The 72,089-nt window shown below is 43.6% G+C and overlaps 1 protein-coding gene across 6 annotated transcripts; it reads right to left on the bottom strand.

Moving 5' to 3' along the window:
* Nucleotides 1–15,661: 15,661 nt before the first annotated feature.
* Nucleotides 15,662–58,884, bottom strand: ZNF217 (zinc finger protein 217). Of its 6 annotated transcripts, none has more exons than XM_029221047.1 (6): nucleotides 58,871–58,884; nucleotides 57,401–57,502; nucleotides 30,260–32,027; nucleotides 26,303–26,419; nucleotides 24,460–25,974; nucleotides 15,662–23,021 (listed from the first exon to the last, which is right to left on the bottom strand). In XM_029221047.1, the coding sequence occupies exons 3-6, from the start codon at nucleotides 31,650–31,652 to the stop codon at nucleotides 22,912–22,914; spliced, it is 3,135 nt and encodes a 1,044-aa protein (XP_029076880.1). In that variant the 5' UTR covers nucleotides 31,653–32,027; nucleotides 57,401–57,502; nucleotides 58,871–58,884; the 3' UTR covers nucleotides 15,662–22,911. The 6 variants fall into 6 exon arrangements, with proteins under 6 accessions (XP_029076880.1, XP_029076877.1, XP_029076882.1 ...); XM_029221044.1 differs by lacking the exons at nucleotides 57,401–57,502; nucleotides 58,871–58,884 and adding an exon at nucleotides 46,279–46,457 and having other exon boundaries at nucleotides 15,662–20,988; nucleotides 22,890–23,021; XM_029221049.1 differs by lacking the exons at nucleotides 57,401–57,502; nucleotides 58,871–58,884 and adding an exon at nucleotides 42,780–42,983 and having other exon boundaries at nucleotides 15,662–20,988; nucleotides 22,890–23,021.
* Nucleotides 58,885–72,089: the final 13,205 nt, after the last annotated feature.

Here is a 72,089-nt window from a genome sequence, read left to right as displayed (position 1 = left end):
GTTGGACCTTGTTGGCCTGCGGTCCAGTCGGGAAAAAAACCTCAGCAATTGAAGACATGTTTCCTCAAATGTGGGATCCTGCATTTGAGACCAGCATCGTCCAAGAGAAATATGTGAGCCACACACGTACTTTAAAATTTCTAGTAGCCCCATTTCAAACAACAAGAAGAACCAGGTGAAATGAGTTTTAATAATACAGTCATTAGAGTATTATAATTTAATAATATAATATATATAACTATATTATTAAAACAATAATATAAAAAATGATACAATATTGTTATTTCAGCCTGTAATAAATATATAAATTATCAAATGTGTTTTTCAGATTTTTTAAAAATAAACCTTTAAAATCTGGTGTGTATTTTATACTTATAGCACATCTCAGTTCAGATGAGCCACATTTCATATGCTCGATGGCCACACGTGGCTGGTGACTTACATGGAGACCAGAGCCATCCAGACTCTGTTTTTCAAAGTGTGGTCCTGTAAAACGAGTTAGAAATCAAGAATCTCAGGCCACAGCCTGGAGCTGCTGAATTTCAATCTGCCTTTTCACAAGATCTCAGGTGATTTTTGTGCAAATCAGAGTCTGAAAAGCGGCTCTGGAATTCCATAAGGACCTCAAGATCCAGGACCCCCATGGCATTCTTGTTTCACTCTGTCATTCACTCATTAAATATTTGTTTTGTCAGACTCTGTGCCAACCCCAGGCTGGGTCACGAGCATAAATTGGAGAATAGTCCTTCCGTAGTTCATGCCCTCATGGAGATTACTCTCTGTTGAAAATGAAAGAAAAACCCAACTCAAACTGGTCCAAGCACAAATGCAAACGACCGGTTATGATTGTGAGCGCGGGATCTGGAACTAGCTGGCTGTTCTTGGGCGAGTTTCCTCATCTCTCTGCTCCTCCTATGCTCTGAACATGAGAAGAGCGCTGTGCTGGGCACAGCTGGTTATCAGCCCAGAATCCATCGCCCTTTCTTCTTCACCAGCCGAACTCTGACTTTGTTGCAGGGTTCATTCCTCTCCTATGTGGCCTGGGTGACCTGGGGAAAACTGAGATTACCCCCAGCTGTTCAGGGCATGGAATTCCCCTGGCCATTGTTCCCATTATGTCACATGCTTGTCCCCGAACAAGTGACTGTGGCCAGAGAGATACAAGGTTCCAATCGCCAAGCCCTGAGTCCCAGGCCCCTTCCTGGATTCAGGGGTAGAGTGAATTCCATCCAAAGCTCATGGAGAGAGCACCTACTGGGTGCCAGGCCCTACATTCCACGTACATTCATCACCCGATAAAATAGTCTTATCTTCAACTATCAGAAAAGGAAACTGAGGCCAGGAGAAATGAAATGACTCCCTTAAAATCACACCTGCAGGGAACAGCCGGCCAGGAGAGCACCTGAGAAGGCGCCCCGAGCCAGTGACCACGCCAGAATAGGTTGTGATTTCGCTCTCTCCCCTCCCCCCCCTCCCCTCCTGCGGTCCTGGGTGCCACATGAAGGGGACACCACAGGCGGATGGGGTGAGGCCAAACCCTGGGAGCTTCTGTTTTTCACGCAGTTTCCTCACTTGTAGACCCAACAGCTGCCCAGTCTCATGGAAAAGTAGAGCATCAGTGTCTCTTTAGGGAACCAATGGTCCACGTCATTGTCAAAGCACCGACACCTGCTGTATCAAGTTCAATCTAGAAAACTCTACAGGCTCGTGGTGAAGCCCATGGGCCCTCGGCCTAATTGACAGGTTCAGATCCCAGCTCTGCCAAACGATGTGATCTCAGGAGCGTTCTCTGTTCCTTGGTTTCCTCATCTGTCAAATGGGTTGTCAAATCACAGCACCTTCTTCATGGGGCTGGTAGGATTAATTGGAGCACAGGCAGCATGGTAGACACAGTGAAGTTGGTTATTATGGCTATGGTTCCTCTTCAGACCATCCCACTGAAGGGTAAGACTTAACTTTAGCTATTTGAGCCTCTACACTAAAGGGCCTGCAGGACGGAGGAGCAGCTTTGATTGTCAAGGCTGATGTCCTCAAGAGCATCTTCCCCTCTACAACTGCTAAACTGGAAACCTCTTGGAATAATAATAATAATAATACAAATTGTTGCCAATAATTGAGAACTTGATATGTTCCAGACATTGCTAAGAGCACCTTCCATACAATTTCATGGGCCCATCATTGCAGCTTTAACAGGAGGTGACATTATGGTGCCCACTCAAAAAGAAGGCAACGGACCTCATTGAGGTCACATGATTTAATAGCATCATTAGAGGCAAGTGGCCGACCCAGGACCTCAGTTCTCCCTGACCCCAAAGGCCATGTTTTTCATTGTCAGCTGGATATCAATGCTCCGTAAAATGGTCAGATGCTCAGCTCTCAGACTGGAAAGAATTGAAAAGACTGAGAAGATTCAACTTTGGCAAGAGTATGGAAAGTGCGGTATTGTCAGACCCTGCTGGTGCGCATGTAAATCTGTGCCTCTATGTTGGAAGTGAATTCAGCAACAAAAATTCAAATGGGATATGCACATACGCAATAACCCAGCAACGCCACCTCTTGGTACCTGCCCAAGAGAAACACCTAGTGGACAAAGTGAGGCTGTTTACAGCAGCGTGGTGCAAGCTGGCAACAACCTCCAGATCCCTTCGTGGAAGAAGGGCTCACGTGTTATGAATGCAACCACTGGCCGGCTTCGACGAGGCTGGATGTAAACACGGAATAAGTCTAGGGTACTGACATGAACAATCTCCTCTACGTAATGTTAAAAGTGAAAACTAAGCAAATTACAGAAACAATAGAGGAGAACGAGGCTATCTGCATTTTTAAAAACCTTACTCATCTATGTAATGCATGGGAAAACATCATGAAAGATACACATCCAACTGCTGGCAGGGATTATCTCTGAGGAGAAGGGTGGATGGGGGAGAGCAGAGAATTCAAGAGTGGCTAGGTTTTTCTGCATTATTTGAATAGTTTACAAGACTATGCATGTTTTCTTGGGAAATTTTTGCAGAGTACTGGGATTAGATAAGGCTCAGTAAAAAGGAAGACCACCATGCAGTGACTCATAATCTTCCTGACAGCTCATCTCGCTGGAAAAAAAAAATGCACATTTTGCACATCTGTACAAAACCTCATTCAGGGTTTTCGCTGAAAAAAGTGTCCATGAGACCTAGTGACCCCTGGTTTAACGGACCTGCAATGGAGGGAAAGATTATGGTGGATGAACGTGCCACAAGGCCTTTGCTGCCCCTCCCTGGAGAGGTGGGATCTGATTCTACCCCACCTGGAATCTGAGCGGCCTCAGTGATTTGCTTGACCATAGGCTGCACCAGAAGTGGTGCCCTGGAACCTCCGAGGCTACTCATAAGAAGCCTGGTTTGCAGCTCTGTCCTTGGGACACTCGCTCTGGGGGAATCCAGCCTCCGTGTAAGGACTCTGACTCCCTGAGATCATGCTGCAGAGGCCACGTGGAACAGACAGTGCGAGCAGGGCCCAGCCTTGCAGCCATCTTTGCCAGGACACCAGACACAGAGTGAAGCCACTTTCACTTCCAGACCAGCCCATCCACCAGCCTTCAAGGGATCACATTCAACACCATGAGGAACAGGAAAACTGCCCAGGTGAGCCCTGCCCACATTCCTGAGCCACAAAATCAGGAGACATAATATACTGTTTGTGGCTTTAAGCCACTAAGTTTTGGGGTATTTGTTACTTGGCAATAACAGGAAGGGGATGCATTCCTATGATCTGGAGTGAAAGTGGGGACCCCAGCTATCCAGGGACCCTGGGAGGTGTCTTCCCTTCAGACCTGATATCTTAAAGTGTGTCCTGACCTTCCACTGAAATAATTTCCTCCCTTCCCTCTTTCCTGCCTTCCCTCCTGTTTCCTTTCCCAATCACTAACTGAGCACTTTCTAAATAAGTACAAAGCATGGGACAGACTCTGGGGAAACAAAGATCGGTTAGATTGGGTCCCTATTCTCAAGGGACCATTTCAGTGTGAAATACATAGACATGCAAATAGTGACAATAAATTTCAAAATCATAACTACAATGCTACTGCTTAGCATTAATTGGCTTTAGATGGATGAACCCGTTTAATCCTCTAAGATGGGTCTGGGTCCCATTATTATTTCCATCCATCAGCTGAGGAGACTAAGACACACAGGCATGAAAAATCACAAAATCTCATGAATAAGGAGTAACAGAGTCCAAATGTGAACCCAGGCTGCCTGGTTCCAAAGCCACCAAAACTGTTGGGGAGAGAACAGGCTGTAGGGCCCCGCAGGAAGCAGGGAGACCCTCGAGGATTACGATGGTGCCGGCTCAGGTCCAGGTGAAGGTGTTTTGCATGTTTAGGACTGAAGGGCTGGCCAGCAGCTTAGAGACGTACGCGGAATGTTGACTTGATGGGGTTGGCTGCTGGCTGCGTCCCTTCCACACAATCTCATGGAAGCACGTGAGGTTTGGGGTGAGAGAGAGAGAGAGAGAGAGAGGTCAACGATGGAGAAAGATTTGCTGGGAAAATTGAGAGTTCAGTTCGGTGAAGTACGTTGGAAATCCACGGACTCCTTTCAGCGGCCTGTGGTAAACGAGTCCACTTTTTCAAAGGAGGAGATTTCATTCTTGAAAAAGCACCTGCTTGGGAATTCCCTGGCTGTCCAATAGTTAGGACTCCAAGCTCTCACTGCCCAGGGCCTGGGTTCAATCCCTGGTCGGGGAACTAACATCCCACAGGCCACACAGTGTGGCCAAAAACAACAACAACAACAAAAGCACCTGCTCAAACTCATAGGGACAGAAAGTAGATGGGGGGCTGGGTTGCCAGGGGCTGGAGAAGGGGAGACAGGGAGTTAGCGTTTAGCGGGCGTGGGGCTTCAGCATGGGAAGATGAAAAGCTCTGGAGATGGAGGGTGGCGATGGCTGCACCGTGATGTGAATGGACTTCATGTCACTGAAGTGTGCCCTAAAAATGGGTAAAACGGTACATTTTACGTTATGTATTTTTTACCACCAAAAAAAACAACCTGGATTTTTGGAGTCTCTGGAAAAGTTGGAAAATCTGGCAAGACTGTGATGCCCCTCCAGGTCCCCACTCACATGTCAGGACCCTCGGACACCCAGGTTTTCGGCTCCGCGGAAGGCCCAGACCAGCTTTCCAGGCAATCTTCCTCCTTCTGGGTGATTCCTTTGCTCCATCCCATTCCCGAGGCCCAGGAAGTATCAAGGAGAGAGTCAGGTCTCTGGGGCAGAGGAGGACAGCCGGGCTGGGACCTCAGGCTTCTAGTCTGTCTCTAGGTATGGTGATTGTCGTTGCCCCGTGAGTAGCCGGCTCTGAGCCAGCATTAACTAGTCACTCGTCAATTCCTGAAGCACCTTCTTCAGCAGAAAAGCGTGGCCTCACCCTGCACTTGGCAAACAGGCCCCACCAGTGCCCTCTCGGCGGCATGGGGCTGGGGCTCCTGGCCTGAAAGGAAGAGTGGAAGCAAGGCCACGGGCACAGGGAGCTCTGCGCGTCGCTGGTGTGTGTCTGTGTGCTGTGTGTGTCTGTCACCACCACCATCACCACCATCATCATCATTACCTGAGCTGCACAGACCAGAACACACAAGTTGGAAGCTTGCAAATGTGTTTCATCTGTCCTACATGTGTCTTTTACATTTTGAACCAGTATTTTTTATAAAGGGAGATGTCACGTAAATACCCTGGTTTCTGGCTTCTTTTTAAAAATCTGAAGATTTGGTGACATGGACTTGCATTCCCACCTGGCACCAGTCAGCCAGAGCTAAGTAGCCACTGCTCCCTTTAAATGGGTCCAGGTCCCCAGGCCGCCCTCCCCAATTCACAGGTACACATGTCCACTCACATCTGAGCCACCTACTGGCCTTAATGGCCTTGGAGTTTGTCACCTCTGCTCTAATCCAATCCCTCCATCTCCCCAGGGATGACCAGAGAGGTTGTGTGGCCCACCCGAAGTCACCCAGCAAGTTGCAATGGAGTTGGGACTGGACCCCAGGCCTCTTGGCTTTCAGCTTCCTTATTGTCACTAAGGTATTTATAACTGTGGGGCTTCCAGCATCCAGGACTGTGAGAAATAAATATTTGTCATCTATGCCCTCCAGTCTCTGGTGTTTTTGTTATAGCAGCCCAAACGGACCTAGACAATCCATTTTAGGATGCTGGGACCCTGAGAAATAAGCCTCCTCTTTACATTCAGATTTTTTTCCTGAAAAATGAAATATAATTTTAAAAAGACGTTTCTGATTAAACAGACTCCAGAAATGACTAAACAGAAAGAGATACGTTCTCTTCCCTCATAAGAAAATTTATAGATGATATTTCTATGTATATTAGATTAAATCATATGGCCTTTTATTATGACATTTAAAAATTTATACTCTGCCTCATTTCACAAAGGAGTTAAAACAGAAATTTGGACATATTTTATGGAAATAATTATTTAACTCAGAGTCTGCTTTGTTACTGTAATATTCAAAAACTTTCTAGGAGAATTATGTCTTTAGGGGAACTCACAGGCAGTCTAAAGAGATGCTAGACGTACCCAAAGCAAACAAAAACACTAATTTGGAAAGCTACACCCACCTCAATGTTCATAGCAGCATTATTTACAATTGCCAAGATTGGGAAGCAACTTAAGTGTCCATCAACAGATGAATGGGTAAAGACGTGGTATATGTATACAATGGAACACCACTCGGCCATAAAAAAAGAATGAGGGGCTTCCCTGGTGGCGCAGTGGTTGAGAATCTGCCTGCCAATGCAGGGGACACAGGTTCGAGCCCTGGTCTGGGGAGATCCCACATGCCGCGGAGCAACTGGGCCCGTGAGCCACAACTACTGAGCCTGTGCATCTGGAGCCTGTGCTACGCAACAAGAGAGGCCGCGACAGTGAGAGGCCCGCGCACCGCGATGAAGAGTGGCCCCCGCTCGCCGCAACTAGAGAAAGCCCTCGCACAGAAACGAAGACCCAACACAGCCAAAAATAAATAAATAAATAAATAAATAAATTTTTTAAAAAGAATGAGATTTGGCCATTTGCAACAACGTGGATGGACCTGGAGGGTATCATGCTTAGTGAAATAAGTCCAGTGACAAATACTGTATGTATGTTATCACTTACCTGTGGAATCTAAAAAATAAAACAAATGAACGAATAATACGAAACAGAAACAGACTCACAGATACAGGTTACCGGTGGCGAGAGGGAAGGGGAAGGGAAGGGAAGGGAAGGGGCAAAGTAGGGGGAGGGGATTAAGAGGTGCAAACTACTATGTATAACATAAATAAGCTACAAGGATATATTATACAGCACAGGAAATATAGCTAGTATTTTATAACTACAAATGGAGTATAATCTATAAAAACATTGAATCACTATATTGTACACCTGAAACTAATATAATAAATCAACTGTACATCAAGAATAATTAATTAATTAATTAAAGAGATGCTAGATCAAACCATTTTTGTGAAGGTCCAGATAGTAAATGTTTTAGGCTTTGCCAGCTATAACCGTCCATGTTGCCACTACTCAGCTCTGTTATTGTAACACAAAAACCACAGACAACATGTAAACAAATGAGAGCATTGTGTTCTCTTGAAACTCTATTGCATCTAGATGAGAAGACGGATGTTAGCTGAACCTGTTGTGTAATCATTTCACAATATGTACAAATCAAACCACCATGCTGTAGCCCTTAAACTTATACAGTGATGTCTGTCAATTGTTTCTCAATAAAACTGGGGGAAAAAATTAATAAATACTCTAGCCTTTGACCCAAAAATTCTGCTTCCAAAAAATCTAGCCAGAAGGAAATCTGAAATGTGAAAAAAGCTAAATGCACAAAGATATCCAATGCAATCTTTTTTATAAACAATGAACACTTGGATCAACTTAATGTAAGTGCTGTGGTCCGTATGTTTGTTCTTCCAAAATTCATATGTGGAAATCCTAATGCCCAGGGTGATGGTTTTAGAAGATGGGGCCTTTGGGAGGTGATTTGTCATGTGGGTGAAGACTTCCAGAGTGGGAGGGTGCCTTATCAAGGAGACCCTAGCCCCTTCCGCCATGTGAGGACACAGTGAGAAGTCTGCCACCCAGGAGAGGGCCCTCACCCTGCCACGCTGACCCCCGATCGCAGGCCTCCAGCCTCCAGAACCATGGGAAATAAAGTTCTGTTGTTTATAAGCCACCCAGTTTGTGGTGTTTTGTTACAGCAGCCCAAACAGACCAAGACACTAAGTACACGGCAGTAGCGTCAAAATACACATTTCATTCATCAATGGGAGATGTTACAACCTTCAAAAATTATGGTATGGAGGATATTGATAACTGGGGAAAATGCTTTATTTTATACTTTTAAGTGAGCCAGGGAGGATGCAAGTTTGTTTATAAAGTTCAACCTCAAAACATAACAATTTTTTTTTAAATAATGAAAAGAATCATGGTCACACATTAGCTGCCTCGAAACTGGGAAAGTACGGGTGATTTTCCTTTTTGAGGGTCTACTGGGGTGGTGGTTGTTTTTTAATTTATCAGGAAACCCACGTCTTTTCTTTCCAGAGCAACCTGGAGCAACCAGGGAACAGCAAAGCTCTGTGGCCCAGTGGTTAGGTGCGGTGGTGGGGAGGGGATGCTCGCTCCATATTCTGGGTTCAAATCTCAGCACCTCCGCCTCACCAGCTGTCTGCCGGTCACATAAACGCCTCAAGGTCTAGTTTCCTTCCCTGTAAAATGGGAATGATATCAAGTTCCTGTCTCAAAGGGGAGTCACGAGAATTAAATGTCAGTACATAAAAAACAAAAATATGGAATTACCATGTTGTATACCTAAAAGTAATATCATACTGTGTCAACTATACTTCAATTTGCAAAGAAAGAAAGAAAGAAAGAAAGGAAAGAAAGAAAATGCACAGCCTGTTGCAAATGCTCAGGAAAGGTGAACTCTCCTCCAGTCTGGTAGAAACAAGCAATGCATTTAGGGACATTCAGACGAGTTACTTGCCCTTCGAATCTTGATTTCCTTAACAAGTTTCTCTCAAGCCAAAAGAATTAACACCTTTAGAAGAACGTCTCCTCGAGTCTTAATGAAGTTTTCACGGATTTGTTTTTCATGAAATTTTCTTTTTTATCCAATTTAAAGGATTACCCTTTAGTCTTCAATCATATTTTTCCAACTGTCTTGCCCTGTCTTTTATGAAATCATGGCAATAGTAAAAGCCAACTGTATTTTTTTTATCCCCTTAACTGGCAAGATCAAAACTTGATATCCACCCCTATGATGACACCAGTTTTTCAGTGTTATTGGTTAATGAAATTCCAAAAATCTGAGCACCCTGGCCTCCCCAACCCAATGGAAGGTCTTCTTGGACAGTCGCTTTCAGCTGCTTTTGAGATGTTTGTCGTGCACTTGGCTGCCCTCGAGTTAGAAAGTTCTTCCTCGGGGAAGCGGTGCCCTTTCTTTGGGTCCTCATCTGTCTGTGACAACCAGCACAGGGAGGGGGTAAACCAGGTACCACGCTTGGGCAGCTCTGATGCAATCGTCAGGCAGACATGTGAGAGCGTGTGCTGTGAGCCCTTTCCCTCCCATGGAAGAGGTGAGAATCCTCGCTGTGGTTTTCGGAGCTGATGCCTGGTCTGTTTTATATTTGTTGACCCAGCGATCTACAGTCGTTGATTAATTTCCTAAAGTTGGCCTAGAAACCCAGCAGCCAGCCCACTGTTGGTGACTGCGGCCTTTGTTCCCTTACGATTGCTATTCTGAGCAAATACTGCCCCCGTGTGGACAGAGGCTGCATTACCATTGCCTGGGAAAAAACCTTTCCGGGGGCCACCGTTTAAGGAAGTGGCTCTAATGGGCTTTCCCTAATAAAACTCAAGTTCCCTCTCTACCTGTCCTCGTGTCTATGTTCTGAGTGTTCCAGAGAAAGTAGTCCAATTAAGTAGAGACTGCTCTAAGATAAGGGTGTGAATTTAGGCTCCACTGCTAAGTGGACACCCCCTCCCAGGCTCAGTTTTCTTTTTTTTTTTTAACATCTTTATTGGAGTATAATTGCTTTACAATGGTGTGTTAGTTTCTGCTTTATAACAGAGTGAATCAGCTATACCTATACATATATCGCCATATCTCCTCCCCCTTGCATCTCCCTCCCACCCTGCCTATCCCACCCCTCTAGGTGGACACAAAGCACCGAGCTGATCTCCCTGTGCTATGAGGCTGCCTCCCACTAGCTATTTTACATGTGGTAGTGTATATATGTCCATGCCACTCTCTCACTTTGTCCCAGTTTACCCTTCCCCCTCCCCATAACCTCGAGTCCATTCTCTAGTAGGTCTGCGTCTTTATTTCCGTCTTGCCCCTAGGTTCTTCATGACTTTTTTTTTTTTTTTTTTTAGATTCCATATATATGCGTTAGCATACGGTATTTGTTTTTCTCTTTCTGACTTACTTCACTCTGTATGACAGACTCTAGGTCCATCCATCTCACTACAAATAACTCAATCTCGTTTCTTTTGATGGCTGCAGGCTCAGTTTTCTAATCAATAAAATGGACCAGCAGGCGCCACACATAACTTGTGAGACTGAGATAGAAAAACCAGAAACTAAAAGCAAAATACAGCCTATGCTCCTTGGCATGAATAAGGAGTCAATAAACATTCACTATAATCAGTTCTCATAGAGAATTTTATGCCCATATTATATAACAATTTTTCAAATGTTGTAATTAATAGGGTACCAATTCACTGACTAGCACAACAGAAGTCTTGGTGGGTTTTGCCGTGAAGGGTTGCCTCAGTCACTATTATTCATTCATTTACTCATTAAATATATATTTAATAATATTTAAAATAAAATATATTTCTTTAGCAACTCCTGTTTATCACTGTTCCAGGCATTCAAGACTCAATCGTAAGGTGCAATTAATATCGTTTAGACTAAAGGTCTGGGGGAAAGTAACACACTAAGAATGTGTTTTCCTATTGAAAAATAAAAGAAAAAAAAAGTGTATGTGATACAATAACCCATATAACTAAACAGTTCCACTCCTAGGTATATGCTCAAAAGAACTGAAAACAGATATTCAAACAGAAACGTGTACGTGCAAGTTCCTAGCAGCACTATTCCCAACAGCCAAAAGGCAGAAACAACCCAAACGCCTATCAACAAATGGAAGATAAACAAATGTGCCGTATCCATACAATGGAATATTATTCAGCCATGAAAAGGAACAAAGCACTGATTCCTGCTGTCACATGGGTAAACCTTCAAAACATGATGCTGAGTGAAAAAGCCAGGCACAAAAAGGTCCATATTGTATGAGACCATTTGTATGAAATATCCAGAATAGGTAAAGGCATAGAGACACTTGCATAGTTAAAACTACTGATTTTTCAGCTTTTAGAATCAAACTCGATAAGTATGGACAACGTTCTTATGGTTCTTATGGTTCCAGAACCCAGATCAAGTGTCACTAGTCTTGAACATGGAACAGCAAAAGTACAAATAACATAAATTGAGAAGTGGAAGTAGAGATGTGATGAGACGGGGCAGACACCATCATTATCATCATTTCACAAGAGGGGAGGCAGAAGGTCCGCAGCAGAGCAGCTGTTCTCAACTGAAGGAGGTGCTGCCCACCCTCAAGGACACTTGGAAATATTTTTCTCACGTAACAGGCAGATCCTCCACCTTGGGTAGGGGTGTGGGCAGGAATGCTAACGTTCCGTCTTACAATAAATGGTCAGTCCCACGCAACACAACTTTGTTCCCCCCAAAATGCCAACAGTGCCCCCACTGAGAAACACTGCAACGGGCAAGCTAAAAATTCTGGCACAGTGGAATGGAGAGGATTCGAGAGACGAGAGCTAGTAGCCATAACGCTGGTAATGCCAGTAGAAGCTTGGAAAAACGGTCTTGCATCAGAAGAGCCGCACTGAGGGAGTAGGGAGGTAGTGCAAGACCCTCGTTTTTCACTATAAACACTATTTGGCTGTTTTAACCATTTGCATGTGTGATGTTGTTTATTTTTACATAAATGGCCATTTCAACAGTATGGAAAGGGCTATGTAGCTATCGGCTACAACATTTCACTTGAATTTTTTAATGTTTTCTTATGTCACATGCCCTTTGGTTTCAAAGACAAATCCAGCTTGGAACTACACAGCAGCTGTTTGTTTTTCAAGGGAAGAAAATGCATCATTTGAAGCCACATAATTCACATCTCAACAAAGAAGCACCCACGTTTCTGTTTACCTGATGACGGGCGCCACCATGTGGCAATGATGTGTCCCCAACCTTCAGTCCACACTGCCTGAATGAAGATTCTCAGAGAATTTCTAATTTTGTAGCATTCACACTATTGCAAATTGGGTGCGTACCATGGAACGCTAACATGTATCTAATTCACAATTTCAAATTTGCATAAAGTAAGACCTCGCTGCGTCAGCTGGGGTCCAGTCAGGCGGATGCTACTTCTGAAAATCTGTAAACTTCTCAACCCCAGGCGTAGTTTGTATTGTAGATAAAAGGAAGCCATCGAGCTGGCTGTGATTTACGATTATTTGCTTTATATTAAGGATCAGCAAAAGGCAATAAAAAGAGTCATTAGAGGATTCCATTTTCCAATTTGCTACACTTGCCTGCTCACCTTCAAAACTAACCGATAATAATGAGGGAGAGATAATACAAGTTCAACCAAAAGTTCAAGTCTTGCTGTTGATTTTTGACATTGCCTTACTGCTTCTGGTCGACAAAACCATGGATCTTGTCGTTCTGCAGCTTTGCACCCTGCATCTGTTGTCCACATGATAATGGCAACTCCTTAACCGGCTAACCAGCACCTCTGCAGCCTCTTCAAACCCTGCCCTGGCAGAAAATTCTCTTACTCAAGTGGATCCCACCTACTGATGATCCCTGAAGTGGGTCTTTCTGCCTTCAACCTCCAGAGGGAAGTTGGAAGGGAACAGCAGGCGCAAACCCTCTCAGGTCCATGTGCAAGTCTCAGATTAGGTGACACTTCCAGGAAGCCCTCCCGACCTTCCTCATGGGGTTCAGATGCACCAACAGGTGGGGCCTTCCAGGAATGGGAATCAAGTTCAACATGGTGGGATGAGCAGCCCCACAGGGTCTCTACTGTATGAAAGTTCAACCCCACTTGGAGGTAGCCTCAGTGACTCAATGACCATGTCCCGGCATGGAGCTGGAATACGGCTGTGACTAAGTCCAATCATGTTAATCCTCTGCTCAAAGCCCTCAGTAGCTCCCCATCACGCTCAGAGCAAAAGTCAAATCCTTCCAACAGCCAGCAGGTCCCCATCTCCCGTCTCCTCAGCCACCTGGCCAGACGGCCACCTGCGCTTTCTCACTGTTCTTGAGTAACCCAGGACCTTTGCACGAGCCACAGTAAGCCAGATCTACTTCCGGAACTTCTTGATGGAGTCACCTTAGAAGGGGGGAGAGGGGGGAGGGAAGAGAAGCAGGGAGACAGGAAAGCAGGATGGGTTCGTAGAGAAAGAGGAGAGGGCGAGAGGGCAAAGGTCAATCCGCTCCCCCTGGAGCCGAGAGGCTCCTTCCTCCAGGACTAGATTTCCTTTAATGTTGGGACTTCACCACACCCTCCCCCCACTCTCCAGGATCACTGATTTGAACCTGTACCTTCCTGCCCCACATCCTCCCTGTAAACTAGAAGGCAGAGGCATCTCCATCCTGCCCCTGGCTCTCTCTGAAGCCAACACCTGAGGCAAAGAGGAGAAGACGATGGTGACCAGTTTCTTTCTTCCTTTTTTTTTTTTAAACTGGGTTTGGGGCATTCCCGGAAATAAACATCAAAATAGAAGTGGTGTCATTCTACTGCAGAGTTACAGTCACTGAGTAATGAACATAAAGGTTAGCTCGTGGGATGTTGAACTATAAAAATGTTAAATATTTCAATAAAATCACATTAATAGAGTCTCATAGTCCCTGCAGCATTTGCAATAACACAAATCACTATTGCTCTGTCTTGGGAAATTTTGTCCCAAATAGTTGAATAGCAAAGCTGGTTGGACGAGTAAACGAAGCTTGTTCACAACAGCGCCACCTGGTGGTGTAGTTTATTTAGCACTTTCCAGGGTTAAAATATCTGGGGTCTTGGTCAGTTCCATGGGGAAAATACTTTGAATTATTCAAAGTATTCAAAGTGTTCGATTATTGACTGTCTTTAAGAACGCACCTCTCAAATGCAATTGGCAAAAGTGAATTGTGCTCATCGCCTTCCTCATGACTAGAGACTGGTTTGGTCCCAAATGTAATCAAACCCCAGTAACTGCTTTAGCTTAATTCACAGAAATATTCACTTTACAAAAACTCACGTAGAAACTACAGCCAGCTACCCATCTCTATGTTAAAAGTACAGACCTAGCTCAACCCCTTTACCAGCCATGGACAGGTTACTTAAATTCTCTGGGCCTCGGCTTCCTCATCTGTCAAATGGTGAGAATAAATTCTCCGCCTTAAGATAACGCATGTAAAGCCCCTTCATGCTTTTCTATTAAGTAAATGCTCAACGAAAAATCAGAAGACATGGATTCTGAACTATTAAAGGTGGTTATTTTAGAGGAGGAAGTTTCACTTTCTATGTTATAGATTTACACGAAGCTTGCTTCTTCATAAAGACATATTGTGCTTGTAGTTTTAAATCAACGGGTTTTTTGTACTGTGGTAAAATACACATAACACAAAATTTACCATTTTAACTGTTTTCAAGTGTAAAACTCAGTGGCGTTAAGCACATTTACATTGTTGTGCTTCTATAACCACCCTCCATCTCCAGAATATTTTCATCTTCCCAAACTGAAACTCTGTCCCCGTTAAACTCTTCATCTTTCTCCCCTACCCCTCGATCCTGGCAGCCACCATTCTAGTTTCTGTCTCTGTGGACTGGACTATTCTAAGTGGAATCATGCAGTATTTGCTCTTTTGTGCAAAATCAGGGTTTTTTAATGGAGTATACATGAGGCATCAAGCAATACCTCTGTCTTCTGTAAAGCCCTCAGTCAACTGTATTATTCCAAAAGTCCTAACAGTGTGGTCCAGGGACCTCCTCCGCGTCCAAAAGACCCCTCAGGGGGTCCAAGGGTCAAAAGATCTAATACCAGGAAATTATTTGATTTTCACACTCTCGACTGGAGTTTTCCAGAGGCCACATGGTGTGCGATGTCCCCAAAGGCTGAATGCAGGGCAGTAAGACACTAGTGACAGTGACAAAAAAGTGAAACCATGCTATTCTTCTCATAAAATGTTTTTGCCTTGGAAACTTTGTTATCTACCATGAAAAGATATGTTATTTATATTAACATGTAGTGGGTTTGTTTTTCCTCATGAATTAAAGTTTTAAGTCCGTTTTAACCAGAATATGGTAAATATCAATAGGCATAACCCAAATAAAAAAACTTTCGAGGACCCTGAAGAATTTTTAAGGGTGTAAAGGGATTCTGAAGCCAAAAGTCTTCAGAATGGCCGAATTCTGTCAACCTTTCCTACAACAAATGATGCTTGGATTGGCATAGACCTAGGAAAACTTTTTCAGCATATATATCGGTGATTTGTGAATGGCTAAACTTCTCAGACGTGAATAATACCCTTTTCCAGGCACTATCTCTGCTCTCCTGCAACCTGATTATCAAACTCTGCCCTCAAGCCATCTTCACATCCTTCACACCCTCACAAACATGCACACCCAGTAAAAAAGCAATCATTCAAGTACTCCAGACCAAAGCTCTCTCAATCCTAGCTATTTATTAATCCTAGCGTTTATTCCTCTAAAATACCAGTCCCACCCACAATCATCCTCTCGGTAAAACTCCTCTCACTTTGTATACTGATGTATAAGCAAAAATAAACTAAGCAGTGGTGAGCGTGAATTACATTTGTTGCCATGGAAATGCTTATGTCAAGGAACTCAGTAATTAATTTCAAAGGTATGAGGTTATTCTGACATAATTCTCGGCAAACACCTCTCCGTCTTTAATGAATTGCTGGGCTAGAATAAACCACATATATTATCCATCTTTCCATCCATCCATCCGTTCTGCCAACAAATATTAAAGAGTGCCAAGCTCTGCACAGGCCTGGGGATACATTGATAACAAATTTCTGCCCTCAGGGAGTTCACCTGCAACTGGGGGAAGACCAAACAAATGCACATTATAATGGCAGGTGGTGCTGAGTGCTAGGAAGAAAGATAATGCCAGATCCAGAGACGGAGAGGGCTGGAGAGACTTGGGGGCTGGTGACGCATGAGCACTTGAACATGGATTATCCAAGGTACCAGGTATAAAGGAGGTACCAGGCATGACTCAGCAAGGGCATCACTGCTGAAAGAGGAAGGTGCCTAAGATGTTCCAGAAGGACAACCAAGTCCCCTGTGGTTGCCGTAATCAATGAGAGGAGGGGATGGGGGAAACCAGGGGTCAGGCCTGGTGAGCAAAGCCATGGCCAGGATTGGATTTTATACTGTGAGTCATGTAAGATCATTGCAGGGTTTGAGCAAGGATGGGGTAAAATGACCTCTATTGTAAAAGACAGTTCTGGCAGCCACGTGATTAGATGGAAGAAGAGGTTAAAGAGGGAAGAGGGGAGACTAAAAAGGTGAAGTCATCAAGGTGAAGCTCGTGTCTTGGTCTAGGGTGATGGCAATGGAGGTGACGGGAAACGGCCATGTGTCCGGATGTGTTTTGAAGGAATGGAGGGAACGTTTGCTCTTAGATTGGACGGGAAATGAGAGAGGAGTCCAGGGTGACTGAAAAGGGTTTGGTCCATTCCACAGAGGGAGGAAGATGGGCTGCCATCATTCCAGGCGCGTTGAGCTCAGATGCCAGCTGGGGACCCGGGTGCAGATGTGCAAGAGGCAGCTGTGAGCGACACATCTGGGCTCAGGGGCAGGGCCAGGGCGTGGACAGTCCTGAGGCTGGACCAATGCGGACAGAGCCCTGAACCCTGGGTCCTGCCGGGTCCTGCCATGTCAAGAGGCATGGAAGGGAAGATCCACCCGTTCCTAAAATCCCTGCTGGGGCTGCTGCGGGGTAAAGTGAAAATCCCTGGGGCACTGAGGATGGCAATCAGTCCACTGACGATGACGCTTGTGAGGCACGAAGCCCAGGGACACTTTAACCATCATTATGAGGAGATTACAGCTGCCCAAATAGAATATCCAGGAACCTTAGGTAACTTCTCACTCTTTGGAGTAAATAAGAATCACCTGGTGTGCTTGGTAGGCATTCAGGTTTCTCAACCCTGCTCCAGGGGAGGTCGGGCTGGGAGACATGCCAGGTGATTCTGATTCTATGGCTACAGTCCATAGGAGCCATAGACGTTCGGGAGTTTGATGTGTGTGCAAAAGTGAGGATGCAATTTCACTGTGACGAATAAGGGTAAAGGACAGAAAAGAAATGTGATTTTTTTTTTTCTTCTTTGGTATAACTTTCCATAAACTCACAGGTTGGAAATCTTTTGTCACATGAGTATGTCCCATTCACACTAGGAAGTAGAATCTCACTGAAAGGCTGTACAATTGCATTAACATCAGGTGCCCAAGTCCCAGACACTGGCACAGAGATGTCACCCAGGCACCACAAATGGCCAAGTTCTGAGGAAGGAAGGGCAGACTTAGGTCTAACCAAGTCTGAAAATGAACCTGAGATTCTGCACTTCTCTCTGACCCTTGGAAAGAGAGCCGAGTGTAACAGAAGAGACGCCTCCCTCATAACGGCCAGCAAAGCTGTCTGGCCTTGGGATCACATGTGGCCTTCTGGGGACCTCGGGCTCCTCGTCTGTCCAAGGAGGGGGTCGAGTGCAGCCTCTGGAAGTTCAGCTCTCTCACCCTCTTGACATTACACAGCCACGGAGGGCTCTTTCCTTCTTTCTTTTTCAGCACTTGCCTGAGCCGGGCTAAGATATGGTCAGCCTATCCCTGCAAAAATTTTGGACTTTAGCTATTTGAGAAACTGTACAGAAAAAAAGGGTTGAATACATGAAAGTAGTTAACAGTCACACACTGTACGTGTCCAGAGGTGATGCAGTTGACGTGCGATGGGATGAAGAAGCCCCCGCCTCCCCAAAATTGAGATCTACTTTAAACCTCTAGACTTTTATTTACCCGTTTATAGGACTACATATAGAGGCTGGAGACACAGGTGAGATGAAACCACAAATATGCAATAAACCCAAACAAGAAAGTGAGAACTTCTACAGGACAAATGACCCAGTTTCTTCAATAAGTAAAATGTCATGGGTGTGTGTGTGTGTGTGTGTGTGTGTGTGTGTGTGTGTATGTGTGTGTGTGTGTGTGTGTCGGGGGTAGAAGGTTAAGATTAAAATCGGGTTAAGAAACCTATCAACTAAACCAAGTAAGTGGATCTTGTTTGGATCCTGACTGCAACTTACCAGTTGTCAGAAGACGTTTCTGAGACAACCAGGGAATGCAGACAGACATGGAGGTCAGTTATGAGAAATCATTTTCCGTTTAGTTAGGTGTGATCAGGAAAAGCCCTTATCTGTTAGAGATACTTAGAAGTGTCTGAGGAATGAAATTAAATTATGTCTAAGATTTGCTTTAAAATACTCAGGAAAGGGGTGGGGAATCACAGAGACTGGCAAAGTGTTGCTGAGAGCACATGGGGACTCATAATATTAATCTATTACAGTGTATGTCTAAAATTACATTTATAAAAAGTTAAAACAAAATCAGAAAGCAGGGACACAAAAAAGACCAAAGCCCAAGACTGCAAAACACCAAATCTATATTTACATCCACATATAATAACATAACTTTAAGCTGAAATATATCATAAATAAAACAAGTAATGTCTACGGTTTGACAACTTAAGTATCAACAATTAAAATAAATCAAACTGGAATGAAATAAATACATAAACAAAAATCCAACAGATTGTACCTCTATTATATGTACTGTTGTCTCAAAGAAAAAAAAAAAACACAAAACCAGTAGTATCCCAATAGTTAATACTGATGGACAAAAAAAACAAAAAACAAAACAAAAAAAAAAACATATTTTGGAGTACAAGGGCTGTGGAAAGAAAAAAAACTGATATTTTTATGCACTCAGAAATGTGGTTAAAAAGGAGAAATCTGAAAGCCCCCAAAAATTTCAGCATAACACGAACTGACTTGTTTTCAAATAGATTTGGTGATTTTTTTTTTTTAATACAGATTTAAATTTCAGCCCTCTATTATCATGTATCCCCTTTTAGGATTTATATTTATCATCACAGCAAGCTTTCTTTAACACTCATTGGATTAGGTAAGGATCAGGTCAATCATCTTGCAAATGTGTTAATCTTCAAAAGTAGGCTATAAAAGTGCAAAACTATGAAAACAAAAATCTAGATTATGTACATATGGCTCAGCTTGTGAACAGGAAGAAAGGTAAATAGTGTACACTTTCCTGATACAAAGCACTTCATCACGATGCCAGCAGACTGATCTCAAACCAGGTCTCCCTTTCACCTGGGAGTTAAGACTTTTCTATCGAGTAGGTGTCATGTTGCATAATGAAAACAAACAAAAAAACATCAGGATTCTTTGAGGACATTACCCTTGCTCTAATGGAGAAGGGCAGGGCAAGAAAAATTAACAGTGCAAATTTATTTTTGAAACAGTTTTGTTAATGAAGTATTTTGTGGTCGCTAAACCCAGGTACTGCAGAATACACTCAGCCATGGACAGCGGATTAAGAAAACAGAAGTTTAAAACATCTAGTAAGCCAGCTGGTGGCTAGTCTCTCATTAAAACCCAAATTGCATGTACACTGAGAAAAACGCTGCTGCTTCAAAACAACCAAAAATGGGAAGACAATTGAGGTCTCAAAACAGATTACCTCTCCCCTGAGTACCAGAAAACTCAGCCAGCACGCACTCCTGCAAAATCCACGTGTCTGTAATTAACCTGAGTGTGTCCACAGTTAACCCAAATGCCAGACACACCAAGACTTCCAAATGCAAACCTAAAATTACTCCAAAACTTTCATTTCTTTTAAAATTGTTTCCAATATATATATAATTCACATGTACAATTTAGTGTTTATATTTTTATATATGAATTTAGGCAAATGCCAGAAAAACCCAGGAATTGCCCAACAAAAATGATTAATTTGATAGAAAACAAATTTAAGTAACTCCACATACGATTTGGTATGCTTATTGAATGTGTGGCTGGCCTACAGAGGAAATGTTTCCCTGTAGATACACACACTTAAAAATCCCGCAAACCATGCCATTCCCTCAGAAAAGGACTGTGGATCTGGGTCTTTCTCAGATGACATACCGAAATTTGCAGTAAAAGGGCACCAAATTCAGAATGGCTGATCTCCGTACATGCAGCACATATTCATAGGGGGTCAATGCTTCTGTTAACAATTCTGTTAAGACAACAGACTGCGGAGGATTTAACATAATACAAATCATTGAGAAATTCTTTTTTAAAAAACATACATTTTAAATGAAAGAGGACAAGTAGCAGAAACATGCTCCAAGTGATGAGCAACATTAGAGAAAAGAATACACACAGTTTTAAACAAGCAGGTTTACAACATATATTTACAGTTTTACCTGAGGTGCAAGCGTTATATACTTTCTCCCCATCCCACCCCCCAGCCCAAATGATTTCTTTTCAGCAGCGCTCAAGTATGCAAAAAAACTCCACTTCTTATTTGGTCAATTCTAAAAAAAATATTATTCAGGGCAAAATAGAGATGTCCGGTCTCCATTTGTGTACAACCCAACTGTTCCAACTATAGTTTTTATTGCTATTTGGTACAAAAGTTAACAGAACAACTTTACAAAACCGTAGTGTTCTTTATATATGTACAGTACAATCACAGCTTATTTCAGTAGCTTTCACCATCTGCTTTTTCAAAAGATGAACTAATTCAATTTCATGGAGAGTACACATTTATATCCATCAAGACCTAAGGGGGGGGAGGGGGAAAGGTTTAAAAATGATTAGGATAAAACTAAATACAGTATACAAAAATCTTAAGAAAGAAAAAAAAAAGTATAATAAATAAACAGAGCTAAAGGGATCTAGAAATGCAATGGGTTCCATTTAAGCTTAAATTTTGTGACCAAAGTCTCAGGAGTCTAAATAAATAAAAGCTGCACTATTTAGGGGGTGCTAATATATACTTAACAGTGATTTAATGAAGATGATTTAACCAAGAACCAGAATTCATATCTGACAGTTGCCAAAGGCAACTGCCACCTATAAGAAACTCTGGAAGTTTATACCCTATGAAAGGGAAATTCATGGCACAGAGTGTAACAATATTTGTTCAGCCAACACCTATCGACTTGTACGGCTGAAATTCCCAGCGATGGGCCAGCCACTGAATGAAGGAGACCCCTCCTCAGCTTAGCTCGGAGTGGAAGCCCAACGCACAGGTAAGATGGGCACAAATGGGTAAGAACCACAGCTCAGACGGAACACAAACAGGGAAGCCCCAGTTCCCGGCAAACATTCTGCAGAGATGATATGTGAGCTGGTCCTGAAGTCTCAGAACGAGGTTGTTTGGCAAAGAGGGTGCAGGAAGGATGTTCCCGGGGAGAGAGGAATGCAAGCAGAGTAGCCCAGAGGCTGCAGGAAGAGGCCGGAGCTGGATAAACAGGACGGTTCCCATCTGCTGTTACATGCAGTGCAAATAATCTATTGCTTACAACCTATAAATTTTCTGTTTTCAGGTTTTAAGGCAGAGTGGATTTAATCTCATTCCTGTGATGACACCAGTCTCACACCACTGGCATCACCTGAGCGGGAGAGAAGGATGTAGAGCTGCAGAGGCTGACGGGCCCCATGTGTCCCAGTGAAAACAGAAGAAGAAATTCTGCCCTAGTCCATGAGCCTTTATCTCTGTACCTAGATCTAGCAGGCACTCAGTCAAGAGTCTGCTCCATGGGGATATGGTGGTGGTTTGACAGGACAAGAGTTACCTGGGAGGGAACTAGATCGGTCCATGAGCCCCAATCTTGCCATTCAATTTATTTTTAAAAGCGTCCTAGTGTGACTCTCACACAGACATCATGCCCTCTGCCCAAACTTGGAAGTAACTAAACTAACACGTGTACAACTCCAAGAACACTGAGGCTTTGGGGTAGCTACCGTTAGATACATTTGCCATGTGAACCAAAAAGTCGAAATAAACCTACTTGCTCTGTCCCACTCCCCTCCCCCAACAGATAAGGATTTATAAAGGCTTTGAACAAGCTCTTAAACAGGAGGGTTGGGGCACAGGCCTTGGACTGTGCAGACCTACGACCAAAAGTAGGCAGAGTAAGGCGCTGGGCAAGTTACATAATCCAAGTCTCAGTCTCCATATCTGTAAAGTGGGCACAGGACCTCCTAACCCAGGGATCGGCAAACTTGTTCTGTAAAGGGCCAGACAGTTAATATTCTCGGCTTTGCAGGCCATGAAGTCCCTATCACAATTACCCACCTCTGCTGCTGTGGCACCAAGCAGTCACAGACAATACGTAAAGGAATGGATGTGGCTGTGTGCCAATAAAACTTTATTGACAAAAACAGGTGGCAGGCAGTTGGCTAACCCCTGACCTGATGCTGTAAGAAGGATTAAATGAGCTGATGGCGACAAAACACTTCACTCAACGCCTGGCATGAAACAAATGCTTAGTAACTTCCAGTTGCTATTGTTGTTTTTACCATTATCATCGCTGCTGATATGCAGAGACCGGGAGGACTCTGTTTTAAGACACTTCAAAAGTCAAATTCAAAGCAATTTTACTTTTTATTATTATACTGGATAAGCTAGATGGTTTATTTTCAATTAAGTAAAATCAATGCATTATATGTGCTCACCTTTCATCCCCAAAATAGGGAATCAAGTTTTTTTGTCATTTGGTCGATAATGTGCGTTCCCAATAAAATTCTCATAGTTCCTCTTCTGTAGCATGCTGCTAGATAAGTGTTGATAGGACACAGGCCTTTTTCCTGATTGAAAAAAAAAAGCATAAAAGGGCATTTAGAATTAAGTTCAACAGTTAGGTAAAATGTGTGGGATGTTAGAAGTCAATTTTCAAAATTCCTAACTGATAATGTGACCAGAACACATAAGATGCATACATGTTATAAAGGTACTTACAAGGTGAAATGTTTTTAAATGCCATGAGGATATTTCTTAGCACAGAATTTTAAGTCACTAAAGCTAGAATTATCTAAGTGCTAGGTGGTCATCAGTAAAAATTAAAAAGCTAAAAGGAAACAGCAGCATAAGGATTTTAAAGCTTTGTGTATCATGAACCAAAACTGTGTGGAGGAGGAGGGAAAAGAAGACTGATTTACTTGCAACACAGAGCCTTTTCTCTTCAAGTAAAGACACAGTTATGACTCATGTCCATTTTAAGTGCCGAGGAGGGGGAAAAAAAGGGACGCTTCTAATCAAAAGGCTGCAAAAATTATCTCTTCATCAGAATTTTTATAAAAGTCACTGGACTGTATGAAAGCAATTGTTTAATTTGCTGTCCCTACCAGATCAACTGGCATCAAGCCATCCTTGATAGAGCATTGTCACCACACAGAATCTTTAATTTGAAATAAATACAAACTGAGAGGTTCAAAATGGATTTGTCCCTTTGGGACGGACAAACCTGCAGAGTTTATATCCGTCAAAAGAAGGCATGGTGGTTTCATCATGTTTTCCAAGGGGGACAGGTCCCCACGACACTCTGATCTACTTTTTTGCAGGCACAGGTATGTGTCAGACACCTCTATGAAACTGTCATGAGTTAGCAAGGGCGTTAAAGACACCAAAGTATCTATGAGCGTAATGGACAATACGGGGAAAAACTGTGCTTTCTACAATTCACTTAACTATTTAACAAAGGCTAAAGAAGGCAGTACAGTTCTGTAAGTCTGAACATCAAGCTGTTCAAAAGATTGTTTAACCAGCAGTTCTTAGCCTTCTGCTCTGGTGGATCAAGGGTCCTCATGGGTATTTACTGAGCACCCCTGGCACCACCCTGTGCTGGGCACCTGACAGGGCTGCATATCAAAGTTATATAAAACGCATTTTCTGCCCTGAGTGAGTTCACAGTCTAGTAGGGGTGGTGAGACATGGACAGAAGTACCCCACCTCCGGGCTCCCACCTCCCAGGCTGGGCTGGAGCGCTGGACGCAACACACACGCGCAAAGGAGAAAAGTGGACAGTGACGAAGTCAGGTGAGCGGGCGTAAATGACACCTGACATCAGACTCCTGGGTCCTCAAGCGCTTTTCACCATCCTCCCAACCAGGGAGAAAATTAAAAGAGCGAAATGAAACACTGGGGAATAAGCTTTCATCCTGTAGGGCTGAGTTTGGGGGCCCCGAACCACTGCCCGGTCTCGGAACGTCTCGCCCTCCCGGAAGCCCCCATCTCCAGGACACCCACCTTCCAGCGCCGACCCGGCCGCAGGGCCCGCGGGGCCGCAGGGGAACAGGGCTCCAGCCGCAGCGAAGGGCTTCTGCGCGGGCAGCACGGCCGCGTCCGCCTCGCCGGTGGCCAAGAAGCGGGGCCGCGCAGGCAGCGAAGTGGGCGGAGGGCACGCGCACTCGGGGGGCAGCAGCGACGTGAGGCCGTGCACCACATGGAACTTGGGGAGGTCGAAGGGCCGCCGGTAGTGGGGGCCGGGTTGGTCCCCATCGCGGGCCGGCGCCCCGACCCTTGGCCGCTTGGGGAGCGGCTCGTCCGGCTCGGCGCCGCGGCCGCAGTAGTAGTCCCGGGCCGGTGGCGCCCAGAGGCCGTCATTCCTGGGGGTGTGGTCACTGCAGCCATTGAGGGCGCCGCCTGGGACAGGCTGCGCCGGGGCCCCGGCAGGAGGCTGAGGCTTGGGCTTGGGCTCCAGCCGCTTGGCTTTATCCGCGGCCGGGGTCGCGCTGGCTTTGGCGAACATCTCGGAAGGCGGCTGCCGGGCCGCGGCCCCCGGCCCCCCGAGGCTCTGCGGCGGCCGGTGGGACTTCAGGTTGCTGGGGGCTAAAGTGCTGGAGTCGATCCCTGAAGTCAGAGGGGCTTTGCCGGGCCCCGGGGGGTTGGGCTTCGCTTTCTCGGACGGCAGGGATCTGGGCTGCGCTGGGAAGGCGGGCCTGGGCTTGGGCTTGTAGGGATTCGACAGGGGAGGCACATCTTTCCCCAGTAAAGCTGGGGGGCATCCGGTCCGTCGACTTCGAAGCAGAGACTTGTTCCGACAGTTTCTGTGGCTGTCTGGATTGTACTTATGCTCCAGTCTCTGGTGCATCGTTAGAACCTCTGGATAAAATGTCTTGAAGGTGCAGAACGGGCAGGTGGTACTCGTGGTCACACTTTTACCCAAAGAAGCTGCCGGGCAGCAGTGGGAAGCCCCGAGGGATAAGTTTAAGGGCTTCTCCTGACAGTTGGCATCGACCTCCGCTTTCTTCTCTCTGTGGCCGACCTGGACGTGATGGGCCGCCCGGCCGTCTGGGTGAGGGGCCACGTCCACTTCTGTTCTGCAGGTGAGGTTGTGTGCCTGAGGTTCAACTGACGACCTCTTTTTTAACACGTCCAAATAAGCAGGGGCAGGACTTTTGCTGTGTTTATCGGCACTGTCGTCAGCTGCGTTTTTACTGAAATCCTGAGTATCTTTGTGTTCTGCTAAGAGGACAGCACTGCCCAGAATGTTCTGAAAGGCAGGGGCCATCCCCTTCAGTTGCTTTGCAGGTGAGCTGCCTTTAACATCTTTGGCACCATCAAAACATCTTTTCTGATTTTTGGTTTGCGCACTGTCAGCGGTTAGAAGTGCATCTTCCGTCTCCTGGTTTTTCCCCTCGTTCCTGACTTCAGCAGCAGCATCGGTCTGCTTGTCCTTGTGATGTCTCTCCAGGTGATACCGCAGAGAGGTCTTCTGGGCTGCAGCATAGTCACAAAATTCACATTTGTATGGTTTTTCACCTAAAACAAGAAATGTCACTCTATTACAGAAGTTTATGAAAGGCATCGAAACAAATAAGACAGAGAAAATGGGGTCCTTTCCTTTTCCCTTCTTGTCTATTAATCTTCACATCCAGGATCTGTCATGAGTTGTCTGCTTCATCGCCCTTTCTACCCCAAATATTTGAAGACGTGAACACGTCTTTAATTTAAAAAATTAAAAAGCACACTTTAAAATTATCTCAGAATATCTGAACAACACAACAACAACAACAAAAATCAGACACAGAACTACATCATAATCCTCTCAACTAATACATGCTGTAAACAAATCTAAGAAGTTCCTTACCTGTATGTGTTCTGAGATGAATATTGAGGTAATAATTTGAACGGAAAAACTTTCCACAATAACTACATTCTCTTGAGGATGTAAGATGCTTTATTTTTCCTCCATCATCATTTTTATCTTAAAACAGAAACAAAAATAATTCATGTAAGAAGATGGCTCAAGTATGTGAACAGGGCGAGCTGACTTAAAGATTCTTGATAGAAACATTTTTGGAAAGCATAAAATAATTTTTATATTAGGTACTGGCTAAAAACGTGCCAAATGTTGCTTTGAGGTTGCCTGCAGTATTAAAGCAAGTGTGCATCAGTTTTTTTCTGAGCACAGCAGAGTTCACCGTTAAAGATTCAGTTCTTCATCTACCTCGATCACAGGAGCATTTAATAGACTGAAACCAACGGGCAGCTGTCCGCTCTCCCAACAAGTCTGAGACACGCAGAACCTGGCAAACTCAAGCTGGACCTGCACACAGGCTGGAATATCCAGATTCTTCAGAATAAGTAATTTAGAAAACCGAGCCAATACAAATCACCGACTTTCCCAACCACCAGAGGAAAAGCTTTTTATCTTAAGCTTAAGCAAGTTACCACTAGAGGGCAGTGAGCACATCTTTACAGAAAATAAAAAAGCTTGGCCCTGGGCAAACACCTAGGAAAGTTTGTCAAAATTTAGCAACGTTTTTGGAAAGCAGGTTGTATTACCCACAAGCACTCACACGGGCTAAATGTACCTGACAACTCAAAATCTGTCCCCAAATGACCCGGGGTTGAACTTTAAACTTCACTGTCTGCGGCCTGATCAGAACAGGGGAGTAAATGAAGGTCCTGGGGGGGCCACTAATGAGAGGAGGACACAGCAGCCCTCCCAGACAGCCGTGCTGCAGTTAAAGTACCGGCTTGCCATATATGGGCGTAAGTTTTAGATGAACCTCCTCTTATATTATTAAATTATGTCATATTACATGAATCACAATATGACTACAACATAAGTCGGGTCATCTCTTTAAATTTAGCATAACTTGTCCTTTTGCCTTGAAAAACTGTAATTCCCTACTAAATGGCCTCTTCCTGGCTCCTTCCACATTCCGCAGTCTAGATTATAGATTTCACTGATTTTAAAAAGCAACTTGTAAGTAAACCACGGTGAGCCTCCAGGTACAATAAAGACGGGACTATATAGGGAATTCCCTGGCGGTCCAGTAGTTAGGACTCCACATTTTCACTGCCGAGGGCCCAGGTTCAATCCCTAGTCGGGGAACGAGGCACGGCCAAAAAAAAAAAAAGACAGGACTATAAAATCTCTGTCACCCCTAAACTTCCCTGAAGACAATGTAGCCACCTCTAAACCTCCAGACACTCTAAGACAGCAGAGACAACCCTTGATCTAAAAAGGTGTCATGAAGACTTTTAAAAATAATTTACATGAACAACTATTATTAAAGCTATTTATAGCTTAAAGTTGAAAACAATAAAGATAAATTATTTACTCTGCTTTTTGATCTTAAAAGTAAATCTAAAGAAAGCCAGGCTGATAGTACATAACAATAAAATAAATCTAGACTGGAAGACATCATAATATTAATTCATGAAAGTCCATTCCCTAACGTAGAATGCCCAGCTCTCTTTCTGACAATCACACCCAACTCTGTAGCTGGGCTTGCACCTCACTGCAATTTCCTACTTCCAGCTATGTGTCAGGATTTACGGTATGTTGCATCATATCCCAAACGTTATGAAACGCCTTTATTCTAACACAAAGGGCATGAAACGTCCACATCTACCTGGTTCCTGCTCCTTCAGCACCACCTGTGATTTTGCTTGTGCTGCCCTTTAAAGGACTTTTTATAAATAGGCAGTTGAAATCATCCTTGGGAGGTGGAAGACAAGGGTCAATGAACCAATTTTGTAAATAGGGAAATCAGGGCAAAGAAAGGTTAAGCAACACGAAATGGGTCACAGAACAAGGCAGTGGTAGAACCAGACTCAACGCAAGTCTTGGCGCTCCCAACTATCATGGGCTATTCTATCTGCCTGCCGACTGGGCCCAAGTTTTCCACCCAGTTCTGCCCACACCACCTACTGGCAGAATGTGACCGGCTAGCTCATTTCTTTCAGGGCACCGGGGCATCTATCTCACAGGCCTAATTACCTCCCCATTACTGCAGGCCCACGAACAGCACTGCCACTAAGAGGAATCACTTAGAAAACTGGAGGGTTGGTTTAAAGTCATGTTTATGATGTCATTAAGACACCATAATGTGTTTTCTAGATTTCTGAAAAATGAAGATTGTAAGCATGCTAAATGCTAGGTTTCCTGTCTCCCAGGAAACTCTAAACATGCTAAATATTTGATATGAAAACTGCTGCTCTCACACCCATCCTGGGATCAGAAAAAGAACTGGGCACCAGCTTCAGAGAAGATGTATTATCTGGTCACATTCACCCTGGATCTCACACACAGGGTTCTTAGAGACATCAACACACAGTCAAGTTACAATGCAAGAGGTCAGCATGTTTAAACCCAAGACCAGTCTGTAAACGATACCGTTTCTCTAAGACTAATTCATGATCTCATCATTCCTGTGTTGATTATGCAGGGGTTTATTCAGTGTTCTCCAGCAGCAGAATCCTCTGTTCAAACAAAATGTTATTAAATGGGTAGAGAAGCTGTGGTTTACGTGAAGACGGGCACGATCTGAACCACAGGTGGAATCCTCTGCCCTAGATGACGCCCACTGGGACTCAAGAGATAGGTCAACAGGACCTCAGCGATGGCTTCCGTTTCCCATAAATGCCATCAGTACATTAGAATTTTGACTGAGCAAGTGAGATCTTTACATCATCTTTGGTGTGTTCACATTCTCTTTACTTTACAAATTGTTTCAGTGAATGAGCTATGAATGAATACTTGCCCCCAGACACAAAGGATAGGGGACCAGGCAGCACCAAATGGCCTAATACTCTTTCTCTGATTGACAACCATTCCCAGTACTGATCTGTGTCCACAGATATCCGTTTGGAATAAACGTGTGAAAGCTGGCCCTTGACAGAAAGGGAAGTGCACTGCATATAAGGAGAACTTGTTTTTATAGATTAAGATCAGAAATGCTGGGAAACTGTAAGGGAAGGCCAGCATCTCTCAACTCTGACACTACTGGTACGGGGGTGGAGGGGGGGGGCCTGCCCTGTGCCTGGGAGGATGTGTAGTGCATCCCAGGCCTCCACTTACTGGGTGCCAGCGGCACACACACCAACACAGTGGTGACGACCAAAACTGTCTCCAGACAGTGCCAGATGTCCACTGCGGGCAAAATTGCCCCAGCGAAGCAGTGCCGATGCACAAGGTAAAATCATGTGTGTCCTGGGACTTCCCTGGTGGCGCAGTGGTTAAGAATCTGCCTGCCAATGCAGGGGACACGGGTTCGAGCCCCAGTTCAGGAAGATCCCACATGCCGTGGAGCAGCTAAGCCCGCGAACCACAACTACTGAGGCTGCGCTCTAGAGCCCGCGAGCCACAACTACTGAGCCCGCGTGCCTAGAGCCCATGCTCCACAACAAGAGAAGCCACCGTGATGAGAAGCCCGCACACTGCAACCAAGAGTAGCCTCCGCTCGCCCAACTAGAGAAAGCCCGTGCGCAGCAACAAAGACCCAACGAAGATCCAACGCAGCCAAAAATTAATTTAAAAGATTGGTTTAAAAAAAATGAAATAATGTGTCTCTTGTTAGCAAAGTATGAAATCACATCACTCTTAGAACAGGAAGAAACCTCGATAAGCCTTATAACTCCACCCTACTGTTACAGAAATGAGAAAGTGAAGGCCCCGAGAGGCTAAGAGACTTACAACAGGGGGATGACACCAGAAACTGCCGGCACTCAAACCCACCTCCCCACCCTGATAACCGGCTAGTGTCCTCTGGCACCAAGCAGAGGAGGGACAGTGCACCACCCAGCAGCTTACCCAAGTGGAGCCCTTCTGGAAGCCCATCCTCGGACCCGTCTTCAGAGCCACCTTCTCGATCGATGGCTCCGTTCTCCTCCAGGGTCGGGGGCAGGTCCGGAGAACAGGTGCTCGGCTGCCTGCCGTCCACTGACATGGGTGGTGACTCGGCATCGGCCCTACGGTCCTTCTTGTGCACCCGGGAGTGCAGGACCAGCTGGTGGTAGGTTCTGAAGGCTTTGCCACACTCGGAGCAATGCGTCGGCTTCTCTTTGTTACTGGCTAACTTGGGGTCTGCGTCCACGGAAGGCACTTCACCGGCGGGGTGTCTGGGCTTCTCCTTATCTTGTGAGAGACCTGGACAACCGCTTTTACTTGTCTTGGACTTTCCGGAACCTTCGGGATGGCTCTTATTCGCATTCCAAATTTCCCCCAGCTCTTCTTTGTCTGAACAGGACTCATCGTTGTCGGTGCTCCCCTCCTGGCCCGGCTGCTCCTTCACCTCTCGGCACACAGCGACCTTCCCTTTGGTGGCCAGCTGCCAGGCTTGGTAGGTGGTGAACGGGTCCAGCTGAGGTATCCATTTGGCCGGCTTCTTCACGACCTCAGGGTGAGACCTGGGTCTTAGGTTTAAGAACTGCAGCAACTCTTCCCCCGGAGACGGCATTCCCTCCTGCTGCGTGTCTGTCTGTGAGCTGCGGGTACCGGAAGCAGTGTCTTTGGTGTGCATCTTCCTGTGATCAATGAGACTTTCTTTATTTGGAAACAGAAAGCCACAAACCATGCAGATCTTGTAAGGAGATGAGACGCTCTCAGCTGCGTGCTCCTGCACCACCTCGTTGATGGTCACCGGGCTCTCCAGGCCTGGCTGTGGTCTGCTCTTGGCCCCCGATTTGCCAGTGTGCGTTCGCATGTGATTCTTCAGAAACCAGGGCTCCTTGAATCTTCTGCCACACACATTACACCCGTAAGTGAAAGAGTCCTTGTGTTTCTTCATGTGGATCTCAACGTCGAAGGCGGCTCGAAACGTCTGCCCACACACTTCACAGCAAAGTTCTTCGTTTTCCTTGCAATTCTTATCCTTTGGAGGTTCTGTTCTCACCTGAACTTTATCAAGAGGACTGAGATACTCTGCTTCAACACGCAGAACGGCGGGCTCACAGAGGATAGGCCGATGTTGCATTAAGACGTGTTTATTGAGGTCTTCCGAATGTGTGAAGGTCTGACTGCAAAACATGCAGTCCAAGGGCATATACCCTTCTATTTGGATTATGTTTTTCTCCTGCGTGGCTCTGAAAGGAACAGCGGCGGTCCCTTTTATTGTCATGGCATCATCGATCTCCATTTGGGTGCCAAGAGAATTGCCAATAACTTCTGGTCCATCCATATACATCAAGAGGGATTGAGTTGGCATGTTTCCTGTCTCTTGAGGATTGTATATAAAATTAGAATCTGGGTGAGGAATCTCTGGAGTTGGAATAAGGCCACTTGTAAAGACTTGTCACTCACAGGCCCAGCAGCCCGAGGCTTCAAAACTAGAGCAAGTATGTTATGAAAATTCAAAAGAAAGTGTATATTCCTCTGACTTCTTATCTTCAGAAGTCTCAGAAAGCTTAGTGATAAAAACAATCACTGGATCTTTCCACAAACCAGGCAGACAGACCCCCCAGTGCTTGGATTCAGAGATGAGTCAGCACAAAGCATTAGTTCTCTTTGTCTTCATCAAGTGAGTGATTCAGTTGAGCAAGAAGTCAATTCCAGCAACCTGGAGACAAGGGATTTCCAAAACCTAGAGGAAAAAAAAATAGAAACGGCTATAGCTCCAGTCAGAGAAAAAGAGAAGGCTGGCCGATGACTCACAGTGGTCCTTCCCACGAAGCACAGAATGTACCTAATTCAGCTGCTTCACTTTTAACTAATACAGCGCATCCTGTTAAAGTGCTCGTTAATTAAATCATTAGCATTTTATCCAGTCAGTACCCTTATCAAACTGCCAGAAATTCATGCAGTTAAACTGAAAACCTGGTGCTTTAATGATTTACATCTAAAATGTAAAGTTTCAGGACAGAAATTGTCAACTTCAGCTGAGTATGTTTTAACTGCCATTAAAATGCACATGTGTATCCTTACAAACAACCTGTATAAGTATAGAGACTATAAGAATTGTAAAAAAATAACAATAAAAGCACTTTAGGTAAAATTTCAAAAGCCAGAGTTTCAAACTGTCTTACAGACAAATCATACAAGAAACACAAATGCCTAAAAGCACACTCAAAGATTACCCATACATAAGTCAACAACATAAGCACAAGAAAATGGGACCCTTTCCTAAAATCCCCATTCAAGAAACACACCTCAGAACCGCTGCTCCTCCTGGCAAAGCAGAACCTTGATATTGATGTATTTTGGTTCACTGGATATTCTGGCCTTCATTCCACTGCCCAAATCCCAGTTTGCTTTTAACAGCGTCAGGCAGGGTAGGGCTTCCTTGTCCAAACAACAAATATACACAAAGCTACTCTGTGAATGTACACATTTAAAGTAAAATCCTCAACGTAGCTGGTTTGACATGGCTTAGTGTTTCATCAGAAAATAGATCCTCTAATTTCTAATCCACCTTTCACATATGCACTGGCCAGGTAAAAAAGGCATGCGTTGATTTAACTCTACAGGGTCCGATTTAGAAGCTAATTTTCACTCTTGGAGAAGAATTAACCTCTAAAGCCAACACCCTCCACCTTTACAGCAAGCACAGGAATTGTTTTTAAATAGTCCCAACTCCTTTAACTGAAGTCAGTTAATTCTACCCAAGAAAACAAAAAGACATGCAAACTATTCCCACCACAGTCAACGTTATATTAAAAAAACACACACAACTTTCCTTCTCTCCACTTCCTCAAAGAGCAAGGAAGGGCCTGTAGGCTCAGAGGAGGAGGAAACATTTCTTCCACTCTTTACGCTCAGAGAAAGAAAATTCTCATACTCCCTGTTATCTTTAGTTTTGAGTAAACTAGATCTTTAACATTAAGCTTTTCTAAATAAGACTGCAGATCAAAGTTTAGGGTACAGAAAGAGTGGACTAAAGTGTTTTATCTTAATTTCTTAGGCTTTTACTGCAATCACAGTGGAGGATAAACACATGGGCTGGCTACCAGCTGCTGGGTAGGACAGAACAGAACACTCCAGAGACCTGAGTTCCAGTCCTGGCCAAGTCACAACCTTAAAGCTGGCACCACTACATACCTTACCTTTCTCTGTCTACTTAATGAGGGTGGTTAAATTACAGGACCACTTGCCAGGTTCCAAAACTCTGTGGTCCTGGGGTTAGATCTACATTTATGGATAGACATACTCAAAAGGATATTTAATGATTATGCTAATCAAGATGTTAAATGATATTTGGATCTGTGATTGATAATTCGGGTTTCTGTGTAGTCATTTACTCATTCAACAAATATTTAATGAGTGCTAGTGTCCCAGGTAATATTTTAACTGAAGAAAGTAACAGCACACACTCTAGAAAAGCAGTTCTCAAACCCGACAACACTGTTTTCACTGGCCAACAGCTGAATGAGAAAGAGAAAAACTGCTCAATGAGCTCTACAAAGCTATGTGAATTAATTCCAATCTGAATAAAGATTGTCCTTTATTTGAGGTCCTTTCTACTTTTTGATGCCAAAATACCCTTTTCATAAAACAAAAGAGTGGCAATAGCAGGCTTTTTTTTTTTTTTAATGTCCTAATTTGGCAAAATCAAAGTCCCCCAGGTCAGACCTCAACATAATTTTTTTCTTTTTTTATAAGAAATTTGACTAGTCTGTGACATTTTTAAGTTTGGGGGAACTCCACTTTTCTATAAATAATCTTTCCCCAAAAGACACCAATCCTAAACTCAGTATCTGGATCAAACATGATGTGGGTACATCCCTATTATTTCCCACATGGGGTAACAGCATATACTGGAGATTCCTGTCTTAGAAAGATAGTTTAGTTTCAACCCTATCTCTGAAATGTTAAGTATCTGGGTGAAGTAAGTCATCATCAGCTTCCAACACAAGACCTAAGGGAGTGGTAAAGGAGGGTAGTGGGAAAAACCTTCGGAGAAAGAAGAGCTTCAGTTTTGCCCAAGAGGGTGAACAGGAGGGAGGGAAGGATGTCCCAGGCCAGGGAATCTTGGGGTGCAGTCAGCTGGGGAAGAAGACCCTCCCAGGCAAAACCCAAGGACTTCTTCCTCCAGGGAAGTTTCTGGGACAGATTCTGATGGTCATTAACTGTGCCCAGCTGTCCCCAGCACTAGGGTCACAAGCAATCCTTACTATTCTCTATTCCCCCAAAAGATACGAAAACTATGGGCCACTCCCTTTAAAGTAAGATCCCAGGGGCAGAGATCCTGTCGGCCTGGCTCACTGCTGCCCCCCAGTGCCTAGAAAGGGTCCCTGGCACAGGGTGAGGCTCTCAAGAAGCACTACATAATCAGTACAGGTAGAGAAGGAGTGCGTGTATTTTTGGCCACAGTCACCAACCGTAACTGACTTGATATTAAAATTAACTTGAATGTTCATCAAGACTTCTACACAGCTATCTGAGGCTGCCACCTAATTGCCATTTTCTGCAATGTTAAGAGTATAATAAAAAATGAATCATATATAATCATACCATAAAGTTAACTAGTAGAAGCAAAACTGCATCACTTGGCTTTATAACCACTCTCCTTATTGACCTACCAAACCCAAAATGCAGGGCCCGCTAGGGACATCTCTCTGAGCAAATACCCTCAACTCGACTTAGAAAACTAAATGCAGACAAAACACTTCCTTAAACTATACATCAATAACTACACTCAAAATCAGTCTGCTCAACAAAAATCAAAAATCTTTATAGAGTGCCTGTAATAATAAAGACTTTAATAATAACAGAACTTAAGGAAACCAGACATCGTAACCTAATTACTGGTAACAGCCACAGATCACCATTCCAACTGAAGGAAGTGCGCACACACAGGCTCCCCAGCACTTTCGGCGTTTCCATGTATGGAGCACACGGACGCCAACAGGACGCCAATGGCACTGCTGATAAAGTGAATTGTCTGTCTCGACAAAGAACTGGAGATGGAGGGGGCAGGGAAGACGTTATAAACCAACACCTACAGTCTAACTGCTTTTAGTTTGAAGAAAAGTGAGCATTCTCAACACACTCAGCTTATTGAAAGGCGCTCAGCAAAAATGTTTTTCAACGTCTAAAACAAGTTTTCTTAACCTTTACTCAGGTTAATGACAGCACTTGACCATCAGCCAGACACACCTAAGGCACCTAAGGCAAGAGGTTATTCAGTATAACCTAATATTTTGAGCGAATACTAGGGTTTAATTTATATTGTGATCACTGAAGTAGATACTTTTTTTTAATTCACCACAACATAAGCTTTGAAAAGAACAGAAGCCATAACTGCTACAACCACCTGAAATATAAGTCTGGTGTTCTTTAGGTCATTTATCTCTCTTTAAAGCAGATATTCATCTGTGAGTAAATTTACTATGAATTCTGCCAATACCTATCGACCTTGAAATTAGCAAATATTGATACTACCCAGTATACAACACTTAATGAAAAGCACCATAATTTGTGCTTAAGCACAGTAAATTAGAGGTGAATGCCACCTTGCTGACAATGTTAATTTGGAAATACTGTTCTTAATGTACAGCTGTACTCAAACTGTCGCCTTTAGAGACCCCACATCCCTACCTCGGCTGAACAGGTTATCTGACATGTCTTGGCATGGAATATTTATTACCATAGTATGGAGCAATAAGGTATTCAAGGCCCTCAAAACCTGTCAAAAACACTTAAAAATTATATTTATAGTCAAGTAATTTGCAGTATTCCTACAAATCTACTCCCCCTACCACCACCCAAGTTACCTAAGCGTCCAAATAAATGATCACTAAAACATTCAGTCTAAACAAACTACTAGTCTCCGGCCAATTCATTTGTATCCTTTAAACTTCAAAATCATCTCCAAGATGTGGTTAGGAAACTGCCGGTTTTTCTATAAGTTTCCCTTCTCTATTTTGCACATACTATTTTTTCCTTAATCTGACAAGTGAAGAGAACTCTACAAAGTAATCTACAGTGGCAATCAAAACCTACAACTTTAAATCCTTCAACACTATTGCAAGGAAATCACCAAGGTCACACCCACTGAGCAGATGGCCAACCCAACTTTCCTAACATAGCTGTGGAAAGATGTTTAAAAGTTAAGCGAGAGAGAAAGACTAAAATATTCGAAGTTTACATTCAACATTACAATCTATTCGAAAGCAAATGATTGTTCAAAGGCAAAGCTTGGGAAGATCCGATGGGAAAAAGGCTCATTTTCTTGAAATTCTGTGTAGGTGCTCGGTGCTACATGGGATTAGAGACCAAAGTAGGATAAAAATATATTCCTACTAGCATATTTCAGCATCATGATTAAGAACTCTGCCTGATTCCTCCTAAATTAATTAAGCTTGATAAACAATCTTAATATGAACTTAAAACACCACATATTAAGTTTTAGTTTTATCAATATTAACAGATACTGTGGCCTGTAAACTGGCTTTTAAAAATTCCATCTTGACGTGATAAAAAGAATTATAAGGGAAATTAATTGTTTTAATTTTTACTTAAGCAAGATTAAGCACACTGCTATCGTGAGTTTCTATTATTGCCACTTAACCAGTACTACCTTAAGTATTTTGCAAAGATTTTGGACAGGACTAACTTCAGAGAGATTTCAACAAACTAAAAAAAAAAAAACTACCTGTGTTCTTTAACTCTCTACAAAGAAAACACTGCACACACACACACGTGTGTATATGTATTTGTATATCTGTGTGTATATAACACACACAGATATACAAATCACTATAACCATATTACCCATTACCCTACACAACTACACCTCTTTTTCCACAGTGCCTAATGGTGAGTGTTCTTAATTATAGCCAATTTAACCAACTTCAGATTATATATAAACAAGGGCAATGCCTTTTAAGGCATGAGATCTTTCTCTAGCCACATTTAAATATTCCCCTCCCCATCTCTGTTGAGTAAATACTAAAGCTGTATGTCTGGCTCTTTCAAGTCACCTATTTGCTCTCAAAAATAAGAAAAAAAAGTCTCCCTTCAATTAATACAATCACTGCTCAGTAGACTTATATACTGAACTGAAAAGAACTTATCCACTAATTTAAAAAACACAAAAACACTTCTTCTGGTATAATTGAACTGTTCTGAGGTTATCCTGATTTGTTACAGGTAGGAAATATAAAAACAAGTGTTCTTCCTAATGCTGACTCAGGAACAATACATATGTGGACTCTCAATTTCCAGTCCATAGAACTATATTTTAAATTCAGAAGGTTCCCCGACACACTAGAAACTAATGAACACCAACACACAAAACATTACACGAACCCGTTAAAAAACTAGCAGCTCACTCCAGGACTGCTCTCCCACAGCAAGTGGAGGGCCGTACAGGCCAAGAGCAACTCTGGTAAAGCTCGAGGACAAAGGGTAAAGAATTAAACTAATTCTCTCATACAACTTATTAAGCTGTCTTTTCGGGTTTAGTAATTTTATTTCTCAACTTTATCACAAAATTACCAAACTGGCCCCAAATTTCCAGTAACTCAGTTATGTTGTTACCCTGGGCAGGAAGTTATGGGGATGTTCAGAAGAGTCCGTCAACAAATGTTCAAATATCACGTGTTCTAATGAGCATTCCAACCCGAAGCGTAAATGAGCAACGTGTGGTGGCACCTGGCTGACAGGGGCTGCCCCTCTATTTATCGGGAAGATAGATTTATACAAGAATTGAGCTTACTTATCAATAGCTGCCGGTTTCAGGAAAGGATGGTCCCTGTCCTCCCACTTCCTCAAAGTCAGATTTCTATCTGCCCTCATGGTCTCAATTCCCAATCCTTTGCCCTACATACCACTGCAAATTTGCCTAACCATAGTATCAGTTGGAGAAAAATAATCCAGGTCACCTTACTGCCAAAAGTCAACATTTCACTAACATTTCAGAAGGTTTTATACTGCCCCCAAATGAGGCCATTCAGCTATGATGATCAAGCTTCCCTCCCGCAGATTTAAGAAATTTCCTGCTGTCTTTGTGTAACTCATTCTTTCTTCCACGTGCATTTAAACTAGTCAGCACCCCTCCCCCAAAGATCTGAAGATGAGGCATACAAATCAAGACTCTTCCACTGTCACGACTTTCATTTACATGCTGTAACTAAACTCTTCACTATTTAGAGTATCTAATATGATTGGATTCCTCTAATTCCACTTCAGTGGCTGTTCTGTAAATACCTTCCAGGTTTTTTTTTTATTCTGCAGCACACCTCAGCAATTTGAAAACTACTCAGTATATTCCAAATAAAGTCATTTAACTTAAAATCTCCTTACATTTATTTTATTCTACAGGAATGAATACTCATCAGTTTATCCAACTGTCTCATGTGTTTCATTCTTACTGTGTAATTCTGAAGTTTGAAAATACATAGCCATTGTTCAGTTCTTTGACTTCACCTTTCCAATTCATCTATTAAACACACAATTAAACTGAAATTAGAAATGAACCATTTAAAACAAGTCATACCCAGCAACCTAGAAAACGCTTACAGGCCATAGTGGCATCTGTGAGCTGGAATGATCTGAATTGACTTTTCTTTTTTTTTTTTTTTTTTTTTTTGAGCAAATGGAAACAAAGCTTCATGTAAAATGTAAAAAAGGTCCAATCATTTATAGTCTTAAGAGAGATAAAAGTCTACCTTTTTTTTAAAGTAGTAGACTGTAAGCAGTAAAGAATCATTAAAACTACTCAAAAGTTCTTATCAACCAATATCATGTTTGCCACAACTGTGAGAAAAGAATGTAATTTTACAAAGTGGGAAAACAGCACATCTTTTGGGACCCCTGAGGCTCTAATCAAGCGTATCAGAATTAAGAGTGCTCTGGGTTGGCAAAGCAACCCTGCTGTGGCAAAAACAGGCCATTTCATCATAAATGTTGTTAAAAGAGAGAGAAGTGATTAGCATTTATCTGAAATGAGGAGACAGAGGGACTCTGTCCTTGCCAGGCCATTATATTCCTTAATTATTTCATCAGTTTGTAAGTGACTTGATGACTGGGTCTTATTTCCAGATTTCCTCTTGAAAAGGACCACTGGAAGGGGTTTTTATTAAAACAGGGGCCGCTATTCCTCCCTGAAGTTCCACTGCCAAAAATGGAGGATTATTAAGAGAACGCAGACCAACCTCCACCTTAAACCTTTACTGGGAAAGTCAAAACCTTCACCCCTCCCTCTTCCTCCCCTACTTGGAAGAAAAAAAAAACAACCAAGCTGTTATCTAAATCGATTCTTCAGGACAAAGGAGCAAAACATTTTCTACAAGTTTTATCTGAGTGGTGTATTAGTTCCTTTTTTTGATTAAGAAGTGAAAGGGAATAATATGAACCCAAGACAACTACTAAACTTCGATCTCACAAGTTATTAAAAACACACAGCAAAGGTCAAACGGCAGTGTTAGACGGTGTTGTGAAGATAAAAGGACTGAAAGAAGTTGGACACGAAAGAAAAAAGTCTGTGTCCTTTACCTAGAAAAGTCAGAATCTTCCCCTACTCCCTCCTCCAGCATGCAAAATCAATGTGCAATTCTAAAGGAGCAGCCTCCCTCGTCTCGCCAAATAATTAAAATTCCAAACAATCGGATTATTAACCCTATTCTACCAAACAAGTCAAATAAATGATAAATTTTGCCTGTAGCTATTGACAACTGAATTTTTAAATAAGTCCCTGCCTCTGGAATTCAGGATTTATATAACTGATTTAAAATGGCAGCAATGTGGGGTGGGGGTCGACTTCCACTAAAACACCAGGATTAAACACACACACACACACACACACACACACACACACACGCACTACTACAGTCTTCAGAATACTAAACAAAACAGTATCTAAAATAAACAGGACTTCTCAGAAAAAGTCATCTACCATTAAGGACACACCTTAAAAGTTCTTAGCACACATTAACTAAGCAAGCACAAACTAGTGGTTTGACTGTTACACTTTTCAGACAAAAAGCAATTTGGTTATTGCTCTACACTTGTCACTACTGCGCTAAAGGCTTTTTAGAAAATCTAGATCTATTACTCATTCTCAAAGTATTACAAAATTCACTATTTTAAGTCTTATTTGCTATCAATCAATCCCCCCATCCATTCCAGGGGGGAAAAAGTACAGTCGAAAACATTTTAAATGTACTTCTTGACACATACAAAAGAGAAGGTAAAGGCCTCCTAAGGACCCCTACCTAGTGGCCAGGCCTGGCTGGCAGCTGCTGTTACCCTGCCTTTTCTTTTGTTGGGCTTAATCTCATGTCAACTCATTCAACCAACTCAAAAGCGATGAAGACATAATTGAATCAACCTGAACTAAATCAGACCTAGGCTTCTTAAAACATACACCTTAATGATTCCAAACGATCTAGAAAACTAGGAAACCTGCTCGTTTGCACGGTGGTCAATAACATAGGACCCCAGACCGGCCAAAGAACCACTGCACCCGCCTGTCTTTAATACACGTGAAGGAATGTTCAAGCTTAACGCTCCAAGCCCTATAGGCTGATCCAGAAAGATAAATTGAGGCTCAAGGAATTTCAAAGGGGAACAACACAGCAAAGCCTCAAACTCTGAAGTGACTATCCTTTTCTTGGAAAAAGCAACAAAATGAGAGGAAAAAAAAGTTCACACTGCTCCAAGTGTGAACAAGCTGCTTGGGGTCCCAGAAGTGGCCACTGGTGGCCCTCTCCTGCTCTCTTTAATAAGCCCTGGGGGGAAACTGCCTACCCCCACCCACCCCACCCCCACCCACCCGCCCAAGAATGCGGCTTCCCGTCCTCGGTGGCCCTACCCTGAATCCTAAAATGTGGGCTCCAACCCGGGACTTGAACTTCTATTCCGATCCCCGGGGCGCAGGTACCGCGGCCTGCGCACCCCGCAGGCCAGGTCTTGCCCCCTCGGAGCAAGACCGCCCGGGCCATCCCAAATCCAGCCTCCCGGGGCCCCCAGCAGCGCCCTCCTCCCCCTCTCCCTCCCCATTCCGTGCGGCTCGCATTTTGGGGCCAAATCAAGAGTGAAGAGGGCTCTACATCTGAAACTGAGCGGTCTCGCCACTCAGCGCCTCCTGGCAGAAACTTCCCTTTTAAAAAAAAAGAAGAAACACTTTTAGGCTAACATTTCAATCCCTCCTGCCCTTTAGAGTTCCTAGTTCTGCTTCCAGCTGGCTTTGCGTTTCCCACTAGAATTGAGTGATATATTCTTAAAGCATTTAAGGGTTATTAAAAAAAAAAGTTAAAAAAATATTTTAAAATTAAAGGGGGGAAAAACCCTTATCACACATCCAGGAAACGCAGCCCGGTGCACCGCCTGCTCAGGGGTGGGCAGAGGACCGGGGCTCCCGGGGACGGATTTGGGGGCGCCCGGAGGGCTGGCTGGGGTGCGCGGCCGGGTCCGCGGCAAGGCCAAGCCCCTCCCTTGGCCCCTGTAGACGCGCCCTCCGCCCGGCCCGTGCGGACGGTCCCGGCCATTGTTTGCGGGGGATGCCTGTTAGGACGCATTGTTTTGGCTGTTTCCAACTTGCCCCGGCCCCTCTCGGGCCATAGCAGGGGACCCCGCGCCGGCCCGCTCCCCTCCGCCCGCGCCCCACGGCAGAGTTGGCAAACGGGGAGACCTGCCCGGCGGAGCCACCCAACTTTTCAGAAACAGCCCCCCACGCAGCCCCCGAGCTCCCTCCGGCGGGCCCCTGGCTCCCGACCCAGGGAACGGGGCACTTCTCCGCCCCCAAAACATCTAGACTGTTTCCCAGAGTAAGTGTGATGGTCAAACACAGTCTGTGCACACCGGGGGCTCGCCCGACACCTTCTCGCCAGTGGAATCGCTCAGAAGCCAGGAGGGGAGGGGGCGCCCTAGAGGAGCGAAATAGAGAGTAGGAATGGTGGGGCGGGGGGGCCGGCGGGGCGGGGGAACCGTCCGGGGAGGGGACGAGATAACGAGCACGGGAAACTCGAGGGCGGGCTCGGGGGACGCCGGAGGGGCGAGACGAGGAGCCCCCTGGGGCCCCGCGGGGGCGGGGGGCGCGCCCCCTTTACCTGCGGCTCCGGCTCCTCGGCCATTTCCTCGCTCGGCGGCGGCCGGGACTGAACTGACACCACACGAGCGAGCCGAGGTTTGAATGAGGAGGGAGCAGGCTAGGAGGGGAGGGGGCGGGGAAGGCAAGAGGGAGGGGAGGCGACGGGGAGTTTCTCTCGGCCTTTTGTGCGGACACCTCCCGGATTCCGCGCCCGCACCGGCCCCCCAAAAGAGACTGGGGGCCACTGCGCGAGAGGCGAGGCCATCCCCCAGGGCGCCTCGGGGCTTCGCGCCTTAAAGACCCCCCCAAAAGGAGCGTCCCCCACCCCCACCCCCGCCTGGAGGATTTGGGGGCCGGGCTCACCTCAGGCGCGGGGCTAAGGTGAGCGGGGCGGGGGTGCTCACGGGGGTCAAAGGCGCGGGCGCCCCCTACTCGTCTGCGCGAGGACAGTGCAGGCGCGGGGGGTCCCTAGAGCCGCCGGGGCGCGGCGCGTCAGGCGCAGGGGGACTGTTCGGTCAGAAAGTGCTCAGGGAGCAGCTGTTGCGCCCTCCCTCGGCCCGGCCGCTCGGAGACGCCCCGCCTCCTGCCTTCACCGGCCGCCCGGCCACGCCCTCTGCCACGCCCCCACACCCACGTGATCTGCGCAGGCGCGCCCCTGCCCCGCCCACCGCCACGGACCCCCGCCTCCCGGACGCGAGCGAGCGGCCGAGCGCGCGCACTCCCTGTTCTCGCCCTGCCACTCCCGCGCACGCGCGCGCCTTTCACCACCCCCACACCCCCCGCCTCCCGCCATCCGGCTTCACGTGGCCCGCGCGCGCCCCGGCGGTTCCAGTGACAGGTACGCGGGGAGGGGGGCCACGAGGGCAGCGCGCAAGCGCAGTTCCAGGCCTCTGCCTCGCCGCTTCCCCCTCCCATGCAAGGTGTGCCCAGGCGAGGGGAGGGGCTGGTCGCCCGAACTCGTGGGTCATCCTGCATTACCAACAAACGAAAAGCCTTTACCCCCATTTGGGTAGGTTAGAAGGCAACTGTGCACAAACAACATTTTTTCAGATTTTCTTCAAGCATGAGAAAGGTCGATAAGATAAGATGATTAAAATATTTTTTAAATTAGTATCTCCGTAAAGCTACTTTTAGTTGTTCCTATTTTTCTGAAAGGGCTGAGCTTGCGCTGCTATAACTTGAGGTTTCTAAACTTGGCCTAGATGCCAAGAATCCACTTGGCTTTGATAGAAATCCACGTGGATGAAACCAGGCTTAAAACTGGAGGAAAAAAAAAACAAAACTAGCCTTCCCCCTCCCCTTAATTGAAAGCGTTTCGCAACTATTCTTTTTATTTGCTCACTAAAAAAGAAAAGGTTATGATTCCGAAGGCCAGTGATATTCCCCCATTTTAAGTAAGCCCCAAGGAGGAACCAGAGAAGCAACAATCATATCCACCAAGTTCTCTGCCCCAAGATGCAAACGAATGCAAAAGTAAAGGGTGCTACGTTGTCACCACAAAATAGCCAAGTTTGTTTTGTTGTGTTTTTTTATTGGCCTTTGGTGTGTCCAAAATGGAAAAACTTAAAACATATCAAGAAAGGCCCTTAAAGTATATTTTTAATAAATCAGGACAAAAAAAGCCCTACATAAATGCTCTGCTGGTGAGCAGTGCAATCCTTAGTAAGTAGGAAATGGAACTTGAGAGACAGTTTCTCAGCAAAGGGGAAGAATTTGCCAAGTGTGATGTTTTGCTGTCATTTTATATATAACTACTAACCCCACATATGGTCTGGTTAGTCTTTTTTAAAAAGGAAGTGAACCAATTACTTACTCACACTTAATTAATTAGCAGTTCCAGAAGTAGATTCTTAAGCCAGAACTCTTTTTTTTTTCCTCACTCAAGTACACTGATATTGATCACTTCTAGTACTAGAGTTCCTTTTCTCAGGGAAGATGAAAATCTTTGTTTAAAATATTTTTTAAAGTCTTACAGTCACATACCAAAATACAGTCCATAGACACACTCTTCCTAAACAAGAAACTTCATTTAACTTACCAAAACAAATGACTTCGGGCACTGCTACAAAACAAAGAAACTATGAACAAGTGAAACCAAATTGAGTCTTCACATAAGTGTAGCCTCACTCTACATGTTAATAGATAACCTTTGAACTCTGAAACCTTGAAAGCTGTAAACACAATAGCACTGATAGTTAAAAATCCTAGTGTCAAAATTGAGCAAAATAAAAGTCCAAACTTTTCAGTAGGAATAGGGAAACAATCAAATGTTTTGACAAATAATCGTTTCACTAAGAACAATGAGGCTCCTGGCCCTCAGACCTTGTTGCTACTGAATTATTTTCTGAGCAAAAAATGGTACTTTTCCCTATGCCCTCACAAAACTACCACTTTGTGAGCATAATAGCATCATATGGTTTGTTAGTTACTGTTTCTCTCTCCTCCCCCCCCCCACCCCGGCCCGGCAAAAAATAAAAAATAGAACAACAAAAAAAAAACCATATTACCTTGTAGATTTTCAAATTGAAAGTAATTTTATTAACTGATCTATCCGCTAAGCGTTTTATAGGCGATCTTACGTTTGAGCAAAGAATTACAAAGAACCTTATTCCTGGAGACGTGCCAACAAAACTGGGAAGTCGTTGAAAAATTCTGCCAATGGCTGAGTGCTGGGTTGCAAACACATACTGTTTTTTTAAATGGACATAGAGTGATCTGAATGCGCTGTAAGGGCGTCTGTGGGACACATTCCGGCCCCTTAGAAGGTGGAGACTCACACTTAAGATTTACTTGGAAAGCGTGTATAGTTAAAACAATTAAGAATGAAAACTCCAAAAGCAACAGGAGGACGCCAGGAACATTTCGGTTTTGTAGTAAAGCCAGGAACTCATTATTATCGTATGAAATGAAAATCGAAAATCGAACGTTGGTCTCCATATACTTAGCTCCGCCCACGCATAATCCTGTTTCGCCCCCCCCCCCCCCCGCCCCCCCCCCACCCCAGCTAGACTATCTCTAAAGGAGTCAGGTGCTGCAGAGACGCAGGCGACACAAACAATGGAACCAGAAATGTCCCTTCAAATGTGAGCTGATGCTCGGCACACGTTATTCAGGGAGAGAGCGAAAGACCCCACTTCACCTCTTTTTAATGCGACGCACATCACCTACACCTCATTTTTCACAATTATCCAAACAGACCAGCCCTCCTTAAGATCTATTTCCCAGTGTATGCTTATAAAATCGCACCATTATCTCTGATCTAATCCCAGTGATAGGAGCCCTCTGGCTTTAGTTAACTTCTGATTTTCTCTCCAGCTCCTGCCTGCCACCGCATTCTCAGATCTAACAACAAAAAACCCTTCTAATTTGCTATATTTAACATTCATTGGAATCATCTTTTGAGAGTTAGCCTTCATTAGCAGAGGAGGATGCCGTTATGATCTTCTTATTTTCGCAAGTATTTATTTTACTGTGGAACTATTATAGAGAAACGATTTGGAAACTGTATGTAAATCCCTGGAGCTGAAACGGAGCCAACACAGACTTAAAAGAATTCAGTGTTCAGAGCAGGAAAACCTGAAAAACTGCAGTGAGGAGTTAGCAGGAAAAGAAAATGAAAAAGTTAGGCAAACCTGCCAGCTCTGCAAACTACAAGGGACATTTGAGAAGGAAATGAAGAAGGGCAGCTCTTTTAACAGGACAGAATGCACTAAATGAAGTAGGGATCACCAGCGACTCCAGGGAACACCAAACTTCTCTCTTTCCTGTTAAGTTTATTCATCCCATTCAAGTCATCTCACAATTTTAAACGCCCTACAAAACATCATAATAATACATGATAAAAATAAGCAGCAGAAATTACCTTGCAGAAGTGGAGGCAGGGTCTGGAACCAGGAGGCTTTCTCTCCCTGAGTTGGCCGGTCCACCTGACTCGGAACAATACTGGAAGAGATGTGATTGCTGGTTTTTATAAGCAAACCAAAAAAGGGAGGGGCCAAGAATAAGGCTCAGTATAAATAGAGGTTTAGATGCAATCCCAGCTTGACTAACCAATCATGGCTGTGTCTGTCCCATTGGCAAGTTTGGTGAGTACCCTGCCCCACTTTACAAACACAACTTCTATGCATCTTCTCCAATATCCTGGATGGTTTTCCAAGGCTGACTCCACTCAAACTGTCACTGTAAACTTTCTTTAAAAAGTACACGGGTCACAAATAAAACAAACTAGAGAATATTAACAAAAAAGAAACTCAGATATAGAGAACAAACTAGTGGTTACCAGTAGGCAAAGGGAAGAGGGGGAGGGGCAAGATAGGGGGAGGGGATTAAGAGATACAAACTACTATGTATAAAATAAATAAGCTACAAAGATATATTGTAAACACAGGGAATAGAGCCAGTATTTTATAGTAACTGTAAATGGACCTTTAAATTTTTTGAATCACTATGTTGTACACCTGAAACTTACATAACACTGTACATCAACTATACCTCAATTAAAAATATATATATATATAAAGTACTAGGGATGCAATATGCAACATGATTAGTATAATCAACACCACTGTATGTTATATATGAAAGCTGAGAGTAAATCCTGAGTACTCATCACAAGGAGAAAAAGTTGTTCTTTTTTTGTGTGTGTCTATATGAAATGATGGATGTTCACTAAACTTACTATGGTCATCATTTCGTGATTGTGAAAAGTCAATCATTATGCCGTACGCCCTAACCTTATGCAATGGCATATGTTGAATATATCGCAATAAAACTAGAAGAAAAATAAATTACATGGGTCATGTAACTTTTGGAGCACCTCTTTAAAGCTTTTGTACTCATCTAATATTCCAAATGGGGAGCTGTGGGGTGAGCGGGAGGTGACAGAAGAGGAAAGTAACTAACATCTATTGAAATGCAATTTTCATCATCATCTCAATAAATGTAACCATCTTCCAGCCACCCACGTAAGCCAAAACCTGGAAGTCAAACTATGATATTTCATCTCCAGCCCCACCTCCCGTATCTCTCTCTCACACACACACACACACACACCTTTAATCCATCAGCAGGGCCTATAATTTCTATCTTAATATATCTCAAATCTCTAACACAAGGCTACTGCACAGGACCACGATCTCTCACTCCTCCAAATATACCAAGGTGTCTCCAAGTTTCTTCCTTTCTAGGTTTGCCTTAGTTATGTTCTTCACCCATAGCCCAAGAGATCTTTTACAGTGTAAATCAGATCGTGTCACCACCCTGCTTAATGGCTTCCTATTGCCTCAGGAAAAAGAACAAACTCCAGAGCCTGCCTGCCAACCCTGTAGATCTGGCCCCTGCCTAAGTCTCCAGCCTCAAGTCTTGGCAAGCCCTCTGCTTAGAGCTCTAAGCTCCAGCCACAAGGCCTTCTCTCTGACCCAGAGGCTCCAGCCCTGTGTTTCCCTTTGCCTAGTTCTATCTCTCCAGTCTTTCAGGAAATCAGCTTCTATTCCCCCGGAGAGGTTTAAACTCTGGGCTCTCTGGGGGGAGGCCCTCTGACAAGGTGTTGGAAGGTCTTCTCTCCAATAATCCAATCTTGGGCTCAAACATTCCTGCTCCAACCTCTTGACAGCTGCATTAATCCTAGAATACTATTTAATCTTCATGGGTTTCAATTCCTGATCCATAAAATGTGTGATAAAGAAGAAAAAGAAGAAGAAGATGGGGGCTTCCCTGGTGGAGCAGTGGTTGAAAATCTGCCTGCCGATGCAGAGGACACGGGTTCGAGCCTTGGTCTGGGAAGATCCCACATGCCGCGGAGCAACTAGGCCCGTGAGCAACAACTACTGAGCCTGCGCGTCTGGAGCCTGTGCTCTGCAACAAGAGAGGCCACGACAGTGAGAGGCCCGCGCACCACGATGAAAAGTGGCCCCCGCTTGCCGCAACTAGAGAAAGCCTGCGCACAGAAATGAAGACCCAACGCACAGAAACGAAGACCCAACACAGCCAAAAATAAATTTAAAAGAAGAAGAAGATGGAGGAGGCGGGTAAGGGTGAGGTAAATTTTTTTTTTTAATTTTTAAAATTATAGTTGATTTAGGGACTTCCCTGGCGGTCCAGTGGTTATGACTCAGCACTTTCACTAAGGTGGCCTGGGTTCAATCCCTGGTCAGGGAACTATGATCCTGCAAGCCTCTTGGTGTGGCCCCCCCCAAAAAAAGTATAGTTGATTTACAGTATTATAATATATTAGTTTCAGGTATATGACATAATGATTCAAAATTTTTGTAGATTATACTCTATTTAAGGTTATTATAGGGACTTCCCTGGTGGTCCAGTGGTTAAGACTCTGTGCTTCCAATGCAGTGGGCACGGGTTCCATCCCTGGTCAGGGAACTAAGATCCCATGCCATGTGGCGTGGCCAAAAAATTTTTTTTAATTTTTAAATTTAAAAAAAAATTTATTATATTGTTGGCTATATTCCCTGTGCTGTATAATATCAATATATTCTAGTAGAAGAAAGTAGATCTTAAAAAAGTTCTCATCACAAGGAAAAAAAATATTTGTAACTATGTGAAATGATTCATGTTAACTAAATGTATTGTGGTCACCATTTCAAAATGTATACATATACCAAATTACTCCATTGTATACCTTAAACTTATACAGTGCTATATGTAAATCATATCTCAATAAAACTGGAAGAACTATATAATAATATAATTATATTATTTATATAAATAGTATTTCTGTTTTCATAAGACTCTTGGGAAAATTGAGGCACACTGTGTAAAGCTTGTTAAGCCCAGAGTTTTGCAGGCCTGGCACTGTTCTAGGCACTGGAGCTAGAGCTTACAGGAAGCAAAGCAAACGCAGTTCTTTCCGTTTTGGAGCTTACCTTCTAGAGGGAGGCAGACAACACACAGGCTCAGCGGAGAGGGGAAGGTGCCTGCTGTTTTTTGGACTGGGGCTCCCTGAGGAGCAGAGACCTCCAGGAAGTCCGGTGGCAAAGCATACTAAGGCAGGAAGCAGAAGGTGAGAAGGCTAAGGGCAGAAGACAGGCTGACCTGGGGAAAGCACTGCAAGGAGGCCAGTGCATCGGGGGCCAGCGGGTGAGGACAGGGGAGCAAGGAAATAATAAGGCAGGACCTTGTAAAGACAGAGGGAAGGACTGGGTTTTTTTGTTTGTTTTTTTTGGCCGCATCACAAGGCATGTGGTGTCTCAGTTCCCAGACCAGGGATAGAATCCATGCCCCCTGCAGTGGAAGCGCAGCGTCTTAACCACTGGACCGCCAGGGAAGTCCCAAGGACTGGTTTTTGACCCTGGTAGCAGTAGGATATCAAAGATGGTCAGGGACTTCCCTGGTGGCGCAGTGGTTAAGAATCTGCCTGCCAATGCAGGGCACCCGGGTTCGAGCCCTGGTCCAGGAGGATCCCACATGCCATGGAGCAACTAAGCCCATGTGTCACAACTACTGAGCCTGCAGTCTAGAGACACAACTACTGAGCCCGCGTGCCACACTAAAGCCCACGCGACTAGAGCCCGTGCTCTGCAACAAAGAGAAGCCACTGCAATGAGAAGCCCGCGCACCACAGCGAAGAGTAGCCCCCGCTCGCCGCAACTAGAGAAAGCCCGTGTGCACAGCAACAAAGACCCAACACAGCCAAAAATAAATAAATTAATTAATTAATTTTAAAAAAAAAAAAAAGATGGTCAATTCTCTGCTCTCATTTTATTTGCTGTATCTGCAGCCCTCGATAGAGTCAACCCTGTCCTCTTCCTTGAAACACGTTTCCCCTGATTTGGGACGCCGCGCTTTCCTGATTTCCACCAGTCCTCACTGGCTGCTCCTTCATCCCCTCTGCTGGTTCTTTTCCCCGGACTTCCAGGCTCTGAAGTGCCCCAGGGCCCAGTGCTGGAGCCTAGTCTTTTTCCTACTCATTCCCTAAGTATTTCATCCAGTCCAATGGCTCAAAATACCATCTATCTATAAGGCTCCTAAATTTATATATTTCCCACCCAGACCTCTCCCCTCAAATCCCAAAATATATTTCCAGCTGTCTACTCCAGCTCCATTTAGATGTCCAGAAATTATTTCTAGATTTCAACCTCAGACCTTCTCCCACAGTCCTCCACCACTAATGAATACGTAAGATCATAGAATTGCATAAGACTCTCCAGGAAGGGAATGTAGATGGAGAAGAAAGCGTGGGTAGAGAGCTGGGTCAGCCACCGACATTGGATCATGCATCCCTGCCAGGTACCCCCCGAGCTCAAACCAATGCAATTATACTCATCACACATTATAGTAATTATTTCTGCCTGTCCTCCTCCCACTAGAGTCTAAACTCCATAGAAATACATGATACTGTGATTTGTTCTCTGCCGTATCTCCAAGTCTTAGTATGATGCCTATCTATAGCAGGGATCAACAAATGTGTTCAAGACAAATGAATATAGAAATAATACTAATGCATAGAACTCAGCCGCAGTGAGATCCAGCCAAAAGGGACCTGAAGTTTGGGTGTTCAGGCCAGTCACTGGGGTCTTGGCTCAGTTTTCTCATCTGTAAAATGGGGCTTCTAACCTCTGTTCGACCTGCCTCATTGGATAGTGGGGTTGCCCCCGTCATACCACGGGGAAGCTCTGTGCTGTATAACAGCAAAGGGTTGTTTTTACCATGACTCTTGTCTTCAGTGTCAACTCGGCAGGGGGCTCCACTTGTGTCTGGATTCATCTTTGGGTACACCTGGAACTCAGATCCCCTGATGACCTTTACATCAGACCTGAAACCCAAGAGGTCCCGCACTTTGCTAAAAGTGCATTCAGGGTCTTTCAACTCACTTTTCTCTCCCTTTTGGATGAGATAACTGGTGTAGTGAATGGTTTATATAGTTGGTTGATTAGGAATTTTATTTTCTTTCATTTTTTGGTCTGAATCAGACTGTTAACTCCATCAAGAGTGGGGACTTGTCCAAACTCACACCCAGCAGAGCCTCCTGCATTTCTCTGCCTTGGGATGGGTTGGGTGGACTAAACCACTGACAGTTCAAAAAACTTCTATGCCAGAAACAGGGCCAGCTTGCCGAGAGGCTTAGCTGATAAGCTCTAACGTTGACTGAGTTCATGTGTGCTTTTCATTTGGTAACTCATTTAATCCACCTAACGACCCTGCGAGGCAGGGCCTATATTTTTCCATTTTTATAGACAAAGAACGTGAGCACAAAGAGATTAAGTAGCTGGCAATAAGCAGCAGAGCCAGAAGTCTAAATCCAGCACTTGCCTCTAGGGCCTCTGTCCTTACCTACAGATACACGACCTTCCTCATACCCGGGTCCCCTGCCTAGGTCTCCACCTCAGCTCCTCTCCCACCCTTTCCCCCTCCCTCACTGTCTTTCATCACAATGGCCTCCTTTCCTGTGCAGACACCGGCCAAGCCTCACCCCAACACCTCATGGTGTATCCCCAGGACCTTGAACCATGTCTGGCACATAATAGCTGCTCATTAAAATACCAGATGCAAAATGAGGGTGAATGCTGTGCGCCAGGTGCCTGCCATCTACTATCACATTACATTCTCCTAGTAATGGGCCCAGCATTTTTCCCACATACCAGGGATACAGCTGTGAGGAAAGTGGACTCTGAGCTTGCAGAGCTGCCAATCCAGCAGAGATGCAGACGATCACATCTCTGTCACACTGAGCTCTTCACAATCTGCACTGATCTTTTCAAAAGTCAAATCTGATCACATCAGGGCCCTGCCCCAAACTCCCAACGTGTCTTAAAATAAAGACAAAATTTCTGGCAGGATCTGGTGGGCCCTGTGAAGACTTTGGACTTTATTCCAAAAGCGCTGGGATGCCAACGGGAACAAAAATAGTAGTAAAACCGAAAGAACCATTGAATTTCAAGTGTTTCTTCCTTGAGAGATTATCTCCTGAAGGATCTCATCCTGGTTAAACAAAGAAGCCATAGCAAACATGAAGAAGTTACAGTCCTCTTGCTTCAAGCCCCCATTTTCCTCTCCTTCTGCCAAGGGTAGGATCACAGAATCACAGCAGTCACTGATCGCCGTGCCTGGCACCAGCTGTAATCTGATCAATCGTCACCCCTTGAGTTATTACTGCCTTTCCTTAAAAAAGAGGAAACTGAGGCTTAGAAGAGTTAAGTAGGCTGACTGAGGTCACACAGCTAACAGTTTGATTCCCTATCTTACAGACTAAAGCCAATGGGCCATTTGAACCCAACGTCAAACCTCAACTCTGTCACCTCTAAAAATCAACACTGGGGCTTCCCTGGTGGCGCAGGGGTTAAGAATCCGCCTGCCAATGCAGGGGACACGGTTCGAGCTCTGGTCCGGGAAGATCCCACATGCCGCGGAGCAACTAAGCCCGCGAGCCACAACTACTGAGCCTGTGCACCTAGAGCCCGTGCTCTGCAACAAAAGAAGCCACCGCAGTGAGAAGCCCGCGCACCGCAACAAAGAGTAGACCCTGCCCACCGCCACTAGAGAAAGCCCCCGCGCAGCAACGAAGACCCAATGCAGCCAAAAATAAATTAAATAAATAAATAAAAATCAGCACTGATACACATTGCCTGACACCCTATTTCCTGAATATTCACCAGTCAGCCGTGTGTGGCTCCGGGGCAAAGTTGAAACCTTCTCACCCAATGTGCCTCCCCTCCCCCACATTCTGGACCAGCCATATTTTACTCCATTGCCCTGGGGCTAGTCCCCTCCCATCTCAGTCACTCCCTGGCGTTCCCGGTGTCCCTGTGAACTCGGCCTGTCTTCCCCAACAGTCTGCAAATCTCCTTTGAAGGTAGGGGAGAAAGGTCATGCAAAGTATATCCCAACAGCAATTAGCAGAGTGCTTTTCACAGAGCTGGGAAGCAATATAGGTTTGTAAGATGAAAATATCCTAGACTAGGTCTCAAACATCCATGCCTTCCTTCACATTGCCTGTCAGAGCTCAGCAGCTAGCAAATCTTACAGATGCTATCCTCTCAAAATCTCTCAATACACCCTTTCCTTCTTATTTCCACAGGCCTTGTTTCTTGTTTCATTCTGATCTGTGTAGTAATCTCTTAACCGGTCCTCCTGTACCTGTCTTCTTCCTAACCCAGAATACTTTTCCCCGAACCCCACAAATAACCATCCTGCCACTGTCCCGTGCAAAAATCTCTAATTTTACCAAAAGAAGCCATACCTCCCTCTCTTAGGATGCAAAACTACGGCCACAGCCAAGCTTTCAGCCAGATTCATTCCACAAATATTTATTTGGGAGCACTCCTCTGTCCCAGGCACTTGGCTAGATAGTAACTAAAGAATGAGATACAAAACAAATTGGATTCCTACCTTCATGGAGCTTACATTTTAATAGGAGAAATAGACATTTAACAAATTAAAACATAAATAAACAGAAAAGCATATAATTACAGTACCTACCCTGGAGAAATAATCACTCGGGTACTTAAAGAAGCATACACAAGGATGTTCATTGCAGCATTTTAAAACAGTGAAAAATTAGAAACAACCTATGTGTTCACAAAAAGGAAAACGGCCACATAAACTACAGTATATCCGAACTGAAGAATATAGACAGCAGTTGGAAAGAATGAAGTTGTGTGGCTAGATCACCAAGACATTGTGGTGTAAGAAAACAAGGCTGCAAAAACGTATGCCATTTTTGTTTAAAAAGACATACACAGGGGCTTCCCTGGTGGCGCAGTGGTTGAGAGTCCGCCTGCCGATGCAGGGGACACGGGTTCGTGCCCCGGTCCGGGAAGATCCCACATGCCGCGGAGCAGCTGGGCCCGTGAGCCATGGCCACTAAGCCTGCGCGTCCGGAGGCTGTGCTCCGCAACGGGAGAGGCCACAACAGTGAGAGGCCCGCGTACGGCAAAAAAAAAAAAAAGACACGCACAATAATATATCTTCCAAAGTAAATACATGTATATGTATATAATATTTATGTGTGTATTATATAAATATGCTTACATATACAGTATACATGTACACCTATATTTACATTAATATGCACATACATGTTTATGTATACATATGTATATATGTATGTGTATATTAATGTAAATAAATATATTTCCAAAGGAAATACATGTATATAATATTTATGTGTGTGTATTATATATAAATATATTTACATATACATATATACATATACCTGTACACCTATATTTACATTAATATACATATACATGTTTATGTATACGTATGTATATATGTATGCGTATATTAATGTAAATATATATGTGCACACACATCATACGAAACATATATATGCTGATCATTTCTCAATATATACAAATACTGAATCATTATACTGTACCACCTGAAACAAATATAATGTTATATGTCAGTTATAGCTCAATAAATAAATAAGAAATATATATATGGAAATACACAAATAAAAGCTGGTTAATTCTCAAGTGTGGGCAAGGATCCAGGACAGTTTGGTGATAGCTAAATATTTTAATTTCTTTACATGTAAAGCATACTCATATGCCTACTAAAAAGAAATTCCAAACTGTGTTGAATACACTGGGAAATAAAAAAAAAAAACAGGGAATAAAATGTTTAGTATCTCCATCTACTGCCTTCTGATAAACATTTGATAAACCATTCTCTGCTTACCTGTCTCCTTGCTCTGCGACGGCTTCCTGTCCCACTGTCACTTTGAATCTCTCCAAATACATGTGCCATGTATGTGCAAAAGTCAATCTGTAGCCATCCTGCCCACTCCCCAAGGACCACTCCAAATGCCACCACCCTCTCTTTGTTCAGTCACTGTTTGTTCACCCCTGCTTTGTGACATCTGCTGGATTATGCTTAGCCCACCTGAATGAATCACACGCTCCTTGAAGGGAAGGCCAGTTTCCCCACGTCACAGTTGCTGGCACACAGGAAGTGTCTCAATATTTAGCTGTTCTATTTAATTAAATAAATACGCTCCCTGAATTCTTTCATTCACTCATGCATTTACTCTCTTACTCAACATTTATTAAGCACCTACTGTGTACCACGCACTGTTCTAGGTGCTGGGAATGCCGCAGGAAAGCAAACCGATCAAAACGCCTATCCTCACAAAGTGAACATTTAATATTCTAGTGTGTTAAGTACTATGGAGAAAAATAAGGGGAGCGAAGGGGTCAGGAAATGGAACGGGTAGGTGTGGGAGGCGGGGAGATATTAAATAAGCTAGTCCAGGCCGTCCCTGGCAGACCAGTGGTTAAGACCGCACTTCCTCTGCAGGGGCTGAGGGTTCGATACCTGGTCAGGGAAGTTCCGCATGCCAAGAAGTGGCCAAAAAAAAAAAGTCTACTGCAGGTTGACTTCATAGGTGGAGACGTCTGAGTAAAGATCTGAATAGGGCTGCAGTGGGAGCCATGTGGGGTTCTGGGGAAAGAGGCTAAAAGGTTGGCCTGCAAAGACCTTGAAGTGTGTATCCAGTGACTCAAGGAAGTACCAGGCAGCTAGCATGGTGGCCGAGTGGCTGGAGTGAAGTAAGAAGAGACAACTCAGAAAACGAGAATGGAGGGGATGCATATAAATTGCCTGGGGCCTTTGGGACTTTGTAAAGATAGGATTTTATCTGAATGAGCCTGAGGGCCACTGAGTGGTTTGAGCAGAGGAATGATGACCTGGCTGGGGTATTAAGAGGCTTATTAAACAGATGATAAAATTAAGAGCACTTCTAAAGTAGTAAAGCAGACAGTCTCCTTTGCTGAAATCACTCAGATATGTAAGTGTGTTCATATTTTCAGGCTACTTTTACAATAACAACAACAATAACGAGGACAATAGCAATAGAAAAGAAGGATAAGAAGAAGGGAGAAATAAAATAATTTATTGAGCCCCTGCTATGTGCCAGAGTCTTGACTCCACATCTAATGTATCCAATCAAGCTGTTACTTAGTTCTCCTGATAACCTATCTATATTTATGTAAATATATAGAAATGTAAATGTATATATAAATTAAGTATATTTAAATTCATTTGCCAGATGAGGAAACTATAGCCATCAGAGGTTAACTTGCTTTCTGACTTACTAACTTCTCTGACTTCCTTGAGGTGCTACAACAAAAATAAAGTGGGGCTTCCCTGGTGGCGAAGTGGTTGAGAGTCCGCCTGCCAATGCAGGGGACACGGGTTCGTGCCCTGGTCCGGGAAGATCCCACATGCCGCGGAGCGGCTGGGCCCGTGAACCGTGGCCGCTGAGCCTGCGCGTCTGGAGCCTGTGCTCCGCAACACGAGAGGCCACAACAGCGAGAGGCCCGCGTACCACAAAAAATAAAAAATAAAAAAAAATAAAGTGAAATTCTCGCCCCGTCTAATTCCAAACCCCATGCTGCCACATGCCATTCTTTTTCACCCTAAGTTGTTTACCTTGGCCTTAGGAGACTAGAGGGTAATAATAGGGATCATTGATTAAGTATTTATTATAGGCCAAGCACATTGTATGCACCATTACTGGATACCCAGGCAGAGTCAGTACCCTCTTCGCCCAGATTAGAAACCTGCAACTCCGAGCAGTCATATGGATAGCGGTTAAAGGGCTGAGCTCATAAAACTGGGTTCAAACCAAGACTCTGGACTACCCAGCTGTGCCGCCTTTGCCACCTCACTTAAGCTCTCTTTGCCTCTGTTCTCCCCATTTTACAGATAGAGGTAAGAATACTCACTGACAAGTGTATTTAAGAGGAATAAATAAATCCTCACCTGTAAAATGTTTTGCAGAGAATTTGGCACATGGTAAACATTTAATTAAGACACACTATTATTATGAAGATTATTGACCACGGTCACAGAAGCTCACCCACTGCAGGACCCTGCCAGGGTACTTATTCATGGGTTGGAGAAGAGAAGTGTGTTTATAGAGGTGAGGGATTTGTCCTCTCCAGAACTGAGTCACTTTCAATCATCTGAGCGCCCACCCAATGTAGACTAAGTACGTGGAATTCCCTGGAAAAAAAGATACATACCTCAATCTGGGTGATCCTCCAGGAAGTTCGGAGACAACCCACCTTTCAGTGTTCCTTGGGCATCTTCTCCAAACTGAAGGTCAGGCAAGGCCTGAGCGACCCCTGAAGGAGGAGGTCAGAGGTGAGTGGCAGCAGGAAAGGATGTGGAACAGAAGAATCTCCTGACTTTAGGTGTGCCCTCTCAAGCCACGCCCTCCAATAGGATATTGGGATTTGGGAGAAGTGCTGGAGAGGAGATTAAGGTCTGAACCATACCCTTGACAGGCACAGAGTGACCAAAAAAATCCCTGGGTCTAGACTAAAGATCAGACAGTTGCCCTAAATTTCTGGAGCATAGTTAATCCCAAACCAGCTACTTCACCACTTCACTTGCAGCAGCTCCCAACACTAACACAGCAAGTTTTCCCAGAAACCGGAACTGAATAAAATACAGTCTCCAGAGGCTTCCTGGATCCAAATCCTGACTCCACTGCTCAGCTGCTGGGGGACCTCAGCCCGATGATTTAGCCTCTCTACCTCACCTGTAAAATGGGAATAATAGTCCCCAATGCATCAGGCGCCTTTAAGGGTTAAATGGGCTGATGGTGATGAGACCTTAAAAACCTTAAAACTGACTCAGTAAATGTCAGCCAAAACGACATTAGCCATCCGTCTCCCTGTCCTAAATCAGCCCTTCTACTTAACTAATCTCCTTGGCCTCTTTGACAACTTTTTTTCAAACGTCGTTAGCACATTTTGTTGACATATTTTTACAAATACCAAGCCTGCATGTCCTCTTAAAAATATTTTAAGAGATTATGTTTTGTTCCCACTTGCTTTGAGGAACAGCTTCAGCGCCGTTGAGTGGGATGAAAACAGTATAAAAGTAAATGAGGATAATAGGACCATCTTTCCTGAACTTTAAAAAAAAGAAAAAGAAAAAGAAAAGAAAAAGCAAAGAATTAAAGATTCAGATCCTGGGCTTTTAAAGACCATCTTGCTAAGTATTTTCTTACCAAGTTCCTTCTTTTTTTTTTTTCCTCACCCATAAACACAACAGTAACGAGATAGTTTTTCTTTCTCTCTACTTTCAAGAAAAAAAAAAAACCAAAAACTCTGTCACATAAATTTCTCCAAACAGATACAATTGAATTTGCTATAATGATTTGTAACTATGTCCTTTAAAGAAGTCTATGAACAGAAATAAACAGTTTCTGAAGCAGTTGTATCTGAAGTCAAGGAATTAGAACAACAACGTGTCCCCAAGGAAACAAAATAGAATTTGGACTCCAAGCTAAAATGGCTCTGCCTTAATCCTCTGTTACCCGGTACCATGGGGCTGCGTTTACAGGAAACGCCTGCCACCAGAAGTTTTCTGCTAGTTTTCAACCCGCTTTCAATCGTATTTTTGCATCATCAACTCAGCCATATGGAAACAAATAAAACACTCAGCTTAAAAAAAAAAAATCGTAGAGGGAAGAGATTGCTGACCTGTTCATTTCTACCTTCTCCAGGATGGGTAGAGAGGCAAGAAGAAATGCAGGCTCCCCTCCCCCTCCACGACTGGGCTTCCCGGCTGGGTGGAAACTATCTCATTACCACATTTTCAACAAGCAGACCGGTTTCCTTGTTTAATCAAAGTTAGTCTGTGGTTGTTTGGCAGTCTGCGCTTGCCAGGTTTTTATGGCTATAGAAAATGTGTATTTATTTATTTTGAGATGGCTATGACCATATGACACATGAGCTAGCCTTAGCCAATGATTTATAAGAGCTCTGAAAAGCACTGCCTTTAAACATTTTAATAGAGGTTCTCTCATCCTTTGTAAGTGGAAGTGTAAATTGGTACAGTCCTTTTGTAAACAACTCAGTGAGACAAGTCAAGGGCCTTACAAATGTTCATACATTTAGGTGCAGCAATAACACTTCTGAAATCAATCCCAAGGAAATAACTCTAATCAAGGAAAAGGTGTTATGAACAAAGACATTCATGGCAACAGGACTTAATATAAGGGGAAGAAAAACACACACACACCCTCTCTCTCCACATACACGTGGAAACACACAGAGGAATAGCTAATCATCCAAATTATGCCCCACTTTTGCACGTAGCCATTTTGAAATTAGAAAGTTTTAAAAAAATAATGCCATTGGGAAATAGTTAAAATAGCAAATGGAAAAAAATCAAGATGCAAAATCATATTTTTAATAAACTATGTCTTTTTATTAGTAAGCAAAAAGAGAGCATATAAGAATATGTAAAACTGTTGAAATTGGTTTTCTTATGGCGGAAATTTTAGTACGGACTGCGCATCATGTGATACCGAGGGCTTATTCATTCATTTGCTGTGATAATGGCATTTTGAGTTACTAGAAAAAAATCGACATATTTTTTAGAGATATATATTGTAGAGTATAGGAGATGAATGGCCTGGTATGTTGGAGTTTATAATATTTAGCAAACTTTAAAAAGGAGAGAATTGAAGCAAATGTGTTTTACATCTTGAAACTGCAGAACTGAGGTTGGGCATGGGGGCTTCACTATTCTCTCTATTCTTATGTTCATTTCAAAATTTCTATTGAAATTTTTTAAATGGTTGTTTTTTGATCATGGGATATGCATGACCTTTTTCTACCTCCTATTTTTCTTGAAATATTCTCTTATATGCCTGTATTACCTTTGAAATAAAACAAATTAACATTTATTTTACCAAAAAGAAATTTAAGAGTTGACAGTCCCATGAGATGTCTTTATTGCTGTGTAATAGTAATGAATCCTCAGAATGCTCTGATAAGCCTAGGTACCTTAAAATGCGAGCTCATAAATGGTCCAAATCTTCTCTGTGGGTTGCACCACTGTCTGAGACTATGCTGTAAATATGATCAGCTGATAACAAGGCCAGCTGCAGCAAACCATTTTAAAGATTAGGAACCATTTAAAAACACACACACACATACCACCTCCTGCCTCTTAAGTGTTAAGTGGTGAGATACTCTGGTTTTATTTCCAAAGTTTCATGCAATAATCATGTAAGCAGCAAGCAGCGCAGAGATCCACATACCGCCAAGCTGACTCAGAAGGAAGGGTTCCACATTCCTTAATTAGCAGCATCAGAAAAGCACCACTTCCTGCAGTGGAGTTTCCCATTTCGCCAAGCTACTCTTGGCTCAACACACCCCACAAGTTCACGGGGAGGATTTCCATAAAGTCTGGAAACATAGATAGTGTTATTTAATTTATTTAATTTATTTATTTATTTTTATTTTTTATTTTTTGCAGTATGCAGGCCTCTCACCGTTGTGTCCTCTCCCGTTGTGGAGCACAGGCTCCGGACGCGCAGGCTCGGCGGCCATGGCTCATGGGCCCAGCCGCTCCGCGGCATGTGGGATCTTCCCGGTCCGGGGCACGAACCCGTGTCCCCTGCATCGGCAGGCGGACTCTCAACCACTGCGCCACCAGGGAAGCCCTCATTTACTTTATTAATTTACTTTACTCTGTTTTTTTGTTTTGTTTTATTCGATTATACCATTCTATTAGTCTATTCTGTTGTATTCTAATTTTTTGCAGATTGAAGAGGTTCATGATGATATTATGCATTTCCTTCTTTGTTTCCAGACTTCACAGACACCCTGTAAATACTGAGATCAAAGTTGGGAGCAGAACAGATGAACAATACACCAACTTGAAAATACAGTTCTCTTGGTTATTAATAGTCCAAAGATTCGAAGTACTGGGCCAGAAGTTTCTTTTTTAGTACCATTTACTTAAATTAAGTTTCTGGTTTGTATTAAAATTCTCTAGCAGGTCTCTTATAGGGAGCAAGAGTCTGAGGGAGGCTTCCAAACAAGATTACACAGTTTTCCAAGGTGATATATTTGATCATCTTCGAAAAGGCAGGGGCATCACTGTTGCAACCTTAATTGAAATGTCAAATTCTCTGGAAACAGTCTCCTTGTAAATGCTGGACTTAACCATTGTCACCATTATTTGCTTTGAACTTCAGAGGTTTTGAAAAAATGTAAAATAACCCAAATAATTGACAGATAATTGACAGATTTGACAGGCACTTAAAAACTATTTGGAAAACATTATTTTGCAGTTTGAGGGATCCTAAATCTGCTCTATGACACAATATTCCATTTTTCTACTTCAGACTTCTCTTCCTTAATCTATGTCTTTTCAAAGACTCCTTCTTTTAGCCCATCAGGTTGATAGATTTATATTTAGTTTTTAATTAAGTATCTTAGCTGTAAATAAGAATACAGATAAGAAAAGCTCATAGCCTTAGACTACAAGATAAAGCAGGTGTTTGCCTTAGTGGCAAACCTGCCTTCTTAGGGGTCTAAGAGGGAGCAAAGAAGGCCTACTTAGGAATTTTATTTCTTCTGAAGACATCCTCTGGCATTTGAGAATGTCTGAGGCTGTTTAGTGGGTAAACTAACCTTTGATTGGGTCTCTTAAGAATGAAAGCCTTTCCTTCTGACCCCAGAGAGTAATGAATTACTTCTAATACTACATGATAAATTATGATGAAAACTATTTTTTTTAATTCATGTGCTTTAAATAACAATGATGTCAAGTAGAGTTGAGAGCCAAGGGCACTGGATTAAATTAAACAGACTTTGGGCTTTTGCTGTTCTTGGATCATATAAGAGCTACAGTTTGAATCTATCCCTGACTCAGTTTCCCTGCTTATATCACAAGACACTAGGAGGGTGCAGGAAAAGTGCCCCATGACCATGATACTGTCTTTTTTTGGCCGTACTATGCAGCACGCGTAACTTCCCCCAACAGGGATCGAACCTGTGCCCCCTGTAGTGGAAGTGCGAAGTCTTAACCACTGGACCACCAGGGAAGTCCAATATTGCCTTTTTGGAGACATGAAGATGTCATAGATATTTCATCTTGAAAATAACCATTTATAAACATAGTACTTGGACTTCCCTGGTGGTGCAGTGGTTAAGAATCCGCCTGCCAATGCAGGGGGCACGGGTTCAAGCCCTGGTCCAGGAAGATCCCACATGCTGCAGAGCAACTGAGCCCGTGCGCCACAACTACTGAGCCTATGCTCTAGAGCCTGCGAGCCACAACTACTGAGCCCTCATGCCACAACTACTGAAGCCTGCGCGCCTAGAGCCCATGCTCCACAGCAAGAGAAGCCACCGCAATGAGAAGCCCACGCACCACAACAAAGAGTAGCCCCCGCTTGCCACAACTAGAGAAAAGCCCGCGCACAGCAACGAAGACCCAACACAGCAAAAGATAACAATAAATACATAAATAATTTTTTAAAAATAAATAAATAAATAAAATAAACATAGTACTTTGGGGACTTCCCTGGTGATCCAGTGGTTGAGATTCTGCACTTCCAATGCAGGGGGCACAGGTTCAATCCCTGGTCGGGGAACTAGGATTCCCGCATGCTGTAAGGCGCAGCCAAAAACAAAACCAAACAAAGAAAACAGTATTTTGTAAGAGAATCCTGAACCCAAGAAGCTGTCTCCTTTCACCCTCAAAGAAATCAAGACTGAAATAGAACTGTTCTTATAAACATTTTAGGGATATTATTTATATCTGAGTTTTTGCTTGTGGAAAAAGATATCTGAATTCACTCTCAAGTTTTGTCTCTTTCCATCTCTGTGTGTGCCCTCCTCTTTACTTCTCCAAGTTATGAAAGATTTTATGTGTTTCTGAGTTTTCAAGTATGCAGCTAAATACTGTAAATTCATCAGAGAAATACTGGAATTTCAACCTGTAATAATTCAAAACTTCTTTGAACAACAGGCACCCACCATTCACGTATATTCTATTGTATTCTGGTCACACAGAATCCAGTGTGACTGGTGCCCACCTGGAGTTGTTCGATGGGCTGAAATAATCATAGCAAACTTGCAATGGTTTGGGTACAACCACTGCTCCTTGTCATTTAGCTGGGCCTGCTGCTGGTGCCACCATCTGTTAGATAGCGACTCAAGAGACCTCCTGGACTTGTTGATATTTCTTCGCCTTATCGGTGCATCGTAAGTTGGACTATTCCCTTAGTCATAGAGACTGGCCGTTTATTGGGATGTCTGCAGTAGGAACTACAGTTGAAGATAACAAAATTAAACATGAATGTGAAAAAATTACATATTCTTTCTTCTTGAGGGCTTAAGATTGGTTTTGCTATTTTCTGATTCTTACTATTAGTTGTTTTTAGGAGTAGAGATCTGATTTTTTTTTTTTTTACTCTTTCCTATGACGTTTGAATGTTTAAGTTTTTTGAAAATATTTACATTTTCTGACCAGCCAGCATAATATCTTCTATGGTTCCTAAGATGAAGAAAATAAGAGAAAACTAGAGAGATTTGGCAAGCAAGTACGTAATAATCTGGCAAAGAAATTCTTGAGCGAGAGTATATGGGTTTGAATTTACTGGAACATTTGAAAGCAATTAAAATGTATTTTCCCCCTCAAACTTATTTTTGTCCTTTTTACTTTAAGCACACACAGGCATACAACTGAAAAATAACATTGCAATATAAATGAATCATTAAGCTGATCAAGCCAAGAAGCTACCGCCAGGGATCTTTATAGACTATTAGATGGAGCGTCTGTAATCCATTCTCAGGCTTGTTGTAGGTGTCAAGACCAACTCTTTAAGAAAAGCTGACCAGATCCTCAATATTCAAGTTGAATTTCTATTTACTGACCTGATACAGAATATCCTGCATAGTGTTAAAAATACCAACTTCCAAACTGTAGGGATAGCTGCTGAAATGTTATCTATATGGTTAAAGTATACATAATATATGTTGAACAAATGTAAATAGGATACAGTAGAGGCCACAGTAGATGAATCAGAATTATTCAGGATAAGTCCACAGTAAGCAGAAGAATACTGTTATTAGGTCTGTGCACCTGCCATATTTTAATTATAAGAGTTTACACATTTTACAGTATCACTGAGGAAAGACCAGAGGATACATTCTAGATACAATATAGAATGCTTAAGAGACACTTTTTAATGTTTATGATTAGAAGGACTTACTGTTCACTACAGAAAATTTGAAAACTGAAAAAAACACCCATAAACCCAACACATGACCCTCAGAAACAACCATGGTTCCAAAACTGGTATGTTTCCTGGCAGCTTTTTAAAAATGACATAGTACTTGGTTTTATTCTGCTTTTCTTCACCTGATCCTTTACAACGATGATTTTTCTCATGTGTTAAAAACGTTAGCTTCTTAAATCATGCCTTGTTTTCTTTCTCATATAAATATTTATAAAACACAAATGCTGTACACAATCCTCCACCACACCCCTGCCCCCAGCTCCTTTTGGTCTTTCGGTCAGCAGAATGGTGCAGAATATCTCCGAAAAGTGAAACAGAAAAGAAAGAAAAAAGAAAAAGGTTTCACTGACAGCTGAATTAAAACCATAATACGTAAAGACCATCATACCACTGAAACTCTTTTTTCCCTTTGTATCTTAAGATATTTCAGAGCAAACTATCCAGGAATAAAGACCACAAAAGAGGTATTCACATTGTAAAGGAGAACCAAATTGACAGGGTAATTATCTCCTTTAAAAAATCTTCACCCTGGTCATAGTGGAGACCTCTAGGGAGGGGACCTGGGAAGGGTTGGGGGTGGGGGGGAGCACAGTGGGCAGGGGATAGGCTTTTTCTCTGTGGCCCCTTTGTACCTCTGGAATTTGATATGAGAGGCAGGTATTAGCATGGTAGAAAAATACGACCGTAGGTTTTTTTTAAAGTCCAGTAAAACATATGGCTGTATTACAATCTTAAGGGACCAAGCTCCTTAAATAAAAGCACACCATCTCTGCTTCTCAGTACCTAAGGTTCTTAACCACTGCTCCCTTTTCTCACTTTCCACCTCGGAATCAAACTTCATTTGGGGAGGGGTGGTGCACAGTAACTACAAATAGGACACCTGTTCCATCCTGTCCGCGAGTAAATTGTCAGAGCAGCCTTGACAACGCCCCCAAAGCTAGATTATCTAATTATATAAAATACAAACACGTAAAGATGGTTATAAAATGAATCTTTAGAGCATTTGTATTTGTTTCTACTCTAAGCGTTTTCAGCATTTCCCCAGCACGTCGCACCTGGAAGACGGTGAATCCCTTCCTGGAAGGCAAACGGATGTCGGATTTGCTGGCGTCCACAGTGTGAGATGCTGTCTGTCGTGGGCGCCTCGCGCCAGCAGGGCACCTGCCTGTGATGCGCTTTCCCTGTTCCCGCCTGCTCCTCCACCGGGGGTATGAGTAATTTAGACAAGTTTTGAAGCTTTAAATCCATTCCCTTCCTGAGTCAGTGTGGACTTTGCCCAGTCTATTTCCTTGAAATACTTCCACCACACATGGACGAGCAATCGCATGGGAGAGCAGTTTCTTCTGGAGCCCAAAGTGGATCAGATGTGCTCACACGGAGGTACAAAGATGCGCAGTTCGGGCTTCCCTGGTGGCGCGGTGGTTAAGAATCTGCCTGCGAATGCAGGGGACACGGGTTCGATCCCTGGTCCGGGAAGATGCCACATGCAGCGGAGCAACTAAGCCCCTGCGAGCCACAGCGACTGAGCCCACGGGCCTAGAGCCCATGCTCCGCAGCAAGAGAAGCCACCGCATTGGGAAACCCGCGCACCACAACGAAGAGTAGCCCCCGCTCTCCCCAGCTAGAGAAAGCCCATGCGCAGCGCAGCAACAAAGACCCAACGCAGCCAAAAATAAAAATTAATTTGAAAAAAATGTACAGTTTGAGCTTTTCTTGCAAAATGAGGACGAGTGATTCCAGCTTAATTCACAGTATTAAACGAGGCAAGATTTGTGATTTGATATATAGCGTGAGAATCCGCTATGGGGCCCCTCTCCTTTTTTTTTTTTTTCTATTCTATTTCAATGTGAGCCTCTGTCTGGCTTGGAGCGCTAGCCAGGGACACACGTAGTGATGAGCCCACAGCCTGAGCAGAGCAGACTCCTGAGACCAGAGTAGTCACGGAATCAGCCCCGATCTAACACAGACGTGAGTGACAAAAAGTTTGATTGTGTAATTTTCTCGGTAAGATGACCTGAGGCTAGTGTCTTGTTTGCCTTCTACATTCTAGAAAATGTTTCTAATGGGTTTTGGATTCTTCCACACTAAGCATTTTTTTTTTCTTTCTTCTGCTTGTTAATGGGGCCTGAACTGTGGTGCCTTATAAGATTGTATTTTGAGAACCTGTGGTGAAAGTTGGGATTTTTCTCTCCCTCCTCTTTTTTTCCCCCACTGCTTTAAAAACAAGATAAGCCTGTAGGCAAATAGAGTCCACGGTAACCACAGTAACATTCTCAACCTTATTTATTGAATTGCAGAGTCTTCCTTCACCGATTAAGCTCTATTTGCATACCTTCAACATTAGAAACATTTATTCCAGTAATGAGTCATTGGAGACATCCTCAGGGTTTATAGCTCTTTAGCTGGATTCTACAGTACTAATGCCGGAAAAATGGGTGTCTTCTGCGTTACAACTTCAGGATGTTTTTTGTACAGAGAGAGACAGAAAGAGAGTTTTTTGTTGTTTGGTTTTTTTAATTCTAAAACTGAAATATGCCCAAATGAATTAAAGATAATATTTGAAACATACTTCATTATTTATTTCATACACTAAGGAAATATACTGTATAACCTTCTCATTCTGTATGAGATAAAGAAGTTGCTATTCTCTTCTTGTCTGAATAGAACTAGTCTTGTAAAGAAGGGTAATAGCTTTATATTTTGAATATTTTTTCCAGCTCGATTGAGGTATAATTGACACATAACATTATGTAAGTTTAAACTGTACGTGTTAATTTGATACATTATATTTTGCATTTTCAAATCAAAAAAAAAAAAAAGGAAAGAAAGAGAGAAAAAGACAACCTCAATGCTTTTCTCAGAAAGAACAGGAAGCCTGAAGAAGGAAGTATGTGACAGTTTATTTTTCAACAAGTACACGTTATCAAGTGAATGAGATTCCTCTGGAAGCTATAAAAATGAAGATTGGAGGATGGCTGTGTTCAGATAGCCCAAAAGGCTCCTCAATATTTAGAACTATATTTTTTGTACCTAACTTACTAATGAACGTCAATTATTGCACTTTTCCAAAAGGAAACACTGAGTCATTCATGAAATGATCTAAGATTTCGAAACTTGCTTACACCATTTTTTTTCTCCTCTTTTCCCACCTTGCCAAAAGCAGGCTCAGAAAAGCCAACCAGTAACCATGGCCTAAATCCAGAGAGCCGGCACCCAATTAGCTCAACACTGCAGTAATTTCACAAAGGCTCCTGCTGCCTGGAAGGGTTACTGTCCCACCAGAATGGCAGGCTCGGAAGTGCCTCCCCAGCCCGCCTGGGTCCAGCGTGGAGGGGTCTCTGTCTGCCCTGCTCTGGAGGGCCTGTGATTAACACATTCTGGCACAGTCATTATTTGGCCATACCCTGGCCTGTTTCCAAGTTTCACGTGGAACAGCAGATGGGCGTGGGCCCACAGATAGGCAGGCCCGTGTTCCTAGGAGGCATTACATATTTATGGCCAGAGCCCTAAGAATTTGGCCAGAGATGGGGTACAGGATGAGAATGTGTTTGGCGAGGCAATACTGACTTCTCGATCCATTCATCAAGACTGCTTAAGCTTAGGCCATTAACCGGTGCCCAGAAACAGTCAGCAAATGTTCCGAGTCAGGAATAAACTGTGAGCGAGGCGGCTTTAACCTCGGGACAGCTGAGGAAGCGTATTTCTAGGTACCTGGGGTTTTTTTTGTTGTTTTTGTTTTTATATATTTATTTATTTTTGGCCGCATTGGGTCTTTGTTACTGTGCACAGGTTTTCTCTAGTTGCGGGGAGAGGGGGCTACTCTTCGTTGCGGTGCGCGGGCTTCTCATTGCGGTGGTTTCTCTTGTTGTGGAGCACGGGCTCTAGGTGCACAGGCTTCAGTAGCTGTGGCACGCGGGCTCAGCAGTTGTGGTTCGCAGGCTCAGTAGTTGTGGCGCACGGGCTTACTTGCTCTGCGGCATGTGGGATCTTCCCAGACCAGGGCTTGAACCCGGAACCCCTGCATTGGCAGGCGGATTCTCAACCACTGCGCCACCAGGGGAGCCCTAGGTACCTATTTTTAAAAACATGACTTTAGATAAATTTGCAAAGAATTCAACCACCCAGGTTTCTGAACAGGCTCTGGGAAAGCAGCTCATTTCATCTTTACAAACAACTGTAAGTCCATGTAGGTAAGTAATGCAGACAAGAAAATAATGTTTTGATCCAAACAATACAGAAAAGCTTGGAATTGTGCCTCAGGAACAGCATGTTTGCATTGTACTACTGAAAGGATCTCACAGACACATCATCTTAATATGACTCGGCAAGGGAGAAAGAGGAAGCGTGTGGTCCCATTTCACAGATTAGGAAACCGTGGTTCCGAGAGACCTTGACCTTCCTAAGGTCACAAAGTTAGTCAGTTGCACAGCTCAAACTTAAATCCAGGACTTCTGGCAAAGAGTACTGGCCTTCCCACAGCACACCCTGTCCCTTGTAACCTGAGTCTGCATGTTCCTTCTGTATATCCAGACTCTGTCAGCTCCTGTGCTTGTTGCTTTTACATTAAGCCTGTGCTTTTCAACTCCTAGAATTCCCAAGGGATATTCTTGTTTCTCCTCCCTACTTTGAAGATCCTGGTCCTTTTTCACAAAGGGGGATGAACCTATTTGAGAAGGAAGTGGTCTCCATTCTGGTATTCATGTAGAATGGCTTCCTCTTTTTCTCCTTGAATTTATTTTGGTCTTATTTTATCCCGACGTCTAAAAAAAATTCCAGATTCTGCACCACATGTGAGGGATTTTTTAAAAACCCGTTCTCATCCACTAAGATGTTATTAATAGTCACCGGTAATTTTTAATTTCCTCTGTGTATGTGTGTTTATTTTTCACATTTTTTTAACAGTGATTTTTTTGTTGTTGTTGTTATTTAGGGAAAAAAATTAGTTTTAAAAACTATCTTATCGTTTTTGTGTAACTCACATGTTGTAATTCTCATAATGGATGTTTATTGCTAACACCAGTAGAAAAAACAATTGCAGAGTTTCATGACAAACCATTAAATAGTTGTTTGGGTATCACTTATTTCGAATATGCCCGGTAAGCACTGGTTAAAAATTGATGGTTCAGGAGCAATCTTTCTCAAGTGATTTTTGTAAAATACCTAGAAGACCTTGAACATTCTGTTACAGAGTTTTACAATCACCGGGAGAAGGACGAGGGTGGTGTTCCTGAGGAATATTGCTTTATTACTCAGCTAAAAGTCCCTTTGGCTCTAAAAGTCCCTCCTCCCTGGTGCCACAGGCTGGGAGAAATCAGCATTTTCTCTTCTTCACTGGCATTTTTACTATGCAGAAGAGCTGTCTTCTGTGAAGGATTCCATTTTCAAAATAGATAAAAGAAAACTTTGTTCTTTCAGTAAATGACTTTCCCCCAGTGGCTCCAGCCCCCTCCCTCCTGAGCAGACTCTTATTTGCTGAGCTGTAGCCGTTGGGGGGAGGGGGGTTATCACCAACACACAACGCAATAATGGCAAACATTTTTATATCTTGCTCACCACGTCTCAAAGTGCTATTCTAAGCGTTTTATATCTCTTCACTCAGTGAATCCTTACTACAGCTCTGTAGGGCAGATGCCATTTTACAGAGGAGGAAAAAGGCACAGAAATGTTAACTCACCTGCCCGAGATTGCACAGCTAGGCGCCATGCTCAGACCCATTATTCTTTGCTGCCTCCAGACATTAATGCAGCCTGCAAACCTTCAATGAAGCTATAGCTCATTGACCTTTGTCCCAGAGGCAGATTTTTTCCTAAAGTCACAGGAGTGTAGGTGAAAGTCGGGGGAAATCTCACTGCAGAGACTCGAACTCAATAGACAGCTGGGATCCACTGAGAAAGAGAAGGGGTGTGGCATTGATCTGCAGCAACACTTTATTTCTACCCGTTAATGTTTCCTCTAAACCCTTGAGTCAAATCATTTGCTGCAGCACCAACAAAGTGTGGTTCCCTAGCTAAGTCAGTTCAGCTAGAAAGCAAGACATATCTTAAAGAGTAAGTGCTAGATACCTTAGCTTTGAACCAGCAGATGCATTTCAATTCATTTTAAATGCTTATAAAACAAACCATAAAATGTTAAAACATGGAGGATTTTATTCACTAGCTGAAGGACTCTACTATCTTAAACAAAACAAAACAAAACAAAAACAGTATCAACAAGCAAACCAGAAACAAACCAAAAAGAAAAAACAAATACAACCAAGCAAACAACAAATTTGATCTAGCCATAATGTTTGGGAAAATATATATTTTGCTTAATTATATTTTCTAGTTACTCGGATGTCTACAAATAAAAGTTTTCTTTCAGCTTTTATATATTTTAAATACATATTAGAAATATATGTACATAAATATTTCTTGTACATTTTTAAATATACAAGAAATACTCTTCAATCTTTAAACATGTAATATGGGAAATATGTCATGTTTTATGAAACAAGTTTGGATATCAATAAAATAAACCACAAGTAGAAAACAAGTATCATTTTTCTTGGATAACTCACAATTCTTCAAAGCCCTCATTCTGAACTGCCTTATCACTCATGATGAAATAGAAGGCATCTTAGGTCAAGTTTTACCTACATGGACTTTACAGCATTTGCTGGAACCTTCTTTTTTTGGACCAAATTCCTAATATCAGTCCTGTTCTCATGATTTATCTCTTCCTCCTTCTAAAGGGGAAGTGAGAAAATAAAAGGCCTCTGTTTTTATACACACACACACACCATTTTTTTTTTTTTTTTTTTTTGGCTGCGCTGCATGGACGTGTGGGATCTTAGTTCCCTGACCAGGGAGGGAACCCGCACCCCCTGCATTGGAAGGGCAATGGACCGCCAGGGAAGTCCGACACACACATGTTTTTAAATGCAACACCCACTCTATAGATACTGCAGTGCAATTTTAACAAGAGGAAGAAAAGCTATCCTTGGGACATGACTGAAATATACAGAACTTATACGGGTCATTAAAACTTGTCATTATTATCAAGTTGCTAACCACTAAAGAACACATACAAATGCTCTGACAAGTATAATTTAATTAAGCTCTTCATTCTGTGGATAATGAAAAGACCTGAAGGCTCTCATCTTAAAGTGAACTCAATGTAAACCCCACGAGAGAAAGTTGAAATGATTTCATTGTATGAAAGAGTTCAGTAAACTTTTAAGTTCTTATTGCATGTAAGAAAGTTACACTGCTAGGGCTTCCCTGGTGGCACAGTGGTTGAGAGTCTGCCTGCTAATGCAGGGGACGCGGGTTCGCGCCCTGGTCTGGGAAGATCCCACGTGCCGCGGAGCAACTAGGCCCGTGAGCCATGGCTGCTGAGCCTGTCCGTTCGGAGCCTGTGCTCCACAACAAGAGAGGCCGCGATGATGAGAGGCCTGCGCACCGCGATGAAGAGTGGCCCCCGCTTGCCACAGCTGGAGGAAGCCCTCGCATAGAAATGAAGACCCAACACAGCCAAAAATAAATAAATAGAAAAGAAAGTTACACTGCTAAAGCCAAACACCGTGAATGCAAAAGGCTATGCCAATCCCTTCTCTATGAAGTAGCCTTCTTTCTCTCCACCTTAGACAGGATGTCTTCCATTCACCCAAACCTCAA

Source organism: Monodon monoceros, unplaced genomic scaffold, assembly GCF_005190385.1.
Source record: "Monodon monoceros isolate NGI ecotype Baffin Bay Population unplaced genomic scaffold, NGI_Narwhal_1 Super_Scaffold_13, whole genome shotgun sequence".
Classification (NCBI taxonomy): Eukaryota; Metazoa; Chordata; class Mammalia; order Artiodactyla; family Monodontidae; genus Monodon; species Monodon monoceros.
Note: the sequence above shows the minus strand (reverse complement) of the source record. Positions and strands in the feature narration are given on the sequence as shown.

Excerpts from the sequence above, each read along its gene's own strand:
- ZNF217 (XM_029221047.1), bottom strand. The coding sequence starts at position 31,652 with ATGCCAACTCAATCCCTCTTGATGTATATGGATGGACCAGAAGTTATT. Across the intron at positions 26,420-30,259 it reads TCCAGAAGGGCTCCACTTGG|ATAAAAATGATGATGGAGGA; the intron begins GTAAGCTGCTGG and ends TTCTGTTTTAAG. Across the intron at positions 23,022-24,459 it reads GGCCGGGTCGGCGCTGGAAG|GAAAAAGGCCTGTGTCCTAT; the intron begins GTGGGTGTCCTG and ends TTTTTCAATCAG.